Source organism: Muscardinus avellanarius, assembly GCF_963383645.1.
Source record: "Muscardinus avellanarius genome assembly, chromosome: 7".
Lineage (NCBI taxonomy): Eukaryota > Metazoa > Chordata > Mammalia > Rodentia > Gliridae > Muscardinus > Muscardinus avellanarius.
This window is the reverse complement of record NC_137793.1, coordinates 28,364,858-28,436,946: the sequence shown is the minus strand read 5'-3', so window position 1 is coordinate 28,436,946 and position 72,089 is coordinate 28,364,858. Positions and strand designations below refer to the sequence as shown.

The window sequence follows — 72,089 nt, the reverse complement described above, 5'->3', positions numbered from 1 at the left end:
GCTCCAGCCGAGAGAAAGGGTGACTTTTTGTAATTCCACTGCCCAGAGGGGACTGCTCTTTTTGTGATTGGCACAATGTGTATGGAGAAAGAGAAGTTTAGTTACATAATAAAACACTTGGCCACATAAAACAACAGTTTCATTATATCTCAGGATTCAGATGCTCAGCTCCGAATTGGTCTCACTTGTGGTCAGTCTCTCATGCCTGTGTCTCAGGTGGGGGCTTAATGGTGGATACCTAGCACCTTGATGCTGCCAGGCCTGAAAAATGTCACTTCTTATTTATTCTGTCCATCAAAGAAAGCACAAGGTGGGTGTGATGGCATATGCCTGTAATTCCACGACTTGGGTGGTTGAAACAAGAGGATTGTAGGTTCAAGACCATCCTCAGCAATTTAGTGAGACACTCAGCAACCTAGACCCTGTTTCAAAACGAAAAATAAAAAATGGCTGGGGGTATAGTTTGGAGGTAGAATGCCCCTGGGTTCAATCCTTAGAACAACAACAACAAAAAAAAGCCAGGCGTGGTGGTGCACGTTTATAATCCCTGTGCTTGGGAGGCTGAGACAGGAGAATCACACAGGTTCGAAGCCAGCTGGCTTAAGAGACCCTGTTTCCAAATTAAATATAAAATAGGTCTAAGAGTGTAGCCTGGAGGTAGAAGGCCCCTGGGTTCCATCCCCAGTACCACCAAAAAAAAAAAAAAAAAAAAAAATGTTGGGCTTGGTGTGCATTTGTAATCCCTGCATTTGGGAGGCTGAGACAGGTTTGCAATTCACGGATAGCCTCAGCTTTTTGCAACCCCATGAGACCCTGTTTCAAAATAAAGAATAAAAAATAGGGCTGGGGGTGTCTCTCAGAAGTAGAATGCCCCTGTGTTCTCTCCCCAGTATTGCAAGAAGAAGAAGAAGAAGAAGAAGAAGAAGAAGAAGAAGAAGAAGAAGAAGAAGAAGAAGAAGAAGAAAGCAATCACAAGCCTAATCTAGATTTAAGAGGACAAAGAGAGAAGCGAAGCTAGGAAGACACACATAAGAAGTGGTGGACTTATTTGGAGCTATCTAGCTAGATTATCCCCATAAAGTGCTAGAGTCCCCAAAGATGGGCAGTGTTGGTCAGACTGGCCACAGTGGAAATTCATAAGAAAATGCCAACTGAAGTAAGTCCCAACGTTTATTTGCCAGAAAAACTGGGTAGAGAATCCACAAATCTTTTTCCAGCAGGAAAGCTCATGGGAAGCCAAGCCATAATAGAGTTTGCTTGGTGAGCCTGAAATATGAACTCATAGAGTTGTTCAGTTCTGGTAGTGTGATACCTACTCTCTAGAGCTGGAGGTTTGGTGTCCAGGGCCTAACTTTGATAATCAAAGTCCTTCACCCCTATGTGGTGCTAAGGACATGGACATGCTGGCTGTTTGCTTCCTCTTCTCTGCGCTCAAGGCCTCCAGGCCACAGTTTCCCTTAGAGCTTAGTATAACTGACAAATTTTCAAGTCCCAATCATTTCCCACTTTTCTCAGTCAATATTCTTGCTGCTATAATCCAAAACAGTTGACCACACAAGTCACAGGAAGGAAAATGTATTTGCTCACAGGTTTTGGAGATTTTTGGTTCAGTCCATATGAGGTTAGGATCTGTAGAACTCAGGGTGTGGCAGGAGGAAGCAGAGAGAGGGGGAGCAAGGTCTCTGCTCTCACATCACAAAGGCAGAAACAGAGAGAGAGTCAACAAACAAACAGATTAAAAGACAAAAGCAGAGCCAGGTGTGGTGGTGAACACGTGTAATACCAGTAATTGGGAGGCTGAAACAGGAGGATTGCAGGTTCATGGTCAGCCTCATCAACTTAGTGAGGCCATCTGCAATTTAGTGAGACCCTGTTTCAAAACAAAGAAATAAAGTTGGGCCGGGAGTGTGGCCTGGAGGTGGACTGCCCCTCAGTTCCATCCTTGGTAACACACACACACACACACACACACACACACACACACACACACACACAAGAGTCCCTAAAGCCACATCTCCAGGGACCCACCTTCTCTAACCACACCCCACTAGCCTAGGTTACCACCCAGTAAATCAATTATGATGAATTTATCCACTGATGAGATCGCTACCCTCATGATTTCATTACATCAGCTCTGAACATTAAAACATGACCTCTTCAGGGTACATTCTATATCTAACCATTCATTCCACCCCTAGCCTCTGAAGAGCTTATGCCCATTTTAGAATGTTAAATGCATTTAGCCCTTCTCCAAGAATTCCCATAGTCTCAACAGTTCCAACATCACTCAAAAGTTCCAAAGTCCGACGACCCCTCTGAGACTCAAGGTGAACTCTCAGCTGTGAGCTCCAAGAAAATTTAAAAAGAAGCAAGTTACATGCATCCAATGTACAATGGCACAGAGTAAACATTTGCATTCTAATAGGGAAGAACAGGGCCATAGAAAAAAGGAAATGGACCAAAACAGGGTAGAAATCCAGCATGGCAGGCATTGATCCTGCAGCTCCATTTCTGGCATCTGGGGCACATGGTGGTGAGATGTGATCTCCGTGGGTCCTTAGCAATCCACCCCGTGTTCTCATTGATTGTAATTGGCAAGATACTCTGTCTTTGAGCCTAGCTTCATGGCGCTCAGCTTTCAGCCTTTCCTCATTGTCATTTCATGTTTCTGGTATTTCTAAATCTCAGGGGTCTTTCTTGCAACCTTGGCTTGTGAACCTCACAGCTTCACATATTGCCCCATTCGCTACTGGGAGGGATTCTAATCCTGCCACGTTGCCTAGATTCCCAGGTCTTCCTTTGAAGTTTGGGGGTACCCCTTTTTCCAGCAAATCCATCATTATTTGAGCTCCCAGTTTCACCATCAGCAGGAGAAGTAGTTATGCCCCTTTCAATCACTGCTGCTGTGTCCTTTTTAAACACAGCTGCCACTGGGCCTGTCTCAATTATGACCACCTCTGGGTCTGTCTCAGTTCTGGCCCTTAACACCATGCCCTTTCAATCACAGTCACCACCACCGGGCCCATTTTTTATGGTTCTACACTTTGGCTTGAACCGCCTCAACTACATTCCTTTCTTTTTTCCCATGCAAAATATTCAACACCCCTTCATTCATCTTACCTTCTTTCATAGCACTGTCTCTCTGGGCCCAGCTTTACACATGCCTTTCTACTCAAACTGCAAATCTATAAATAAAGTCTGTGTGCTTTATAGATTTGCAGTTTGACTTTGCTTTCTGCTTCCAAAATTCCAAAATGAACAATTAGCTAAATACAGTCATCAATATCCATAATGCGGTTTAGATACTTTACTGTTTTAAGATTTCCTTCACCCGTTTAATCAGTCCATCACCTTTAAATTCAGCCCTACATAAAATTTCAAGACACGGGCAAAATGCTAAGTTCTTTGCCAGAATTTAACAAATATGGCTTCTAACCCATTTCCCTATGGAGTCCTTGTTGCTCGCAAAATCTTCTGAGCACAGTCTGGCCCTTCCAACTCCCTCACATAAGCCAGTTTCAAAGATTCACAGTCCAAAATGTCAGACTTAGAAATAACAGTGACCCCACTTCTCTGATGATAATTTCTGTGTTGGTCAATATTCTCATTGCTGTAATCCAAAAAAAAAAAAAAAAAAAAAAAAAGGTCACACTGCCTCTGAGTTGCTATGGCTGAGTGGAGCGCAGAAGGCAGCTGACAGGTGCTCCTTCCCAGGCCCTGGCAGCTGGAGCTTGGCGAGGTTGGCAGCCTCCAGCTCACATCCCCACATCCTGGCCTGCTAAGCTCCAGGGCCACACAAGCCATGGAAGAGGGGGGAAGATAAACGAGAATAAATAGGGGCACCACTGCAAAAGCAACAAAAGCCTGGTGGTGTCCCACATGCAGCACTGTGTAGTGCGGTATTTTCCCAAGTTTCCTCCAAATAGGAAGAAGACCTGAGAGGAGGTGCTCCAGTACCTGCAGAACATAGTGGACTTTGGCAAAACTGTCACAAAAAGGTTTGGGGGGACATCTATGTTCATTGTGGGGACCTCCCCTATCATCAGCTTGCGGTGTGTTTAGGTGAATAGAGAAATCTCAGGTGAAGCTGGTGCAGCAGGTGGGAGCAGAGACTGGAGCAAGGCATTTGGGCCAGATGGAGAAGGCTGGTCTCCTGTGGGCGGAACCCCAGCACTCTTGCTACATCCTCTGAGACGTCTCAGAAGTCACCATCCCTCCACTCTGGAAACATGAAAAGTCAGGGAAGATGGAAGTTGTTCAGCTGCCTTTAGAATTTGTGAAACAGCTGTATTTAAATCTACAGTCTAAGCCAGGCTTGGTGATGCACGCTTGTAATCCCAGCACTTGGGGACAGCCTCAGCAACTAGTGAGACTTTCATCAACCTAGCAAGACCCTGTTTCAAAATAAAATAAAATAAAATAAAATAAAATAGGTCTGGGGATGTAGCTTGGAAATAGAATGCCCCTGGATCTAATCCCTAGTGCCACACACACAGACAGTCTGACAAACCAGCATCTCTTGTGACAAGGACCTGGACACTTTCAGTGGTTATGCTATGCGCCTTTTCAACTTAACTAGACTTCAGACTTATCACTTTGCAGAGCACTGGCCGATTCTGTGTGTAGACATTGAGTGAGCATGCTGGCCTGGGGTCCCCTGGAGACATTTGTATGATGTGATGAGGGAAGTTTGATGCTGCTGGGAGCTGGATGTGCACACAGCTTCTCTGGCTGTTTCTCCTTGACACTCACAGCTCTCGATCATCTTATAGTGATGTGTGTGTTTAAAGGTAGCAACTGGGAAGTGGCAGCAGATGAGTAAATACTGCCCCTTGATCTCTACTCAGAAAACAAGCAGAGAATGCACTTTGCCTTGAAGAGCTTGCTGGGGGAGGTGCAAAACAACGTGAAGATATTTAAGAATGGTGAGCTGATTTATGGCTGCAGTGATGCTCAGAGCCCCGTGGCAGAGTGGAGGGAGCTTGAGCACCACCTGAAGCCTTTATTCTTTCTTACTAACAGCCTGGCCGGTAGGCTCCCCACTGCACACAGGCCATGACCCATGAGCTGGTACATGTCATCATGTGGGTGCTGCTAAGCAGCCAGGAGAAGGGCCGGGCCATCCCCCTGAGACCTGTGCTTTGGGGCCCCTGCAACTGTGATGCCAGCTCTTTCAGAAGGAGCCTGCACTGACAAGGTACAGATGTTGGACCTACTAGATATCAGAGACCTCTACCCTATGTACAACCAGGTTGAGAAATACCTGGAAGAGTGTCCCGAGGAGAGAAAAAGGTTACAAATAGATGGGCCTTACAATAATGTGCTTTACCAGAAGCCACTTGATCTGTCTACCAAGGATAATGGGACAGTGGGCTTTGTGTTAATGAAGGTGTAGCAATACTAAGTCACCATGACTGCCAAGGACTGCTCCACCAGGACTGTGCTGTCTCTGTGTCTACAGGATGCAAGTTCTGATCAGAGGCCTGTTGTTCCCTCCTCGAGGTCCTAGTTCGCATTCTCCTTGTCCCTGCTGAACTTGGACCTCAAGCCCTATGAGAGCATTTCTCATCAGTATAAACTGGACCATAGCTATTTACTCCAAGACCATGTGTGCCAAAGACAATGCTGTGATGTCTCCTGCTTCAAGGAAAGCGAGGTCTACATGTTAGTTCCCCACCAGTCTAACCTCTTGCCCTGGAGTGTCTTTGAAGCTTGAATGTGAACGTCGAATGGCAGAGCTCTTGTCTATTGTGTGGATGACTTTTGGCTGTGAATTTTTTGGCTTTTAACCCATTGAGGTGAGATTGCTTTTTGGAGACATGGAATTAAAGAGTATTAGAAACATCTTCCAGGATAAGGCATGTAGAACATGAACGCTGTGTCCCAGGAAGCCACTCATATGCTAAGCCCTGGGAGGATATATCCTGGACAGTTCTTCTTCTAGCCAGGGCACACATCTAATTCTCTAATGCAAAAAGCCTATCATACATAAGACCTACCTGAGGTTTGGATCTGATCTTCTGTCACCAGACTCCTGACGTAGAAAATTTGAATTCTGCTGACCGTGGTGGCGCATGCTTGTAATCCCAGTACTTGGGAGGCTAAGACAGGAGAATCGCGGTTCAAGGAGAGCCTCTGCAACTCAGTGAGAAAAATAAAGAATAAAAAATGGGGCTGGGCCAGGCGTGGTGGCACACGCCCTGCGCCTGGGAGGCGGAGACAGGAGGATTACGCAGGTTCGAAGCCAGCCGTGCTGGCTTAAGAGACCCTGTTTCCAAAAAAAAAAAAAAAAAAAAAAGGTCTGGGAGTGTAGCCCGGAGGTAGAAGGGCTTCCAGGAACCCCAGTACCACCAGGAAAAAAAATGGGGCTGGAGGTGTAGCTTGGAGGTGGCATGCCCCTGGGTTACATCTCCAGTACCCGCCCCCCCCCACACACACAACAAAAACAACTTGAATCTCACAAGGATTCTAGGGTTTGGACTTGTGAGAGAACATGGATACTACTGAAACTTTCCCGGCTATTACTGGTCACTTTTTCAGCACAATCCACTCACCTACGTAGGCTTTGGGTGGTTCTCTGCGGCAGTGATGAGGGTTAATGTGTAGTTGGCTGTGTGGTCTAAACGCAGGGTCCCTGTGGAGGTCTCAAAGCCTGTGGCTCTGTGAAAGGTCTACAAAGAACATGAGGCTCAGGTGAGAATGGGATACCACTCATAGGTACTGACCTTTTGTTTTTGCTTTACATTTTTAACTCCAGGGGGGAGATAAAGGGTTTTATTACCCCTTTCTGCTTTTTTTTACCTGAAGAACCCTTTATCTCCTTGCTACTGTGAAGCTAGAATTGGAGCTATAACTCACTGAACTGCTGTGGCCAGCTAGGATGGGCACGCCCTACAGCCCAGAGTCTTCCTGATCCTCTGGTGTCTGGGGTCCTGAGGAGCAAGTTCTCCCTTCTTCCCTGGCTACATTCTTATCTTGGGTTTGCTTTAAAACATGTATGGTGTGTTGGTCCAGGGCCTTGCTATCCCTACGGGTCTTGCTGAATCCCTGCTTTTGGAAGATGCATGGCTCCTGACTAGGGCCAAGAGGATTCTTAGGGTCACCAAAAGTATGCCTAGCTGCTATGAAATTGTTGGGTATCTTGGCTTTTTGTAAAATTCTATTGCAGATTGTGCACACTATATAATTTTGATATATATTGTAACATTTACAGTAGTAGCAAAACATTAATAGCAAACCATAGAATTATATAAACATGTTACATGAAAAATGAGGGAAATATTTTAATGATTGTAAGTTTTTGTGGGAACTTTTGTGATAACTTGAATTGCACTTGTTTGAATTATAATAAGAAAACCTAAAACAACTGACCACACAACTTAGAGGAAAGAAGATTTATTTGCTCACAGTTTTGGGAGATTTAGAGGTTTGGTCCATGTCAGGCCAGGTCTGCAAAGCTCAAGGCATAGTGGCAGAGAGATGGAGAGAGTAAGGGCTCTGCTTTACATCACAGAGACTAGAGGCAGAGAGCAAGCGAGGGGCTGAGGGGCCGTAAAGACAAAAGCACAGTCCCTACGGCCACACCCCCAGGGACTCACCATCTCCATACATACCCCACCTGCTAGGTTACCGCCCAATAAATCCGTTATGCTGGACTTATTTACTGACGAGATTACAACCCTCATGACTTAATTATATAAACTCTGACTATAAGCTCATAATACATAAGCTTTTCAGAGGACATTCTATATTTAACATCCCTCATATTATCCTTTGTCTCTAGTCTTCAATTGATTGAAAACCCAACACAAACAGCTTTAGGGAAAAAAAAAATTAAAGCTGGGTGTGGTGGCGCACGCTTGTAATCCCCGCGCTTGGGAGGCCGAGACAGGAGGATCGCGCAGGTTCGAAGCCAGCCTCAGCTACTTAGTGAGGCTCTCAGCAACTTAGTGACACCCTGTTTCCAAATAAAATATAAGATAGGTCAGGGAGTGTAGCCTGGAGGTAGAAAGCCCCTGGGTTCCACCCCAGAACTGAAAAAATAAATAAATAAATAAAAATAGTTAGTTGGCTCAGATGGCTTTAAAGGGCTAGAAAGAGCCAGGCGTGGTGGTGCACGCTTGTAATCTCAGCATTTGGGAGGCTGAGACAGGAGGATCGTGGTTCGCAGCCAGCCTCAGCTATTTAGTGAGGCCCTTTGCAACTCTGTGAGACCCTGTTTTAAAATAAAAAGAATAAAAAATAGGGCTGGGGTGTAGCTTGAAGGTAGAATGCCCCTGAGTTCATCTCCAGCACTGAAAAAAAAAAAAAAAAAGGCTAGAAAGAGTGTGCAGGCTTCAGGTATGGCTTGACCTGGTGGCTGAAGTCACTCTTGACTCCATGGCGACATTATCATCAGATGCTGTGTTGAAGCAAAATGGATGCTGTCTCCTACTAGGTTCAAACCCAGGATTCCCTCAATGGAACAAATGTTCCAGGAAATGTTCTAGGCCTAACTTTTATTTCCTCAACCAAACACAGTATTCAGAAGAATGTCCTACCCCAGCCAGGAGGAAGTCACATGCCCACTCCTAGAGCTGGATTGTCTGTCTTCAACTTACCCAAAACATACATGCAAAGAGTTGGGGTGGGGTGGGATCAAAGAAAAATTGTGGATTTTGTTGAAAGAAAGAGAACTAGAAGCAGAAAGGCAGAAAGAGGGATAGCCTCTCTTTCAAGGCCCACTCTTTCAAGCCTCCACTTGCACACACAGACCCCTGCCAGAGCTTCTCCAGATGCGTGTCTTGTCCATGTTTCACTCCCAGCATGTGGAGTCTGGAGAAGTTGCCTCAGTGCCTTAGAGCATGGGAGATGGAGGAGGCCTCCAGTCAGAGTTCAGACCTATTCCCTGACTGGAAGGGGAAGAAATGGCAAGACTGTTTCTAAGTATATGTCACCTTTTAAAAGATTAAACTACTTTTTTATTGTTAGGAAAATAATTTATAGTCATTTTTTTGGGGGGGTGGTACTGGGGGTGGAACCCAGAGGCTTTCTACCTCCGGGCTATACTCCCAGACCCATTTATATTTTATTTTGGAAACAGGGTCTCACTAAGTAGCTGAGGCTGGCTTTGAACCTGCGCGATCCTCCTGTCTCAGCCTCCCAAGCGCAGGGATCACAAGCGTGCGCCACCACGCCCGGCTCTATAGTCATGGTTTTTAAGAAATAAAAGTTACAAAGCCAAAAGCTGTGAAGAAAAAGGTATATGTCTCATTTTTGTCCCTGCCACAACACTCCCAAAGACAGACATTTGAGTTGATTACAATGCTTTGGCCTTGAATAAAGAAACAAAATAAGATAAACTTTAAATATATCCATTAGGTAAGGATACTTATTCCCTCGTAGAAGTTCATTTGAGGGTGGCCTATTCCTGGCTACGGGTTTCTTGACCTAAAGCCTCTGAAACTGTAGAAAAAGGATTCCTTCCTTCCTTCCTCTCTTCCTTCCTTCCTTCTTTCCTTCCTTCGTATTGAAGATTAAACCCAGGGACGTTCTATCTCTGAGCTACTCCCCAGTTCTATTTGAGACAGGGTCTCATGGAGTTTTTGAAATTCTCACCAAATTGCTGAGGCTGTCCTCAAACCTGTGATCCTCTTGTTTCAGTCTCCAAAGTACTGTGATTACAGGCAGTCTGCCACCACACCCAGCTACAACATTATTTTTTAGACAATATGTTAATCACACTTCAAATAATATGCCCAATCCATTTTTCTTTAACTAACAGATAGCATTTTAGACGAATGAACCTCTAAATTTAAATCAGTGGGTCCAATTGTCCCCATTTGGAAGAGAAAGAAAGAGAGAAAGAAAGAAAGAAAGAGAGAAAGAGAGAGAGAAAGAAAGAAAGAGAGGAAAGAAAAAGAAGAGAAAGAAGGAGGGAGGGAGGGAGGGAGGGAGGGAGAGAGAGAGAGAGAGAGAGAGAGAGAGAGAGAGAGAGCGCCAGCGAGCAAGCACTGGACTTGATGGCACACATTTAAAGTCCCAGCACTTGGGAGGCTGAGACAGGAGAATCACAGGTTTGAGGAAGGCCTCAGCAATTTACCAAGACCATGTTTCAAATGAAAAAAAATAAAATAAAATAGGAGTGAGAGTCATAACTTGGAGGTAGAATGCCTCTGAATTGAATCTCCAGTGCAAAAAGAAAGAGAAAAAGAAGAAAGTGACAAAGCAAAACTCCAAATAATTTGAATGCTTTTCTTGTATTTATTGTACTCTTTCCAGGGATTTCTGATTATTTTGATATGTTGAGTGGGAGACAGAGGGGAGTCAAGGATGGCCCTCAGGGTTTGGCCTGAGTAACTGTGAAGCAAAATGGCGTCAGCTCTGCCTCACTGGGCGGTGGGTGGCGATCCCTGTTCCTCTGTTAGGTTCTAAGGCAAGCAGGGTGATTACTCCCACTCAGACCTAGCAAGATGCAAATGCTCACAGGCAGATTAATCACCAATACTCCCCTGGTAAAGAGCATTTTGAGCTACCTTGGCACTTTTTTATGGCATAATAGGTGCTGGAGTGATGGCAAAAGACTGAACTAGAAAAGGAGTCTGAAGAGCCAGGTGTGGTGGCACACTCTTGTAATCCTCGTGCTTGGGAGGCGGAGACAGGAGGATGGCGCTGGTTCAGAGCCAGCCTCTCTGGCTTAAGAGACCCTGTTTCCAAACAAAAATATAAAAAATAGGTCTGGGAGTGTAGCCCGGAGGTAAGAAGGGCTTCCAGGAACCCCAGTACCACAGAAAGAAAGAAAGAAAGAAAGAAAGAAAGAAAGAAAGAAAGAAAGAAAGAAAGAAAGAAGGAAAGAGAGTCTGAAAAGCTGGGTGTAGTGGCCCATGCTTATAATAGCAGCAACTTGTAGGCTGAGACAGGAGGATCACGGTTCCAGGACAGCCTCAGCTACTACTTAGTGAGGACCTTTGCAACTCAGTGAGGCACTGTTTCAAAATAAAGAAAAAAAAAATAGGGCTTGGGGTGTAGCGTGGAAGTAGAATGCCCTGGGTTTCATCCTCAGTACTGAAGAAAGAAAGAAAGAAAGAAAGAAAGAAAGAAAGAAAGAAAGAAAGAAAGAAAGAAAGAAAGAGAGAGAGAGAAAGAAAGAAAAGAAAGAGGAAATAAAAGTAGTCTGGAAGATGTTTATTATTTATTATGGTGATTGGTCCAAAAGGGTTTAGAGAAAGGTGACTTTGTTTGTGGCAGGTAACACAAGGCCTACTACGTTTCCAAAAACTGGCTTTGTCGACCTAACCATACAGGCCTCACAGGGAAGCCATAGTGGGCCAGCTGAGGAATGGCATACATCTTGAGGATGTGCACAGGGTCCTTGCACAGTGGACTGATGGCCTGGAGGGTGGCTTCTCTGCCTCCATGAGCAGTGTGTTGGTCCAGAACCCCCAGGAGTCTTCATGGGGACCTCAGTGGAGCTGAAAGAAATACAGAGATGTGGGACAGAGGGCTTTATCCAGGAATATGAGCAATAGGTGTTCCAAGTTTCTTCAGACATAACCTGAATGCTGGGCGACTGTCTATGTTTATTAGGACTCATTCAATAGAAATAAAATGGAACAGAATAAAAAACAGAATAAAAATAAACAGAATAAAAATAAAACAGAAAAAAATAAACAGAATAAAAATAAAATAAGCTGGGTGTGGTGGTGCAGGCCTGTAATCCCAGTGATTGGGAAGCTGAGATAGGAGGATCACAGGTTATGGAGTCTGAAGTCTAAGTCAGTTATGTCTCCAAACCAGCCTTAGCAACTTAACAAGACTCTTAGCAACCTAGCAAGACCCTGTTTCAAAATGAAAAATAAAATAGGGCTGGAAGTGTGCTTTGTAGTAGAATAGCCCTAGGTTCAATCCCCAGCACCACAAAACCCAAACAAAATACAAAAACAACAAAATAGGGCTAGAGGTATAGCTTAGAGGCAAAATGCCCCTGAGTTCAATTTCCAGTACTACACACACACACACACACACACACACACACACACACACACAGAGTTTATTATGATTCATCTCAGTACCGATGTCAGTCAATTGATTTCTTTTATTCAAATTACATTTTCTTGGTTTTGGATATGAAGAGTGATTTTCTACTGTATTTGTCATAATTTGGTTATTTACGTGAGAGGACCCTTAATTCTATTTAAATCTTCTATTTTATCAGGCAGTTGCCCAGGTTAGCATGTATGTTCTGTCTACTTTTGTGGGTTTCAGTTCTGATGGTAGTTCAGTTTCCCTGCAGTTGTATTCTGGTCTACTGGTTCTTCTGATGCTGTTGGGGCTCCACTCTGCTGGTGCCTTCTGTGGTAGCAGGAAGCACCTCCCTAGTTTGTCTGGTGTTGTTGGTGGCCTTTTGGGGGAAAAAAATGGAAGGAGCTGGGCTCTCCTTAGGCTGTGTGTGGAGCTCTTAGGATCTCCTCCATTAGTGGAGAGAGGGGCTTTGCTGATGCTGTTACTGCTACTGCTGCTGCCAAAGGCCAATAGTATCACAGCCAGGTCCTTGGCTGTGAAGTGGGAGCCTGGGTGGCCCCAGACTTCACTACGGAACAGATGCTGGTGAGACGTGTGGCCCAGGCTGTGGGGCAGAGGCTAGATTCTGAGGCTCTAATTGTGTTTCTTCCTTTCCTCTCTCCTGGATTAGTTTATACTGTCTGGCGTCTAAGTCAGTTATGTCTCAAGTATCTATTTTTCAGCTTCCAAAATTTTATTGTTGTTTCCCCCTTGCTGTTTCTCCATTTTTACATTGTGGGTTTATTTGCCTTTTTTCATTCTTTTACTGTAGTTTTCATAGGTTTGGGGGAATGATTGAAATCAGATGGGTGTGGTCAATTTCACATTGTAAACAGAATTCTTTCTTTCTTTCCTTTTTGTGCTGGGGATTGAATTCAGGGCCTTGAATCTACTGAACGTATGCTCTACTACTGAGCTACACCTCCAGACCTTTCTTATAATTTTAAATGCCGTGTGTGTGTGTGTGTGTGTGTGTGTGTGTGTGTGTGAATGCCTGTTCCTCATTCCTAATATTGCTTATTTCTATTTCTATTTTTAACTTCCCTTAAAGTCAGACTTTGAATCAGAGTTTTTTTTCTTTTTCTTTTTTTACTGTGGTACTGGGGGTGGAACCCAGGGTCTTTTCTACCTCCGGGCTATACTCCCAGACCTATTTTATACTTTATTTGGAAACAGGGTGTCACTAAGTTGCTGAGAGCCTCACTAAGTAGCTGAGGCTGGCTTCGAACCTGCGCGATCCTCCTGTCTCCTCCTCCCAAGTGCTGGGATTACAAGCGTGCGCCACCAAGCCCACCTCAAACCAGAAGTTTTTTCTATTCATTCCTTATTTTTATTGGCACTTTAAAAAGTAGTCATTCATTGGGGCTACATTTGGTTTGTATTTCATTCATTTCTTTTATGCATTTATTTACTTTTACTTTTAATATAATTTTATTGCTGCATTGTGACTATACAACATAATAAGGTTTAGAGTGATAGAAACATATATGTACACAGAATCTGGTGTGTTTCTCTCTGAATCCCACCACTCCCTCTTCCTATACATACTATTGAGATTGGCATCGAGAACTTCATATATGAACATAACATTATCTGAACTGTTTCCTTCATTGAGTCGCTCTTTTTCCCTCCCCACCTTCCTCCTGAATTCCCCTCATCATTCTACTGTTACCTGTCCTCATTTATCTGAAGTCTCTTCTGCTTCCCAATTTCTTCCTAGTTCCACATATGAGAGAAAACATACGGCCGTCCACGTCATGTGATAGGTTAATCTCACTTAGCATAATATTCTCTAGTTCCATCCATTTTCCTGCAATTGACATAATTTTGCTCTTCTTTTTGACTGAGTAGACCACTCTGTTGTCATCCGTCGAGGGACACCTAAGCTGATTCCATAATTTGGCTATGGTAAGTTGTGCTGCTGTAAACATGGAATATGCATCTATCGCCATAGTTGTCTGATTCGATTCCTTTAGAAAGACACCCAGGAGTAGTATAGCTGGGTCATATGGTGGTTCCACTCCTAATCTTTGGAGGAAGCTCCATACAAATCTCCATGGCAGCTGTGCTGATTTGCAATCCCTCCAGCAGTGTATGAGCGTTCCTGTTGCCCCACATCCTAGCCGGTGTTTATTATTATCTGTATTCCTGATGATTGGAGATGAAATTTCAATGTAGTGTGGATTTGCATTCCCTAATTGCCCGTCAACATTTTCCCCATATATTTATTGGTTGTTTATATTTCTTCTTTTGAGAAGTGTCTATTCGACCCATTTATTATTAAGTTTTTAAAGCTGTCTGTATATTACAGACAGCTTTAAAAAGTTAATAATAAGGCCGGATATGGTGGCACACGCTTGTAATCCCCGCATTTGGGAGGCAGAGACAGGAGGATTGCTCAGGTTTGAAGCCAGCCGCTCTGGCTTAAGAGACCCTGTTTCCAAATAAAAAGTATAAAATGTATAAAATAGGTCTGGGAGTGTAGCCCGGAGGTAGAAGGGCTTCCAGGAACCCCAGTAACACCAAAAAAAAATAATAATAATACTTAATAATAATAATACTCCTTCATTAGGGCGTTAACTGGCAAAGATTTTCTCCCATTCGGTAGGTTATCTTTTCAGATTTTTTTTTTTTTTTTGTGGTACTGGGGGTGGAACCCAGAAGCTTTCTACCTCTGGGCTACACTCCCAGACCTTTTTTTTTTTTAATATATTTTATTTGGAAACAGGGTCTCACTAAGTTGCTGAAAGCCTCACTAAGTAGCTGAGGCTGGCTTCGAACCCATGCAATCCTCCTGTCTCAGCCTCCCAAGCATGGGGATTACAAGCGTGCGCCACCACGCCCGGCTTCTCTTCAGAATCTTGATTGTATTCTTTGCTACACAGAAGCTTTTAAATTTAATACCATTCCACTTATTGATTCTCTTTTTTTCCTGAACTTTGGGGTCTTACTGAGGAAGTCTCCACCAGTATCTACATGTTGGAGTGTCGGTCCTATGCCCTTTTCTAGGAATTGCAAAGTCTCTGGTCTCATTTCTAGGTCTTTTATTCATCTTGAGTTGATTCTTGTGCAGGAAAAGAAACTGATTTATAATTCCATTCTTCTACATATAGATAACCAGTTTTTCCAACACCATTCACTGAAAAGGCAATCTTTCACCAGCATTTATTTTGGGCACCTTTGTCAAAAATCAACTAGAAGCTGGGCATGGTGGCGCACACTTGTAATCCCAGTACTTAGGAGACTGAGACAGGAGGACCCAGGTTCGCAGCCAGCCTCAGCTACTTAATGAGGCCCTCCACAACTTAGTGAGACCCTGTTTCAAAAATAAAGAATAAAAAAGCCAGGCATGGTGACGCACGCTTGTAATCCCAACATTCGTAGGTTGAAACAGGAGGATCTTGGTTCACAAACAGCCTCGGCTATCACTTAGTGAGGCCCTTTGTAACTCAGCGAGACCCTGTTTCAAAATAAAGAATAAAAAATAGGGCTGGGGGTGTAGCTTGGAAATAGAATGCCCCTTGGTTTCATCCCCAGTACCACACACACAAAAAAAAGAATAAAAAATCAGGCTGAGAGTCTAGTTCAGAGGTAGGATGCCCCTGGGTTCAATCCTTAGCAACACACACACACACACACACACACACACACACACACACACACTCACTCAACTGACTATAAGCATGAGGATTTTTTTCTGTATCTTCTATTCTTTTATACTCATCCTAGTGTGTTTTGTGTTAATAACATGTTGTTATTAACATGATATAACTCTGTAGTACTACTTGAAATCAGGCATTTTGGTTCCTCCAGCATGCTTCTTATTGTTCAGAATTGCTTTGGCTATTCTGGCTCTTTTGTTTTTTCCAAATGAATTTTAGGATGGCATTTTCTAGCTCTGTGAAGAATGACATTGCTGTTGTGATAGAGACTGCATTGAATCTATAGATCACTTTTGGCAGTAGAGCAATCTTGTCAGTGTTCTGCCTATCCACAAACATGGGCGGTCCTTCCATCTTTGAAGATCTTCAATTTCATTCTTTAACATTCTTTAATTTTTCATTGTAGAGGTCTTTTAACCTCCTTGGTAACGTTTATTCCTAAGTATTTTATTTTACTTTATTGAGGCTACTGTGAATGAAATTGTTTTCCAGGTTTCTTTTTCAGTGGGGTTATGACTGGTATATAGTAAAGCTAATAATTTCTGTAAGTTGATTTTGTATCTGGCTACTTTGCTGAATTTGTTTAAGATCTCTAGAAGTCTTCTGGTTGAGTTTTCCTTTTTTCTCTTTTGGATCTTCTAAGTACAGGATCATGTCATCTACAAACACAGATAATTTTAGGTCTTTTTCCCCCTGTTTGTATTCCTCCTCTCATATTTCAAATACTAACTTAAATAAGAGTGGTGATAGGGTTATAGTGGGTATCCTTGTCTTTTTGTGATTTTAAAAGAAATACTTTCAATCTCTCCTCCACCTGCCCCAGTTTGTTAGGATGAAAAGTTGGGTCATATACTGCCTTTATTATGCTGAGGTAAGTTCCTTTTATTCCTAATTTCTTCAGTGATTTTAACATGAATGGGTGTTGGATCTTTTCAAATACTTTTTCTACAACTATTGAGATGATCATATGATTTTTGTCCTTGGTTCTATATTTACTTAATGAATTATATTTATTGACTTGTGTGTGTTGAACTAGCCTTGTATTCCTTTAATGATAGCAACTTGGTCATTGGTCATTTTTATTTTGAAACAAGGTCTTGTCACATTGCTGAGGCTTTTCTTGAACCTGCAATCCTCCTGTCTCAGCCTCCCAAGTACTAGAATTACAGCCACACCTGGCTTATTAATTTATTTTTTATCTGTATTAATTTTCTTCTCCTAATCTCCTGATGTTTATTTTCTTGTTCATATTCTTTGTTTCTAGGAGTGAATGCTTAGCTCATTTGCTCTCAATTTTTTATCTTATAATAGTTCATAAGACTTAATCCTGAATTTTCTTTTGTCTGTATTCAGTACCTTTTAAGTTTATAATATTCTCATTGGTATTACTTTATGAATTAACATTTTGGTACTAGGGATTGAACATGCTGGGAATTGAACCCAGAGTCATTCTACCTCTGAACTACACCCCAAGCCCGATTATTTTTATTCTTTATTTCGAAACAGAGTCTCACTAAGTCACAGAAGGCCTCACTAAATAGCTGAGACTGGCCTCATCCAGATCCTCCTGTCTCAGCCTCCCAAGTACTGGGATATTCTTCATATTTGAAATAGGGTCTTGCTAAATTGCTGAAGTCTTGCTACACTGCTGAGGCTGATCTTAAACCTGCCATTCTCCTGTCTCAGCCTCCCAAGTGTGTGCCACCACACCTGACTATGAATTAATAGTTTATCCCATGCTGTTCCTCCCCCCCCTCCTCCCTCCTTATTTTTATTGAACCCAGAGGCATTCTTCTGGATTACATCCCAAGGTCTTTTTAATTTTTTTTTGTTTGAAACTGGGTTTTGTTAGGTTGCTGAGAATCTCAGTATGTTGCTGAGGATGGTCTTGAACCTGCAATCCTCCTGTCTCAGCCTCCCAAGTATTGGTATTTCAGGCATCTACCACCATGTCTGGCTTGTGTTTTTTCTTTAATAATTACTTATGAAAATTTTTAAATTTTTTGTGATACTAGGGATTGAACCCAGGGGTATTCTACCTTTGAGCTACACCCCCAGTCATATTTTATTTTTTTATGTGAAACAGGGTCTCACTAAGTTGCTGAGGCTGGTCTCAAACCTGCAACCCTCCTGCCTCAGCCTCCCAAGTACTGGGGTTACAAGCATGTGCAACCATACTAGGATAAAATTTTTGAGGTTCTGAATAATTTTGGAATTCTGAAGAGGTGGCAGAGACTTGGGTAGGCTAAAACAAAACTCTTTTTTTGTAATTAATTTCTCAGTTATTGCTACTCTGTACAATTCCTACATTTTAGAAATTACTTGGATTTTTTATCACTGAAAAAAAAACAATTTTGGTAAATGCTTTATGAGAGTTTGAAGGTGATAATTTCTGTGAGAGACTCTCTCTCACTTTTATGTATACAGTAAGAAAAAGAATTTTTGGTTTTGCTCTTTAAAAACAGGACTGACCTATAAGCCGGGTATGGTGGTGCCCGCTTGTAATCCCAGTACTTGTGAGGCTGAGATAGGAGGATCATATGTTTGAGAACAGCCTCAGCTACTTAGTGAGGCCTTCTGCGACTTGGTGATACCTTGTTTCAAAATAATTAAAAAATAGGAATGGGAGAGTGGCTTGGAGGTAAAATGTCCCTGGGTTTCTTTTCTAGTAACACACACACACACACACACACACACACACACACACACAAAAAAAAAAAAAAAAAACCCAGTACTGAGTTAATCGAGTACTTATTTTGTGCCGTACACTATTCTAGGGTTTCTCAGTGTTGGCACTGTTTCTGTTTTGGACTGGGTAAGTCTTTGTTGCAAGGGGCTGTCCTGTGCATTATGGGATGCTTAGAACTACCCCCTGGCCTCTGCCTTATCAAGAATCATTAATGTCCCCACCAGTTGTTGCAATCCAAAATGTCTCAGATATGGCCAATTGCTCTTTGGATACAAAATCGCCCCCAGTTGAGAATCAGCACACTAGCCTAAGGGTTTACATCTACGAACTTAATTCTCATAACAAACCTACCTAGTAGTTTCTTCCACTGTTACCTTCATTTTTTAAATAAGTGTCTATAAGCAGACTCGTCGTTAAAGAAGAATGAAATTATCATTTGCTGGTAAGTAGATGGAGCTAGAGAATATCATACTAATTAAAATAAGTCAAACTCAGAACTTGGGGCATACGTTTTCTCTCTGTGGGAGTTTGAGAGAGTAAGCAATAAAAGGGATCTCATTAAAATGGAAGGGAAACCAATAGAATAGAGGAAGAGGGTGTGGGGTGGAAAAGGAGAGATACTGGGGAATGAAATCAATGAAACGGTGTTATGTGCATGTACAGATGTATCATGATGAGTCCTGCTTTTATACTGGATTATAATGTGCCAATAAAAAAGAACAAATGTCTGTAACAGAAGTCTAGTGAAGATAAGAGTAGTTTTTCAAGGTCATAGTGCTACTAAGAACCATTTGTAATTGCAAATAAGATGGGAGGGAGAGAGAGGGAGAGGGAGAGGGAGGAAGAGGGAGAGGGAGGGAGGGAAGGAGAGAAAGAGAGAGAGAGAGAGAGAGAGAGAGAGAGAGAGAGAGAGAGAAATCAAGAATCAACTGTCATTCAGTATACTATGGAACAGGCATACAAAGATACAAAGTGGAATAAATAACTTGCTTGGTTTATTATGATGAACAAGTCTCAAAAACAAGATTGGAAGCAAAAATCAAGTTGCAGACATTGTTTATCTGAGGATAAAATATGCAACATTGCCTATAATCTCCTCGAGAAGTCTAATTAGAGTTTTTCTTTGCCATTCCCAGAACTGTCCACATAGCCATTGGAGCCATGGTTTAGGCATCTTTTTCTTGGACTTTCCATCTCAGGAAGCAAGTCTCCTCAAGTTTGAGCTTGCTCTTGTCCTTCTGCTGACATTCATGTGGAAGAAACGACCAGGATATTAGGGGCAGGAATGGTTGACTGGCAGCTGTCACCACAGGGCTGACTTGGACCCTGGAGACCATGACTGCAGATGCAGACACCTTTCTGCTAGCTTAGCATCGTTAGGCTTTTCCAGGTAGCTAGGAAGGGTGTGTGAGTTCCCCCTTGGTTGGGGGGTCTCGAGGACCCCCAGGAGGGCTGCCACAGCTTGGCTCCCCTTCCTCTGTGGAAACTTTTAGCTGCTGACTTTCCCTTTGCCTTGCATTAGAGGCCTCCATGCCTTTTCTCTCATTCTTACAGTCTTGGGAAAACAGCAGGTATTCAGTCAGTGCACAGGGCTAAGTCGGTTGTCACTCAAGTGTTTGCTTTTCAGTTTCCAGGGTTGAATTGCTGGTGTTTTATCTTCTGCCTTTCTCATAAGTTTGTGTGAATGTGTGAGTGTACATTTATCCCTCAAGGAATTGGTTCCAGGGACCTACTTGAATACTGAAATCCAAGGATACGCAGGTCCTCTTATAAAACAACGTCTCATTTGCATAAAACCTATGCACATCCTCCTGTATACCTTATATCATCTCTAGATTACTTATAATATATAATGCAAGCCAGGCACAGTGGTGAATACCTCTAATCCCAGTACTTGGGAGACTGAGAAAGGAAGATTTCAGGTTCGATGCCGGCCTCAACAACTTAGCAAGACCCTCAGAAACTCAGCAAGAGCTTGTTTCAAAAGAAAAAACAAAAAGTGCTGGGGTAAAATGGGCACGATGCCCATGCCTTGTAATCGCGGTACTTGGGAGGCTGAGACAAGAGGACTGCATCAACGTCAGCCTCAGCAACTTAGTGAGATCCTGTTTCAAAATAAAAAGGTAAAAACGTCTGGGGGTATAGCTTGGAAGTAGAATGCTGCCCCTGGGTACAGAAAGAAAGAAAGGAAGGAAAAAAAAATGAGTTCTGGGGTTGTAACTAGGAGGTGGAATGTCTCTGGTTTCAATTCCAGCACAAAATAAATAAACATAACACCAAACAAGAAAAATGAATACAATGTAAATATGGAATAAACAGTTGTTATACTATATGGTTTAGGGAAGAATGATAAAGAAAACGTCCGTACATGTTCAGCACAAACACAATTTTTTACTTGATATTTTTGATCTGCAGTTGGTCGAATCCATTGATGAGTTCTGTGTGAAGACAGAGGGCCAATTGTATATATAATACATGTACCCCATTCAAACATGCATTCCAACTGTTAAATGCTGAAGTATCTGACTGGTAAGTATTAGATGCTCCAAGCCCCAAATGTCCACCATAATCCCAGTCCCTTCCCTTGAACCCCCAGGCCTCTATCCCTCCCACCCCCCACTTTCCATGATCCAGTAGGGAGGGGACTCCAGAGCCCACCCCAGGTCCAGGGCCAGTCCCTGCTATGGGTGGCAAGTATCTTCGTGCCTTTGGCTGCTGTGTATGACCCTGTGATTAGGACGGCCAGGGACCACATGAGTGTGGATGATCCTGAAGGCCTTATCTCCAGTTCAAAAAGGCTCCCTTGATGATTGTGACCACTGGCCAGATTTATGAGCCACTGACACTGACAACAGGGCTAGAGTTGAGATTCTCCTCCCCTTCTCAGATGTGCCATTTTAGAGTCACACCCACTCTTTGATCTCACTTTTCTCAACAGTGAAATGATAATGAGCCTCTCTTCTGCAGAGTTGTTGAAAAATTTGGAAGAAATACCATATGCCGCAACCCTATTCTTGATACAGGGGACAGACTTTAACTTCCCTTTGGGATGGTGCTGTAATTCTCCAATGGCCACTAGGTGGAGCCATTGACATCAATGACTAAGACCTGTTACACTCAAACTTGTGTGGGAATTTGTAGCTCCTGCATAATTTTTGTTATTTTGCAATTTTTGTAATTTTGGTGCACTGGGCATGGTGACTCATGCCTGTGATTCCAGTACTTGGGAGGCTGAGACAGGAGGATCTCAGGTTCCAGGCCAGCCTCAAACACTTAATGAAGTCCTCAGCAGTTTAATAAAAGCCTGTTTCAAAATAAAAAATAAAATAGGGCTGGTGATATAGCTCAGAGATAGAATGCTCCTTCATTCTATCTCCAGTACTACATGCACACAAAATAAGTAAGTAAGTAAGCATTTAAATAAATAGAATTGTGGCTTCCCAGGGAAACAAAATCAGAATGTGGGAATATAGCCTTTTAAAATATAGCCTTTTAACATTTTCAGATAAACCGGGCGTGGTGGTACACACTTGTAATCCCAGTACTTGGGAGGCTGAGACAGGAAGATCATAGGTTCAAGGCCAGCCTTAACAACTTAGTGAGGCCCTGTTTCAAAATAAAAAATAAAATAGGGCTGAAGACATAGCTCAAGGGTAGAATGCCTCTGGGTTCAGTCCTCAGTACCACAAAAATAAAATAAAATAGTCAAATAATAATATATTTTTATGGGGGGGACATGTGATATTTACATATGTTCACAATGCTGAATGATTAACTAATTACTAAATCCATTGACTCACTTATGATTTTTATACTGAAAACTATTAAAATCTATTCCTTTAGCAATTTCAAAATATACAGTGCATTGTTGTTTATTCATTGCCATTTGTACACTAGAGCATGTGCATTCTAACAAGTAATTTTAATCCACACTATAATAATATGAGATCCACTGATTTAGAACACCAAATACAGCTGGGCGTGGTGGCACACACTTGTAATCCCAGCATTCGGGAGGCTGAGACTGGAGGATCGCGGTTCACGGACAGCCTCAGCTACTTAGTGAGGCCCTCTGCAACTTAGTGAGACCCTGTTTCAAAATAAAGAATAAAAAATAGGGCAGGGGGTGTAGCTCGGAGGTCAAATGCCCCTGGGTTCCATCCCCAGTACTGCAAGAAAAGAAAAAAGTTGCTGGACCTTCATGACAAGTTGTTTACCTGACATCTCCACCTAGTACTTCATTGACTTCTCATGCTCGCAGTGCCCAGAGGGAATGCAGGGTATCTCAGTCAGCATTTTTAGCCCTGTGACCCAAGGACCTGACACACGCAACTTAGAAGAAGAAGGATTTATGTGCTCACAGTTCTGGAGATTTCAGTCCATGTTAACCCAGGTCATGGCTGCAGAGCTTGGGGCATGCAGAGGAGGGGCAACCACCCTCAGTTCACAGTGGTAGGGACCAGAGAGAGAGGGAAAATTATCCCCTGGCCATGCCCCCAGGGATTCACCCCTCCAGTCATGTCCCACCTCTGAACATAGCTGTGTTGTTTAACACATGAGGGTTTGGGGAACATTCTAAATCCAAACCATAATATGTGGCCTTCTGCCCACTGCCCCAGAGTCCACTGCTGATTTCTCCTTGATGGGCTGCACTCTATTCCTGGTTGCTTCCATCAGAATCCTAGACATTCCCATTTCATATCCCTCAAGTCTTGTTGACTCCACTCCCCTCATACATCTACTTCTCCTCATTCCCACGGCCACCATCTGGTCCAAGAATATCATCTTAAATCAGACAACTGTCATGGCCTCAAAGTGGTGTCTCCAGCTGCAGGCTTGACCTCTCCCCCCATAGCAGTCAGAGGGATCCTCCCCCAGTATAAATCTGCAACTACATACTGCCATGTAAGAGTCTAGTGGTGGCTTCCTGCTGCTCTCAGAAGGAAGCTCAGGCCTGTCACCAGATGCTCAACATTTGAGATTTGTGACCCAGTAACTTCTCCCACTGCCCCTGTTCCTGGCAGCAGCCTCCCAAGCCTTCCTTCTGCAGCCCAGGCAGGCCAGCTGTTCTCAATGTCAGGATTTCCTGTACTCTCTCCATAATAGGCTACTTCCCAACCCCTCTCTCTCCAGTGAGGTTTGCCATGCTCAGTGCACTGAGTACAGCAAGCCCTTCATATCCACAATTCCACACCATGGATTTGACCAGCACCACATTAGAAATATATTTTAAATTGTGTCTGCTAGGAAGTAGAATGTCCCTGATTCCATCCCCTGTATCACAAAAAAATTGTGTCTGTACTGAACATGTACAGATTTTTTTGGTCACGAGTCCCTAAACGATACTGTGTAATAACTGTTTACACAGCATTTACAATGCGTTATCTATTACAGGTCATCTAGAGATCATTTAAAGTATGTGGGAGGATGTGCAAAGGTTTTCTACAAAGCTTATACCATTCAATAGAAGGGACTTGCACATCCTTAGATTTTGATTCCCAAAGGAAATCCAAGAACTAATCTCCCAGGACAACAGCCCTTTGAATTCTTGAGTGCAGAAAAGCCTCACCCCAGGGTCCCAGGACACCTCTCCTCCTCCTGTTAGTTCTCTGAGCCCACCTCAGTTCTCAGTTAAAGGCAGAGTGTACCAGTTGTCCATGAGCACCCACCCAGGGCTTCCCAGATTGGCTGGTGCAGGAGGACAAAACAGGAGAAACAAGCCGCTCCACCCTGGCTCTCTGACTTCTGGGAAGCTCTGGGAAACTACAGACTCATCACTGGCCCCAGCGCATGCATCCTCACCCTGCCTCCCCAGCACCAGCACAGCCTCGCCCACAGCACGCCCTGTGCTGTTCAGTCTCTCAGTTCCAGGCCCAGCTTTCTCCTCTGGGTGGCCTCTCCTGTGATCCCAGCCACCAGGAATAGATAACACTGGGCCTATGCACAACTTCATTTACTGATTCAGTGCTTGGTGGGGAGTAAGGTCTTCCCTCATTGTCTGACCAAGTGCCCAGTGCTTGGGGTTGCTGTGACCTTCTCCTCTATGCACTGGTGAACTCTGCTGAGCCTCTGAAATTTAGAGACTTCCCACTCTCTGGACAGAGTGAGAAACATGTGGGAGCAATACGGCCTGTGTGTGGCTGAGGAAAGGATGTGGTAACCCTCTGCACTCCTGTCTCACTCCACTGGGAGTGGATTAGGCCTGAAGTTTAGAATTTAGAAGCCTGGGTGGGGTGTTGATCAGAACCAGAATATACTGCAAATACTGTTTCTTCCAGAGAGGATTCTGTAAATGGGGTCCTTGGCCAGGCCTGGCCTCAACCACAAAGTTCTTAAGTGTTGTCTAAAGAGAGTGTGTGAGAAGACCCTGGAGGGCATCAGCATGCCCAGCCGTAACCTATTTATTGCTCCCAGGCTGAGTCACTTCTGAATGTGTCTTTCCCCTTTCCCTAGGCTGCAGGCTCCAGAGTGCCCTCTGCTGGAAGCTTTTATGTAGCACGGTATATTTTGCTGACTACTAACAGGTAGGCATCTGGTCTGCATGGAGGAATCTAGCATGCAGATTCTCATCTGGGGACCTTGGTCCAAGGCACATCTTTCAAGTTCAGTGCTAATTAGAGAGAACTGCCCAGGTGATCCATGGGCCTTGAGTAGTGCTTGTTAGCTGGCAAAGCATCTTCCTATAGCTATCTTTACCCTGGCCCAGCAGGTAAGCAGGAATTACCCCCCCCCCCAATTTTGCAGATGAGAAATCTGAGGTCAGAAAGTTTACTGAAAGTCCTTGACTTACAATGGCTCACTTATGATTTTTTTGACTTATGATGGTGTGACAGTAATGCACATTTAGCAGAAATTTACTTCAAGTTTTAAATTTGGATCTTTCCCCAGGCTAACCATATGCAGTACTATCCTCTCTTGATCAGCCAGCCCCTGATCTGAGGGGAATAAATTGGATCTCTACAGTATACTATGTTGTTAAGCTATGACACTCTGTAGGTTTGGTGTATTAAATGCAGGTTCAATTTATGGTGGGTTTTTCAGTACATAGTCTTTCCTGATCAATATTCTCACTGTTATAATCCCAAACAACTGACTACACAAGTTAGTCTAGTTGAGCTGGACAGGATGCCTAGCAATAGCATGTGACTCCCCTCTGATCTCACTTCTAAAGTGTGCCTGTGGCTTCTCTCCTTTTCTTATAAAGGAAACCTCAGGTGAATTGGGCTGCAGGTGCCCTTGGGAACCAGCTGTACCAACAAGGAGACTTTGCTGTGGCAAATTTGGAAAGCTCCAGCTTGTCAGATAACTGACAAAAATACTGAGCAAATATGACTCCAAACCATGGGAGGGAAGGAAGGTTTGTGGGGCTGCTGACTTTAGGTTCAACTCCCAGAAGACTTTTGCCCAGTTCCCTACTGGGCACCTCCACCAGCTGACAGAGCCTCCAGGATACCAGGTCACAGCTTCTAGAAGATACCCTCATAGCTGATGAAACAAATGACCACAATTTAGTGACTTAAAACAAAAATGAATTTATTCCCTTACAGCTCTGGAGGCAGATTCCAAAATCGCTTTCACAGAGCTAACATCAAGGTGTGAGCAGGAATGATTCCTTCTGGAGATCTAGGGGAGATGCCATTCCTACCCTCTTCTGGTTTCTGGTGGATGCTGGCACTCCCTGACTTGTGGCCACATCACTATACTTTCTGCCTCTATGATCACATCACCTTTTCTTCTGTAGAATCTACTTTTTCCCACTTATAAGCACATTTTGCATTAAGGGCTTACCTAGAAAATCCAGAATGTTCTCTCACCTCAACATCCTTAACCATGTCTTCAAAGTTTCCTTATGCAACAAAAACAACATTTATATTTATTCAGGTTGAAGTGTGAATACATTTGGGAGCCATAGTTTCAACTACCACATTTCCTTTTTTAGAAATCAAGTTGGAATATCCCTCAGCACAACTGGTATTCAGATTGGGTTCTTGGAAAGAGAGAGCTTCCTGGGGCCTGTAGCCATTGAGTGACAGTGACCAGGCCCTCCATACCGCATGTTGCTTGAGGAGCCCGGAGCTTGGTGAACAATAGCTATGCTGAGTTCTGCCAAGACGCTCTGGTTATGGCTAAGCCTGGACTGTATGGCTTCCTTGGGGGGGGGTGGCCATGGCTCCATGTGAGGGAGAGAGTCAAAGAACATGACTCTCACTCTCCTGAAGTAAGAGGCGGTGGTTGAAGATACGGACTCCCTGGCTCAGGAATCTAGGTCTTTTACATGTTTCCTAGAGGACTAGGTGCTGTGGAGGCCTTCTTCCATGCTGTGATAAAATACCTCAGAAAATCATCTTAAGGGAAGAAAGATTTATTTTGGCTTATGGCTTCAAAGGTCCACACTCACTTGACACTGTTGTTTCTGAGCCTGTGGTTAAGCAGAATATCATGGTGGGAGGATAGCAACTGAGAAGGGGAGAGAGAGAGAGAGAGAGAGAGAGAGAGAGAGAGAGAGAGAGAGAGAGAAGCTCCAAGAGTATTTCCTTCGAGGGTATGCCCCCAGTGACTTACTTCCTCCACCTAGGTGCTACCTTCTAAAGGTTCCACCACTTCCCAGGAGCCCATAAGTTAGGGACCCATAAATAGATTAATCTAATCGCCTCCCTAGAACCCCATTTTTTAATTTGACCAAGCCATCAATATGCAACTTTTGGAGAACGCTTAAGATTCAGATTATGAGAGTCTCTCTGAAGATCACTGTCCTGGATACCATTTGCATTCAGAGAAGCTTCCTTCTCCTCTCTGAAGATCTTGTCTAGAGGCCTTGTGAATCCTGGGATACAGATGGGTAAGTCTAACCAGTGCAAGGTGAATAGCAGCATATGTCATGTTAATAAGCAATTCCTGAAAACAGAAACATCTCCAATCTCACGGCCCTGGGTCATCCCAGCCAGGCAGAAGGCCTCCAAATAATGCTCCATATCCTACCCAGAGACAGGGTTTTTCTACCATCAAAGTGGCCCTTCCCACTCCAGGGCAGCCTGGTTACTTAAAAACAGTCTGTAGCAGCCAGGCATGGTGTAATTCCAGCATTTGGGAGGCTGAGACAGGAGGGTTGTGGTTCCAGGACAGCCTCAGCTACTTAGGTCCTTTGCAACTCAGTGAGATCCTGTTTCAAAATAAAGAATAAAAAATAGGGCTAGAAGCCGGGTGTGGTGGCACACGCTTGTAATACCCGCGCTTGGGAGGCGGAGACAGGAGGTTCAAAGCCAGCCATGCTGGCTTAAGAGACCCGGTTTCCAAAAATAAAAATAGGCCTGGGAGTGTAGCCCAGAGGTAGAGGGGCTTCCAGGAACCCTTCTACCAAAAAAAAAAAAAAAAATAGGGCAAGGGGTGTAGCTTGGAGGTAGAATGCCCCTGGGTTCCATCCCCAGTACCACAAAGACAAAACAAAACAAAAACAGTCTGTAGCAATGGTACATTGGTCACTACAAAGGAGACTCAACCATCCCCTAGGGTTGGTTGCTTAGGAAGTGGCAGACACTCCCAATGGCTCCACAAATATTGACAGAGGGTACACCAGGTTCCAGGCACAGTTGGGGAAATTGAATCAAAAAGACAAAAACTATCACCATAAAGCTGACTTTCCAGAGGATGGGTTGCTAAGACCAAGCTTCTGCTTCCTCATTGTTAGAGCAAGGATAGGAACCCACTTCACTGCCAGGAACAAGTGGGGTAGAGGATGGAGAAAAATATCATGGATTTCTTTTGGTTCCAGTTGTTTTTTTTCTGGTCCCTAGTTGGTGTCAGCTCACCAGGCACTGTGGAGCTCCTCTGTCTTATCTAGGGAGTCTCTGTCTTGTCTATTCTGACATTGCCCTTCCCATCACGACCTTGTCCCCAGTTACATCCCAAGAACCATCCTCCTGCTCATGGGAGAGGAACGCCTCAGACAAGGCAAGTATCCGGAAGTTCATGTGGCTTCGCCACTGACTGCAGCTGGGGCAGCTTAGTGTCCATCCATTGCCTTCAGTGGGCATAGTAACTCACCTTCCCATCATCACTAATCTGTTTTCCAGTGTCTCCCATTATCTCTGTCCCAGGGAGAAAAGAGAAAGTGTAAAAAGCCTTTCCCCGAGGCAGGGCATAGTACTTGAAGCCCCAAGAGAGCTTTGCCAGCTCAGGGGTGTGGCTTTCCAGGACTGTAGCCCTAGAAGAGAATACTAGAGTGTATCCTGGCTTCCATGACACCTAGAACCATATGTGGCCACTTCCCTTTCTTCAGAGGACTCTCTATGCACGGCATCAGTCACATGATTTGAATGTTTACTGGCTCCATATGATGACACTGGCATCCTTATAGGCAACCTCGGGACACGGCAGTGACCAGCTCAAATACTGCTTATATTCTGTGGAGGACTTCTTATACATGAGCAAGTATATGAATGCTAAAAATTTATTAAGTGAGAGGCCATTTAAACTGATGGCTTGGCTTTCTATGTAAGCAAACAGTACTACCCAATCCAGAGTAAATGGTCATAACCTAGAAAAGTAAAACTCAATTTAAGCCAGTCGGAAACCACCAACTAACCCCTAATTAAGGATTTTCCACTTTAACCAATCTAATAATTTCTTTGTTTGGTTTCTGCCAACATCTTATAAAGCTTTCCCCTCAAACTACCTCAGCAGAATACTGAACCATTATGGTCCCATACTACCTAATTTATAAATTTCTGGGTGATTAAATAAACTCATTACAAAATGTGTGCCTATTTACTTATTTTCTTTGGTACTAAAGATTGAACCCTGGGTCATTCTACCTCCGAGGTACATCCTCAGACCTATTTTATTTATTTACTTTTATTTTGAAACAAGGTCTCACTAAGTTGCAGAAGCCCTCACTAAGTAGTTGAGGCTAGCCACAGATTTGTGATCCCCCTGTCTCAGCCTCCCAAGTACTGGAATTAAAAGTGTGGGCCACCATGCCCAGCATGTGTTTATTTCTTAACACAGGGAAAGACATGGTAACCAGAGGGTAGAAATAAAAGTGCAGGTCAGTGTACAGTGAAGTGGACAGTGAAGTCCCAACTTTTTTAAGGTGGCCATGGAAGACCTCATGAAAAGGATATTTGAATAGACAACTGAGGAAGACAGCGAGAAAGCCTTGTAGCTATCTACAGGAAAAGCCTTCCAGGCAGAAGAAAGACCTAGTGCAAATTCAGAGGTCGCAAAGTGGGACCATGCTCAGCTATAGCATCTCGGTCATCATCCACCAGCTGTGGGCCCTTGGCACCTACAGGTTCAATCACTGCATCCACTCCTGGCTATAGAGATTGGTCTGTAGAGGTGGGAGAACTTTCCATTCACCCCTGGTACTAGGTCCTCTTTTTAGATGGAGTGGAGAAGTTTTCTCTCTGGTCCTGGAGCTGAAGCTGCCATTTCTCCACCCACAACTGATGTTTAAGTGGATGGTGCTACCACATACTTGGAAGGCAATGGGGAGGAAGGGAGAAGGGAGACATCACTGGTTCCAGTTGTCCTTCAAGCTGTCTCTCCTAGGGGTCCAATACAATAGCTAATTCAAATTGGTTTCTGAGTTGTTTGCTTTTCAAAAAATCTTCTGTATATGATGCTGTTTTACTCTGTGTGTGTGTGTGTGTGTGTGTGTGTGTGTGTGTGTGTTGCTCTTGGTTCTAGCCAATTCTTAGAGGTAGCAAAGGCTTAGCTAGGAGCATGTGTTGGAGATACAAACTACTCAATTGGAGCCATGCTTTCTCTACCTGGCCTGGGCACCAGAGTGGCAGTATTTCTCTGTCTTAATCATTCCAGGACCAGGTACCAGGCAACTAGGGTAGTTTAAAGGCAAACTAGCCAATCCTAAACTATTAGTCCTGCCCTGCGAAAGCTCATTTTTGTCTTTGCAAATAGTAAGATTTTCTTCCTTTTTTGAGCCTGATTAACTGTCTACCCTTCTTATTCTTTCCCACCAACCCTCCGTTCATCACTGAGGAGAGTTTCATTGAGCACCTACTATGGCAGAGCTCTCTCTGGGGAAGACCCAGAGGAAGAAGACAAAGACCTCCAACAAGCAGCTTGCATTCCAGCTTGGTGTCCATATCCTCGCAGCGCCTCATCCAGCCCCTTACCTCATAACTTTCCAGAACACATATGTCAGTGTTGTGACTTGGGGCATCAAAGCTCTTTGATCTCATTTTTTTTTTTTTACCTGGGGCATGTAGAGGGGTCTCAATTTTCTAAGAAGATTGTCAGGCCTTGGGGATATCAATGCTTTCTTCTGTTCCCCACAACACATCTGACCTTGTGAGGGACACATAATCACTGCCTTAGAATATCTTATGGAGCTGAATTAAATTGGTCATAACAGATTCTCTTTTACAAACAATTTCATGTAACCATTTCCCTCCCTCCAACTCCAGCACACAGAAGCATCATTGCCACAGAAAACCCTGGATGTGTACTGTTTCCATTGAGGTCTAGAAGGGCCAGGGCTGACATGAGATTGATGCATTTACATATCTTTATTCTACCTTTGCAGAGGAGTCCTGCCTCCTTCCAATGCTCTCCCTCCACCCCCAAACATCTCAGAGATGTCTCAGACACTCTGATTTTCTGTTTACTCCTGGCTCTCCTCACAGTACAAACTGCTCCAAAAGCAACTCTGCCCCCAGCAAATCTTCTATCATCCACATGAAAGGTAGAAACCTTACAGCCGGGCTTGGTGGTGCACGCTTGTAATCCCAGCGCTTGGGAGGCTGAGACAGGAGGATCGAAGCCAGCCTCAGCTACTTAGTGAGGCTCTCAGCAACTTAGGGAGACCCTGTTTCCAAATAAAATATAAAATAGGCCTGGGAGTATAGCCTGGAGGTAGAAAAGCCCCTGGGTTCCACCCCCAGTACCAACAAAAAGAAAAAAAGAAAAAGAAAAAGAAAATCTTTGTTTCTTTGTTTCTTTCTTTATTTCTTTCACTTTCTCTATTCCTTTATTTCTTTTGTTTTATTAAGTTCCATGCTGAGAAAAGCTCACTAAAATTGCTAGTTCACCCAAGATGGAAAGATACCTCATAAAAGGCTACAGGGACTGTCAGAGCAGTAAGGCAATCAGGAACAGTCCTCTGAAAGCCAACCCAGCTTTGATATTTTGTGAATTCCTCTTCTGGATGAAACATAGGACCTCAGAATTCCCCTGACCTTTCTTTACAAAAGAGAAGGGAATTCTGTTTAAGCCACAATTGCCTTCTAAGGATAGTCGTTCTTAATAAATAAGAACCTGGCCGGGCGTGCGGCTCAGTGGTAGAGAGCTTGCTTAGCATGCTCAAAGCCCTGGGTTCCATCCCCAGAAATAAATAAATAAATAATAAATTGAAACCCTATCAGATCTGCTAAGAATGTTAAATGAGTTTGAACTGCAAAGTGAGCTTACAGCTAAGTACACAAAGTATGGGAAGAAGGGCCCAGGAAGGAAGAATTGAGAAAAAAGAGAGGAAGACAAAGAGATGAAACAGCAAATAGGGTGAGGCTGCTGCAGGGGGAGCCTCAGTGGCCAGTGAAAAATCCCAGGGATGGGAGGCCAGGACCTAAATGTCTATTTTCAATGTGGAGTTGTATACTACCAAAACAAAAGCCCTTCTGTGTTTCCCTCAAATTGACTGGAACATCTTTTCTACAAAGTCTCATATTTGCATGGTATTTTTTGTTTGTGTCATCAGAACCCAGGGAAGAGGTTTAGTTTCATATATGAATCAGTGTGGTTAGGCAGGTTCCCCCTGTACGTGGGCCCAGACCTGGACAGATGGTCTCCTTCAGTGTGTGTGTGTGTGTGTGTGTGTGTGTGTGTGTGTGTGTGTGTGTAATGTATGTGTATGTGACTTTGTATGCACTTTTTCATTAATATTTAGAAAAAGATAATCTTGAACTGCCAATTCAATATGCAGTGAGTATCTAGCAATTTTCCTAAATTCTCTGGGGGTTGTGTTCTTGTAAACATTCTAGCTGCAACTCCTGCAATATTCTTTTGTGGATCAACTCCCTTGTTCTGGTCCACACTGATACATACCTGAAATTAAATCTTTTCCCCGTGTTGCCTCCACCCCACCAGAGGTCTCAAAGCAATGAGTCTACAGATCATGGACTGAAACCTGCAAAACTGTAAGCCCAAATAAGGCTTTTCTTGGCTGGGCATGGTGGCACACACTTGTAATCTCAGCATTACAGGGAGGCTGAGACAGGAGGCTCACAGTTCGAAGACAGCTTCAACTACTACATAGTGAGGCCTTTTACAACTCAGCGAGACCCTGTTTCAAAATAAAGAATAAAAAAATAGGGTTGGGGGTGTAGCTCAGAGGTAGAATGTCCTGGTTTCTACCTCTAGTATCACAAAAATATATAAATAAATAAAAATAAATAAATAGTAAGTTTTTTTTTTATAAGTTGATCATCTCAGGTATCTATTACAGTGATGGAGAACTGAATAACACAGTTGGCTATTTGGAGTATGACTGTAAGATGTCTTAGAAGCAGCCAGAAATATAAGATTAGAGGTTAACTAGGCAAATCAGGATAGTTAAAAGTATGAAATCAGATGGGATAATTTTTACTTTAACGTGAACCAGCTGTGTGGCCTCGGGCATGTGACTCCAATAGGTGACCAACTCACCAGTCTGCATGGGGCTTTCCGAGCTTTAGCACTGAGAGTCTCGTGTTCTGGGAAATTTTCCAGTTCCAGAAAACTAGGACAGCTTGCCCAGGACTCTCTAGGTTTCAAAACTGCAGGGCCTGATGTCTTCGGAACTACTTCAGTAAACGGGGACAGCTGGAGAGCCTCAGTTCCTCCTCTGAAAAGGAAAGATAATAATAGTACCTTCCTCTGAGCATTGCACGGATTAAATGAGATAGTTTTCAAAAGTTCTCAGCACATCGACCAGCATAAGGAAGGCATAAAACAAACATTTGTTGAAAGGATGTCAGCCGAATCCGACAACACAGAGAGGAATGAGCGGAGGGACGTGGAGCTGCGACGTAACCTCAGCAGAGTCAGCCGCTCTGTGGACAGAGCTCACCAGCTGGGATTCTACCTGTGTTTATACAAAAGGCTTTGCCAAGAAAATTAGTAATGTCAACAGGGAAAATGTTAGTCCATAGATGAGGGCAAACCTCGGCAGCGGCATTTACATTTTAATAACACGCTAACTATAAACGAATGTGTAACTTTGCCAGAGAATTGCCAAGATCCTCTTAAGATCTATCTCTCTGCTCTTGGGCTCAGTTGACACTCTGATTGTATGTGCTCAAATGGAATAAAGTCACATTTTGTTTCCATATTTATTCATTTATCGGTTGAGGTACTTATTCAATAGATACTGAGTATTTTTTATGTGTTAGGCACAGTGCTGGGCTCTCTGGAGACTACAAAGAAATATAAGGAGTCTACATTCTTGGAAAATTCACAATAAAATGTTTTTCACCATTATACTTATTTCACTTATTTAGATATGAATCATCATTCCCCTGCTTTATTTATTTCCAGCTAGTGGGTCCTTTTGACGGCTACATTTTAATCTATCTTCTAAAGTTCCAGAAGCTAGGATCAAAAAATGTCCAGAAGGGCATCTTAAAAATATGGGCATGGTGGCACACTCCTGTAAGTTCAGTATTTGGGGGGCTGAGATAGGAGGATTGCAGGTTTGAGGCCAGCTTCAACAACTTAGTGAGACCCTGCTCCAAAAAAGGGGGAAGGCTGGGACCAAGAGAGAAGGGATGGCAGGTGAAGCTGAGAGGAGAGGATCAGGGAGCAGGTAGACTAGATGGGAGCGGAGCATGAAGGAACCTGTGTGCAGGGAGGGGAGGCAGGTGGGGAAGAGAAGAGGCCTGGAGAAGAGAGCACTGAGGCAGAGGAGGCTCGAGGCTTGTCTCTCTCCAGCTGTAGGCAACCCCTGTGGCAGATCCAGATATCCTGGATAAATGGTGTTCTTCCCCACAAACCCGTTGCTTGCCCCCGGCGTGATGCTAACGATAGTCACTAATTTTTTTTTTTTTTCAGTTTTTTTTTATTTCTTTTTATTTTTATTTATTTATTTATTTTTTTTAAATTTTATTTTATTGGTGCACTGTATTCATACATCATAGTGGGATACAAACTTTTGTAGACATACATGCACACATCGCCCAGTCAGCCCCCACCCGATCCCCATCCCATTCTCTCCCCATCCCTCCCTCCCATGCTTGGCTTAGTGGTTGACATCTAGTATTATAGCAATTTATCCAAAATTAAAAATGATAATCTCACATAACAGTTTCATTTGTCTGATACCAAGCTTTTGATGACTTAAAGATAACATTTCAATATTTCTTTTTGCTTTCTTTCTTACCAGAGAATATTTTTTTCTTTTTTTTAGGTGAAACTATCATATATTTATTTTTCAGAAAAAAATCTATCCTGATATGGAATATGGACTCTAGATACCCAAAACAATCTCGAAGCAAAAACAAAGCTAGAAGATGTATATTTTCTGATTTCAAACCATATAAAGCTACAATAATTGAAACAGTGTAGTACTGTTCTAAAGGCAGATATATAGACCATTGGAGTTAAATACAAGCCTAGAGCTAACTTCTTCCCTATATTGTCAAGTTATTTTTGACAAGGTTTCCACGAAGATTTGGTGGTGGAAATAATAATCTTTTAACTAAATATTGTTGAAAAATAATAATTACATGGAAAAGAATAAAATTGGACCCTTACCTAATCCCACATACAAGTATTAACTCAAACTAGATAAAAGACCTAAATATAAATCTTAAGACTATAAACTTTTAGGAGAAAATCTGGGTCATAAAACCTCACAACATTGAAATTGGCAGTGATTTCTTGGATATGATTTCAATGGCACAGGCAACAGAAGAATATACAAACTCCCTAAAAAATAAAAGAAAATATTGTATATCCAAAGACAATGTAAACAGAGTTAAAAGTTACTAATAGAATTGGATAAAATATTTCCAAATGCTATATCTGAAGGTATATTAATATTCCAACTAGAAATCCTAAAAAATAACAACAATAAAGGCAAACAATACAATTTAGAGATAGGTAAAAGACTAACATAAATAATGAATCTCCACAGATAACCAATCTTAGTTGTCTGTTGGATGGAAACTCTTGTTTCTCTGGTTCTGGTGAGTGTTACCTATTTCTTCTTTGTAGTTAATCTCTTTGAGTATTTTCTCTAGCACTGGTTTTGAAGACATAAATTCCTTCAGTTTCTGTTTGTCATGGAAGCTTCTTATTTCTCCATCTAATTTGATAGAAAGTTTTGCTGGATAGGAAATTTTTGGCTGGAAGTTGTTTTCTTTCAGAGTTTGGAATATGTTACTCCAAGCCCTTCTGGCTCTCATGACTTGGTTTGGGAAGTCTGGAGTGATTCTAATTGGTTTGCCTCTGAATGTCAGTTGGCCCTTTGTTTTTGTTGCCTTTAAGATTCTCTGCTTGGCTTCCACATTGGTCATTTTGACAATTATATGGCGTGGGGATCCTCTTCTCGGATCCTGTCTAAAGGGAGTTCTATAAGTTTCCTGGATCTGTGTATCAACCTCTTGCTCTATATTTGGAAAATTTTCTGCTATTACTTCCTTGAAGAGATTGTTGATCCCTTTGGTATCACTTTCTTTTCCCTCCTCTATTCCAATTATTCTTAGGTTAGCTCTCTTAAGATGGGCCCATATTTCTTCAATGTCAGATTCCTGCTGTTGGATATCTTTTTCTAGATTAGAAACTATGCATTCATTTTTGGATTGCTCATCTTCTAAGAGCGAGATTCTGTTCTCCATGTGGTCTAATCGGTTGTTTGTGCTTTGAATTGAGGCCTTTACTTCATTAATTGCATCCTTTATCTCTTTTTGGCTCTCTCTGAGTTCTTTTCGAAGCACCTCTATTATTTCTACAGTTATTTTCCTGATTTGATCTTCTAGAAATCTCTGATTTTCTGTTTTATCAGGTTCTGATGTTGTGGGGTTGTGCACATTCATTACTTTAGTGTTATTCCTCTTTCCCATGATTTCGGAGGTTTGTGCCTTCTCTGGGTTCTTCCCTTGGGTCACTATGGCTTCACTTAAGGTGCTCTGGATCTCGAGTCTGTATTATCTCAGACCCTACTACTCCTTTACTGGGTTGTATCACAGAGTCTCCGACCCAGGGAGTCGATAGAGGCTGCTTTAAACTATGGGGGGTGCCAGGTTGCACGCTCTCCTATGGTGTGATATCTCTGCCACCACCACTCCCTCACTGGGTCAAGTCCCAGGAGGCACAATACTGGGATTTCTCCTCTGTGGCCCGCAATTTGACTCACTGTTCTTGAGTACGTAGATGTAGCTGTACTGGACTCGGTGAATTCACTGCTGCTGCCGCCGCCGGTGGCAATATGGCGCCTCTGCCACGCCCTCGGCCATGAGGCTGGCGTATTTTTTCTTCTCTGGTTTTGATTTCCACGCTGAATCCCTGCAGCGTGTGCTGAGCTCAGCCACTGGGAGCTTTAAATGCTGTCTGCGCCAAAAGATCCCGCCTGGCTGTTCCGCATCGGCTCACCTCGGCTTGCTGTAGCCGTCCGCTGAGTTCGCCGCTGCCGCCGGCAGTATGGCGCTGCTGCCGCGTCCTCGGGCGCGTGTGTCTCCTCTGTGGCCCTGAGCTCTGTTCTCAGTTCGCTTTCTCTCTGGAGCCTGGTGGTTTTTTTGTTTTTCTGGTGATGGTGTTTTCTGGCTATGAAAGGCGCTCTTTTTGTGGTAATGGAGATTGGTTGTTAGCGGGACTCTTAAGCCCCGCTTTTCTCGGTCGCCATCTTCACGATAGTCACTAATATGGGTTGAATTTTAATTGTTCTCTAGGTATCATGCTAAATGCCTGGATGTTTACAAATGAGAAAACTGAGGCCTTGAGGATAAAGTAAATGATCCCTGTCACATAGAGTGACTTGTGGAGCAGGAATCTACATCCAGCTAGTCTGAGCTCAGAGTTCACGTTCTTAACCCCTAATGACTCTCCCAGCAGATGAGAGGTGGGGCATCCAAACCAACGTGTGTGTGTGTGTGTGTGTGTGTGTGTGTGTGTGTGTGTGTGATATTGGGGATTGAATCCAGGGGCATTTTACCTCTGACTTATATCCCCAGCCCTATTTTAATTTTTATTTTGAAACAGGGTCTTGTTAAGCTGCTGAGGGCCTCACTAAGTTGCCGAGGCTGACCACAAACCTGTGATCCTCCTGTCTCAGCCTCCCAAGTACTGGGATTACAAATGTGTGCCACCATCCCCAGCTGGGCCTCTGTTTTTTACTTATCCTTTTTTTTAAAGTCTCCTATTTAAAAGTTTCTGCTCCCTTTAATACCAAAACTCTGGTTAGCCACATGTTCTGCAGACAAGCAACAAATAAATCATTTGTCAGGTCTCCTGGGTTGGGGTAAAGAGGAGAATAGGAGGTTCTTGGGGAGAGAGGGGCTGAAAGGAGGAGAAGGGGGTTTGCCAGTAACAGGGGCTGAAGGGCAGGATAGTGTCATGCACATGCAGGGGATGAAGCCGCCACTTCTTCCCAGACATATGTGCTGCTGCAGTCTTTTTTAATATACATATAGCACCACATATGGAACTTTCTTTTTTTTTTTTTTCTTAAACAGTTTTACTAACCCATGTGTTTGATTATCCAGATTGGGGAATAAAAGTTTTCCCACGCCTTTGGCCTTTGATCTAACCTTGTGATCACTCTTCTTGTCATCAACATGTGGCTCTGCGGTCAGAAGTCTGGACATGTGTGCAACAAATCCTTCCCAGCCGGCAGTTTGAGTGCCTGCCAATCCTTGGGCTAGAATTCTGGAATATTACATTTTAAGACATTCTTTATGATTCAAATCTATCATCACTGTGATCTAAATGTCTACTATTGGTTCTTTTAATGGATCAATTCAATAAAGATGAACACAGCACAAGTTGCAGCCCCTTGATTATCAATCTGGCTGACTTGTAATTAAAGAAAGTAGCATTTACAAGTTCTTTTGATTGAAACTGTAAACACAGAAGCTATATTTTAGTGTCATTACCACTGTCAAAAAAAAAATCAAGGTCATAAGTTTTTCCTAGATTGTATTAAGAAATTAATGTAGTTTTATCACACCCTACTTACTTTCTAGGTTACCTAAGTAATATGAAAAGGTGATAATTTTTCTTTGAAACTTACAAGTACAATTTGCATATACATGATTTTGAGAATTTGTTAACCTCAAGATACAACTATATTCTAATACCATTATTTTAAATTTAAAGACATGGATCTTTACAAGACCAAAATAACCCAAATAACCCACAGGCATAGGGTTTTTTTTTTCTTTTTTCTTTTTTTGTTTAAACAAATGTGCACCACGATGTTTCAACAAGTAAGGCAAATGCCATGAATGTGAAAGCTGAAGTTTGCAATTTACCACATCTAGAACCCAGGGGAGGTGAATTAGACAGTAGTGGTAGCCATTCTACTTAAACAATCAGGTAAACCTCATGACAAATTGGTTTGCAGCATTAAAACTGTCCATTTAAGTTTCTTTTTTCTTGATGATTAGAGGTCCCACGTTGTCTCCAGTCTCTTCATTGTGTTTTGTGTGGGCCCCATCACAGAATGGGAACTTTTTGGACCTCCAGCAATGGCAGTAAACCGCTCTATCTCCCAAATCCTCCACGTCAAAAGCATGTACGACCTTAGGATTGTCTTTCTGGATATGAAGATTTACCATAGCTTTGCTGCGATGATCTTTAACATAGAATCTTTTGTAAGCTAGGTAACCAATTGCAGCTGTTCCAGCAGCAATGGTAACTGCTGCAATCCATTCAACTCGCACGCTGGAATTGGATGTCAGACCCATGGCGCAGTCGTTCTACGGTGTGTGCACAGGACACGAGTACGAACAGGCAGGCTCCCACGGCAGGAGTCCAGGTACCAGAAACGTCCAGAGGGCGCCGACTCCGGCTGCCACCGCGCAGGCGCCGCAGCCAGCTGGAAGCACGTGTGTGGAGGCCCGGGCGGATGTCTGGAACTTTCTTAATTGAATTTTTCATAATAATTGATTTGACAGGTTTTGATATTAGAACTAAAAATATGTTTCAACTTGCTGAGGAATTCAAAAGTAGGCTCAATCTAATGATGTTGGGCAACCTGCTTGCTACCATCAAGTTCTTATTATTAACATGGAACAAAACACCCAGAGATAACAGGAGCCTAAGTCTCCTTCCGGTTTTTACTTATCTCCTCTAATTTACCAGGGGAAGGCTGACCGAAGGTCACCGGGTCACCTCGGTGAGTCCCTTGTGATGCCTGGGTGTGTCACTTGGTGTCTTCAGGGTGCAGCTGCTCATGAGTTTCTGGGCTTGGCATTTCCAGTGGGAAAATGGCAAGGCCATTTCAGTCAAAAAGCTCATGGTTCAGCAGGGTGTGGTGGCCCTTGTTTGATATCTCAGTACTTGGGAGCTTGAAACAGGAGGATCGCAGGTTCACAGCCAGCCTTATCTACTTAGTGAGGCCCTCGGAGACTTAGTGAAACCCTGTTTCAAAATAAAAAAATAAAAAATAGGGCTGGGGGTGTAGCTCAGAGGTAGAATGTCCCTGGGTTCCATCCTCAGTAACACACACACACACACACACACACACACACACACACATACACACGCGTGCACCTGCACTGTTCAGGGAAGGGATTTGCAATCTCTCTTTTCACAGATGTTTCTTTTCAGGCACCTTCTCTGAAACAATCCTAGTGACATCAGATGGCTTGAGTAGGCAGCACTGCCCTTGAGCATGGGGTCCTCCTCCCACCGTACCTTTTCCTACAGGGCTGAGGTACTATGGCCACTCAGAGCCCATGCCCCACTATACCTCAGGTGCCCAAGACCCCTATTTCTTACTCAACCCCAAATCCACCTCCAGTCATAGGTCTTTCTTCAGAGTCTGAGTTCCTGAGAATCTACCACACTGTTAACATGCTCTCTCCCTAGTTCTGGGTGACCTTGGGAGGCCACAGTTAAAAGAATGAAGTTCAGATCTGTGACCAGAGGGGTCTGTGTGCATGTGAACAAGGTCTCTCCCCTCACAGTGTAGGACAGAGCCAGAGGTAGGAATTCCAGGGGTATGGCCCCTGGTTCCCCTCTCTCACATGTTCTGCTCACTGAGTAACTGAATTCTGAGCTTAAAGTTGACCTTTCAATCTGTTTTGAAGGTTTGCTTGTCAAGGCAGGAGGATAGAACATATATTCCTTAGCAAATTTTAGTTTGACTTGGACCTGTTACCTACAGGTCTACAGTAGACCTGTTATCTACTCATGTCTACTTATGACTATATGTAATGTGGGCCCATTTGTACTCTTGCTTTGGCCCATGACAATGTAAGGATGGGTTGAGAGGGTGGGGAGGAGCTTGACGGACCAAATCGGTTGAGAAAGAGTGGGAAGAACATAGGAACACTCTCCCTACTCCCAAGGTGATGTCAATGGAAAGATCTCACTGAAGAATGGGGTGCAGAGGAGCTTATACTCTATATAAATTTATTATCAAAAACTCCTGGGTTAGTTCCTTTTAGGTCCTAAGTTTCTTGGCCTGTGAAAAAGAGAAGGGGTAAATTTGTGTTTTCCAAAGCATGTTTCTGGACCACTTTCCCTGCCAGATGTCATAGTCAAATGGGGAAAATTAGTTATTTCTTCCTGAAGAGTTATACTGCATATTTGCATAATAAAGCCTCCAAGAAGTCTTATAGTTAAAAATGATTTATTTAATTTAATTTCGTTTTTGTTTGTGCTACTGGGAATGAAACCCAGGGGCTTCTACCTCTGGACTACACCCTGGACCTATTTTACAGGGTCTTGCTAAACTGCTGAGCGCCTAAGTTGCTGAGGCAGATTCGAAACTAAGATCCTCCTGTCTCAGTCTCCCAAGCACTGGGATTACAACTGTGTGCCACCACAACCAGCTAAAAATTATTATTGTTGTTGTTGTTGTTGTTGTTGTTGTTGTTTTCTTTACAGTACTGGAGATGGAACCGAGGGGCATTCTATCTCTAGTTCTTTCTCCAAGCTACACCCCCAGCCTTATTTTTTATTCTTTATTTTCACACAGGATCTCACTAAGTTATGGAGGGCCTCACTAAATAGCTGAGGCTGTCTGTAGATTGCAATCTTTCTGTTTCAGCCTCCCAAATGCTGGAATTACAAGTGTGTGCCACCATACCTTGCTAAAAATGATTAATTTTAATTAGCCTAGTTTCCTTTACCAAGGATTTATTGAGTACTTACTATGTGACAGGAACAATGATATGTGATTTATATGTACATTTTGTTTAATTATCATGCCAAGCCTGTAATATATGTATTATTAACATTCCATTTTACAGATGTAGAAATCAGGACTCAGAGAGGCTGAGTAACTTGCTCAGAGTTAGAAATATCATCTGATTCTGGGATTGAAGACCTTAGTCATCCCCAAGGGGTGGCTCACTATTTCTTTTTTTCCTTATGAGTCATTAAGGTGTATTAAAAATATTTTTTGCTCTCTGTGGTTATCACCATAGTCTCAGAGTGGTCTATGTCTTTCAAATTTATTAAAAATAAGCCATATCCCATTCTAAACACTTTTCTAAAACAAAAAGATTTTAAAGCAACATCAAGTACAAATTACCAATAAGCCCATAAAAAGATGCTGAATGTCATTAGTCATCAGGGAAATTCAAATCAAAACCTTAATTATACCTACTAGGTTGGCTATAATCAAAGGATTAGAAAAATAAGTGTCAGCAAGGATGTGGAGAAATCAGCATCCTTATATAGTGCTGGAGGGAATGGACCTGGTACAACCACCCATGACCCCTTTTTTCCAGCAAAGCCAGAATTATGTGAGTACCCAAATCGACCACCAGTGGGTAAGATACCAGGCCATGGGGAAGGAATCTGAGTGCTTTTCTTCAGAATAACTGCCCTTATTTCCATGGTTACCAACTTCCCTGGCCTCATTCCTTTTTTTTTTTTTTATGTAAATCTTCAATTGCCCTAACTGTATTCCTCATTCTTTTCTTTGGTACTGGGGATGGAATCCAGGGACATTCTACCTCTGAGCTATACCTCCAGGTCTTTTTTTTTTTTTTGGTGGTACTGGGGTTCCTGGAAGCCCTTCTACCTCCAGGCTACACTCCCAGACCTATTTTATACTTTTTTATATTTGGAAACAGGGTCTCTTAAGCCAGCATGGCTAGCTTCGAACCTGAGCGATCCTCTTGTCTCAGCCTCCCAAGCGCAGGGATTACAAGCGTGTGCCACCAAGCCTGGCTTCCAGCCCTATTTTTAATGTTTTATTATTTATTTATTTATTTTATTTTATTTTTGGTGGTACTGGGGGATGATTTTCTACCTCAGGGTTATACTCCCAGATCTATTTTATACTTTAATTGGAAACAGGGTCTCACTACTTAGTGAGGCTCTCAGTAGCTTCCAAGTTCCTCTCAGTAGCTGAGAACCTCACTAAGTAGCTGAGGCTGGCTTTGAATCTGTGTGATCCTCCTGCCTCAGCTTCCCAAGTGCTGGGATTACAAAAATGCGCCACCACATCCAGCTTTTATTTTTTTATTTTGAAACAGGTTCTCACTGAGTTGCAAAGGGCTTCACTAAGTAGCTGAGGCTGGCCGCGAACCGTGATCCTCCTGCCTCAGTCTCCCAAATGCGGGGATTACAAGCATGCACCACCACGCCCGGCTACTATCTTACTTTCTTTCACTGCTCTGGATCTCAGCTTTACACATGCCTTTCTGGCCAATCTGCAAATCTGTAAAGTCTCTCTGTTTGGGTTCTACTCCTGAAATTAGTGTACAATTCACTGAATGTGAACTTCAATACCCGCAATGCAGTTTGGATACTTTGCTGGGTTCTTTTGTGTGTTTGCTTTGTTTGCTTTGCGGGTCCGGGGATGGAACCCAGGGGCATTCGACCTCCAAGCTACAGCCCCTGCCCTATTTTTTAATTCTTTATTTTGAAACCGGGTCTCACTGAGTTGCAGAGGGCCTCACTGAGTACCTGAGGCTGTCCGTGAACCGTGATTCTTCTGTCTCAGCCTCCTGAATGCTGGGATTACAAGCATGCACCACCATGCCCGGCTTACTTTGCTTTTCAGTTCATCTTCTTTAAATTGGGCCTAACACAAAGTTTCAAGACATAGGCAAAGTGCCTTAAGTTCTTTACCAAGATGTAAAATGTGCGGCCTTTACTCCATTTTCCTGTGGAGTCCTCTTTGCCCTCTGAAATCTGAGCAGTCCTTACCATTCATCTTTCTAGCCACATTCTGGGTCTTCCAAGTTCCTCTCACAAACCAGTTCCAAAGATTCACAAAACATATGGTCAGACTTAGATGCAGCAGTGAACCCACTTCTCTGGTAACAATTTCTATTTAGGTCAATATTCTCACTGCCATGACCCAAAAAACCTGACCACACAACTTAAAGAAAGGGAGATTTATTTGCATATGATTTTTGGAGATTGAGGGGTTCACTCCATGTGAGGCCAGGGTCTGCAGAACTCAGGGCATTGAGCCAAGAAGCAGAGAGAGGAAAAGAACACGAGCTCTGCTCCTATCATGGAGACTAGAAGCAAGAATTGGAAAGGGAGAGGACCTTATATAATCCCCCTTCTTAGTAACCAAGCCCTGCTTCCAAAATTGCTACTTCATTTCTGTGAGGGACAGAGGACATTCTAAATACAAACAATTGGAGCTGGGCGTGGTGGCGCGCGCTTGTAATCCCCGCGCTTGGGAGGCTGAGACAGAAGGATCGTGCAGGTTCGAAGCCAGTCTCAGCTACTTAGTGAGGCTCTCAGCAACTTAGTGAGACCCTGTTTCCAAATAAAATATAAAATGGGTCTGGGAGTATAGTTCGGAGGTAGAAAGTCTCTGGGTTCCACCCTCAGTACCACAAAAAATAATAAATAAATAAATAAATGAATTAATGAATAAATACAATTGAATGAGGTCATCAGTTTCATCTCCAGAACCTCCAAAAAATGGGATATGACAAAAATACTATTATGGTACAAGGACAACACATGGAAGACCACCAATAAGACAAAACTCATGCTTCTGCAGAGGATACACTGCAGTCACACAGACTCCGGAGAGAATGATTGGATTTCTTCTATATGATGAGTCAGAAAGGATCTTATAGGACCCAGGCAGGAAAGACTCCCTGGAGACACAGAGACACAGGAAGGCAGGCAGGCAGAGCAGGGTGAGGGAAAGTTCTGTATATAAGATTATAAATTCAAGGTTTTTGTTATTTTTGCTAACAGGGACCTAATTCCAGGCCTTCTTTGCTCATGCTATATACTTAATAATGAGCTAAGTTTTTAGCCTCTACTCTTTCCTATTTTCTGATCACTCCCCTACGTTTTTTTTTAATCATCAGATATGCTCATTCAGGTTCCAGATACCCAGGTCCTCTGGGCAAAAGTCTAAGCCCAGTGATGATTTTGGTAGGGTATTGTATAATCCCCTGCATATGAGGATTAGTCCGAAACTTATAGAAACAGTCATCACCAAACAGCCTCCACACAATGATAAACTTTCTACTTACAATCTCAGATCGCAAAAGTCAGCTCATGTTGACAAAATTAGAAGAAAAGAATAAAAATGTATAATAAAAGAGGGATAGATTGTAAGAAAAGAAAACAATCTTTTCCATCAAAGTTATAAGATCACATAGAAACGCAGGCTTCCATTTTGTAACTATGGCTTTGGTAACCATTTTGTAATATTTGTACATGTGTCTGTATCTTCCACTCCTGAGTATATTGGCTTTGTGTTTCTCCTTTTGTAAAATCTGCCCAGTGAAAACTAACCAACTGTATTAGATTGTAAAAGCCACTAGAAAATGGTGTGGCAGCCTTCTTGCTAGGGAATAAAATTCTGATGTGACTGCCTGCCTAATGTGCTTGCTTGTATCCTTCTGCTCAGAAGTAAATTGCCTTGCCAAATTACTCTCGATTTCTTGAGTTTATATTTACGGCTTCCCTAAAATCCATTTCTAACACAGAGATCACCACAAGAAGAAAGTCAAGTCATCACAAAGACAAGCCAAAGAGAGAAGCCCAGAACAGCTGTCCCCTCACTTCCCTCAGAGGGACCAGCCCTGCTGACATCTTTATCTTGGACTTTTAACAGAAGCAGAAGACAATAAATTTCTGTAGTTGAAGCCACTCAGTTCATGGTGCTTGATGTGACAGCAGCCCTGGCAAAGTAATACATAAAGGCATATCATATTTTTGATACAATCACAATTTGATCGTTTGGTTTGTCTCTACCTTTTAGCAATATGAATAATGCTACTATAAACATTCATGCACAACCTTCTGCTTCTTTTTTGTTTATTTAGTGGGGCTGAAATTAAAGACAAGGCCTCTCTACAATTAGATGAGTACTCTACTACCCCATGCACAAGTTCTTGCATTTGTGTGTGTGTGGGGGGGGGGGGGTACTGGGGGTGGATCCAGGGGCTTTTCTACCTCTGGGCCATACTCCCAGACCTATTTTATACTTTATTTGGAAACAGGGTCTCATTAAGTTGCTGAGAGTCTCACTAAGTTGCTGAGGCTGACTTTGAACCTGTGTGATCTTCCTATCTCAGCCCCCCAAGCACTGGGATTACAAGCGTGCGCCACCACACCCGGCAAGAATAGGTTTTTTCTAACTCAAGTTCTTGGGTACTCTAGGTCCTGCCTATCTCTGCAGACATACCACAGCTTTCTCACCCTGATTTTAGTTATCTTATATTCTGTCTTTGATTTTAAAAAAAAGTGCTATATGTGCTTCTATGTTGGGGCCCCAATACTTGCAAATTTCTTGAATTATGACAGTTTTTCTCCTTCTTGCCTTTTCCCTGGTAATACCAACTCCTCCTTCAGACTTAAATCAAACGTTACGTCCTTGGGAAAGCCTCCTTTAATGACCAGTGAGGTTCTCACAGAGAACCCTGTATTCATTAATGTGGCCAAGCTAGAGCTAGAGATGGTCTTGTTATACCCCACGTGAATCCTCCATTTCACTAGGGACAGCTCTGTCCTCAACTGTGTAGTCACTGTTTGTCCCAGGTTAGGTCATTACCAAAATTTAGAAAGAAAAATCAACTTTTCCAAGTTGATAGATGAGTGTCCCCACCCTTCATTTAGACTTTCTGAAGTAAGACAGTAAAATCAGGTATAAAGTATTTTCTATAAATTATTTTCTAAAACCTTTACTTGGACATTCAACAATATTTATCAAACCTTTACCTGAGCTATAGTTCTTAAGCTTAGGGGCTAGAGTACTGCAAATTTTGATAAGCCAATAAGATTTGAGTGCCAAAACAAAAAAAAATCAAAAATAAATTTTTGTTTGCAGTTCTGGGGACCAAGTCTGGGACCTCACACATGCTAGGCAAGCACTTTACCACTGAGCTACATCCCCAGCCCTATGTTCATTTTTTCTAAGTCCACTAATCCAGTACTAAGTTGCAGAGGGTCTCATTAAGTAGCTGAGGCTGGCTGCAAATCTGCGATCCTCCTGTCTCAGGCTCCCAAGTACTGGTATTACAAGCATGCACCAACTTGCCCGACTTATCATATGCTTTATGAAGAACTAAAATATAGAATTTCAAGCACTACAAATGTAAAGAAATGCTGAGAGTCAGGGTTGTACTCAGCTATTGAGTACTTGGATAGCATGCACAAGGCCTTGGATTCAATCCCCAGCACCACAAAAGCAAACAAAGAATTAGTGAGATGGAAATCCTAATTACCTTGACATTGTCATTTCATGTGGCATGCGTATGTCTTGAATTAGACTATATGGCATACATATAATTATTAGGTGCAGTTTAAAAGAAAATGAAAATTTAGCCAAAGTAATTATTTGCTAATTTTTTTATTTTGATACCACTTTATAAAGTCCATTTTGTGCCAGCCATGACTTTATAACATTGACCCCACAGAATGTGAGTTAGGTGGGTGCCGATGGGGCAGAGAAAGGGCAGCCAGCATTCCAACCGATGGAAGGAGCAGGAGAGTGGATTAAACCTTTCCAGTGTTCTGTCTTGACTTTCCTTTACCACTGTGCTGCTTTTCCTAAATGGTTTAATTACTGACCATCTTGAACCTAGTCACCTGTCAAAGTACAATAAACATCAAGTAGGAAAAGTAGTACGAAATTCAAATTAAAGCAATTAGTTTGAAGCCAAACGTGGTAGTACATGCCTATAATCCCAGTACTTGGGAGGCTGTGTCAGGAGGATCTCAGATTCAAGGACAGCCTCAGTAAGTAGTGAGACTCTCATCAACCTAGTGAGACTATGTTCCAAAATAAAAATAAAAGATAGGGCTGGAGGTGTAGCTCAGCAGTAGAATACCCCTGGGTTCAATCGCCCCCCCCACACACAATCAGTTTAGTTAGCTCTAATATCTATTTCTCTAGAATTCCAGTCTGACTTTGAGGTTTAAATTTCCCTTTCACCATCATCATATCTTTTTTTTTTCCTTATTCAGTACTGGAGACTGAACTCAGGGGTGCACTGCTGCTGAGCTAAATCCCCAGCCCTTTTTATTGTACTACAGGGTCTCACTAAGTTGCCCAGGCTGTCCTCAAACGTGTGATCCTCCTGCCTCTCTCTCCTGAGTCACCGAGATTCCCGGCATGTGCCCCTGTGCTGGTTTACATCATATCTTCTAAGAAACTTATGACTCAAATATTTGCCTCCCAGTGTTGTGATTTTTGCCACTTCCACCAGCCAGTTGAAATGTGCTTTCCTTGATATTTCTTTAAATCTATAACTGCTGTAAATGAATGACTTGTATCGATTGTCAGGTACAGAAGTAAGATACTAAAATAAACATTTAGCCGGGTGTAGTGGCGCACACTTGTAATCCCAGTATTCTGGAGGCTGAGATGGGAGGTCGTGGTTTGTGGCCAGTCTCAGCTACTCAGTGAGGCCTTCTGAAACTTAGTGAGACCCTGTTTCAAAATTAAGAATAAAAAATAGAGCTGAGGTTATAGCTAGGACGTGGAATGCCCCAGGTTCCACCCTCAGTACCACATATTAATTAATTAATTAATTAATTAATAATAAAGAAATACTTTAAATAATGTATAAAAATCTTGCCTCTGTTCCTGGGAAGGTAGCTCAGTGGATGAATGCTTGCCTACTGGTAAGGTTTCATTTCTAGTGATAAAGATACACTGGGAACACAGATTCCAACGTAGGGAAACCTATACCTGGGACAGACAGACATCGGTATACGCCTGACTCGCAGCACACATTCCAGAGCATCAGAGCTAGTTATCAAAGTCCTCTGTCCACGTAACCTAATGCACACAAGAGAAACAAGTTGAAAAAGGATCCAAACGTTTTCAAATGATAGACTTCGTACCTACAAGATTTTTTATGTCATTACATGTACACAGCAACATAAGTATGCTGGGCGAGAGAAGAAATGCACTGGAATTCCTTTCATGTTCATCTACTTAACCCCTTGTGCTACTGCTGAGAATGATGCTGAAGATGGTCTTGGATCACGTGTAATGCAAGAGTTATCATAGCTTCATCCAAAGTAGATGATGCAGAAACAATCTCTGTTATCTCCATGACGTACTTGTGGGATGGCAGAGGAACCTCAGTGCTATTTGTAGATGAGAACATGGAGGCCCACTTGGGTTGAAACACTGGTCCAGGTTCCCACCTGGAGCACATTAATTCTAGGGCTGGACTTAATCCATGTGTTCGCTTCTGATACATAGCTTCTTCCCCCTTTATGGCCCAAAATGTTATCACTGCTCATTATTGCTCTTGTGAGTGTGTGTGTGTGTGTGCGCGCGCACACATGTGCATGCACGTGTGTGTTACTGGGTATCAATCCTAGGTATGTTCTGCCTCTTGGATACACCCCCAGCCCTATTTTATCTTTTATTTTGAAACAGTCTCACTAAGTTTCTGAGGATCCTGCTAAGTTGCTGAGGCTGGCCTTGAATCTGCAGTTTTCCTGTCTCGCCTCCCAGGTACTGGGATTATAGGCACGCCTCCCAAGTACTGGGATTATAGGCACGAGACACCACACCCAGCTTCAAATCTTCTATCAGTAGAATTCAAGATCCAGCTCAGATATAGTGGAAGAGGGTGTGGTACCTGTGTTCGCCATCTTCTTCTCAGAAGGGTCCCAGGGGCTGTATCCCTTCCAGTCTCCCCAGAGTGGAGAGCAGTGTTGCCGCGGTAATCACTACAGGGCTTCCCACAGCAACATGTGAAGCAGGTAAATGTCAACCCACACCAAAGCAGGGACGACACAGGGCAGGTTCTGCCAGGTGAACACCAATTAGGCAGCCCAGGGAGTTAGATCTCCTCACCAATTTAGCTAAGATCATTTTCCAATTCACTTTACTTCAACATTTGTAGAACTATGATAGTAGTTTAGCTGCCCTCCTGCATTGAATACCATCTTTTAAAAAAATTATTTTCTCATCTTATAGTCTAAGGTACTGATTCCCAGATTCTCCTGTGCATTGGAATCACCTAAGAATCATTTTAAAGTCATAATGTCTGGGACCCTATTCTACTGGTTAAGTGGCTGAGACTACCACCTCAGGGCCTCTAGATTTTGAAAACTCTTTGGGTGATTGAATATACAGCCCAATTTGGCAACCACTGGTGTTAGCTATCATTCTTATGGATTGGGAGCCAGGAAATCGGATAAAAGCTATAGCCTCTCATTCCAGGCACTTGCATTTAGATACAAAGCCGAGAATAGAATTTCAAAGAAATTACAGATTCCAAGAAGTGGATGAGGAAATTCCTGAGGATCTATAGTTTCTATGTGGAAAATCCCTAGATACCATAGTATATACTCCTTATTAAGGTGTCAAGAGCTCTCTGTCCCTCCATAATGGAGCTGACCTTCGCTTTAGTCTATTGTGAGATTAAAAAAAAAAAAAAACACCTGAGTCTGGGAAATTTATAAAGAACAGAAATATATCGCTCAGTTCCTGGTGGCCGAGAAATCTAAGATCAAAGCAACATACAGGAGGATTGCGATTCTGGCCACCCTCAGCTACTTAGTGAGGCCCTTTGCAATTCAGTGAGACCCTGTTTCAAAAAATAAAGAATAAAAAATAGGGCCTAGGCTGTAGCTCGGAGGTAGGATGCCCCTAGGTTCTATCCCCAGTACCGTAAAAACAAACCAACCAACCAACAAACAAACACCTATACAGATGTCTTTATGTGGCCACAGCATAGGAACCCAAAAGAAACCAAACTCCCCCTACCACACCCTTTCATACGGACCTAATCCACTCGGAGCTCAGCCCTCCAGCCTAACCACATTCTGAAGGCCCGTATCTAGTGTTGTTGTAATGGGGATTACAGTTTCACATGAGTTTTGGAAGGGACTCAAGCATTTAAACAGAGTACCCTTCTACTTCAGAGAAGTTCCAGTATTAGGTGGGGCCACTGAGCCAGGTTCTTGAAGGTAGTCACCTGGACAAACAACCATTTTGGCCAGTATGAGCAGGTGGCTCACAGATTTGCTAGCCAGTATAGCAGAGCCTGTGAGTCCGTTCTCTTGGGGCTACCATAGTTATAGCTCGGCAGGCACCAGGGAAATCCCACAGGTGAGAAACCCTATGGATGGAAAGAATGTAGGAAAACTTTCTACCAAAGGTCGTCCCTCACTACACATCAAGAATTTCTCACAAGTTGAAGCCCTATGAATGCAAAAACTGTAGGAAGCATTTCTACTGTAAATCAGACCTCACTGCACATCAAAGAACTCACACAGATGAGAAGCTCTGTGCATGTGGGGAATGCAGGGAAGCCTCTTACTGTAAGTCAGATCTCACTGTCCATCAGAGAACTTGCACAGGTGACAAGCCATATGCACGTGAAGAATGCAGGAAAACTTTCAATATATGTCCAACCTCACTATACAATCAGAGATCTCACACAGGTGAGCGGCCCCGAGAGTGTGGTGTCTGTGGGAAACACTTTCATGCATCTGGGAACCCACGCAGATGAGAAAACTTATAAATGTAAATTCTGTAGAAAAACGTTTCTCAGTGAGCCATCCCTCACTGTGAATCAGAAAACCCACACAGGTAACAAACCATACACAGGTGAGGAATGCAGAAACACTTTCCTTCCTAATTCTCCCCTCACTGTACATCAGAGATCTCACACAGGTGGGAATCCCTATGCATGTCAAAACTGTGACAAGGCTTTTCACCAGAAGCCATACCTCAGCAGACATCAGGAAGTTGAAATGAGAAATAATTCAAATGTAAGAAATGTAAGGCTGGGTGTGATGGCGTATGCTTATAATCCCAGCATTTGGGAGGCTAAGACAGGAGGATCGCAGTTCAAGAACAGCCTCAGCTACTTAGTGAGGCCCTTTGCAACTCAGTGAGACCCTGTTTCAAAATTAAAGAATAAAAAATTAGGGCTGAGGGTGTAGCTCGGAGGTAGAATGTCCCTGGGTTCCATCCCCAGTAACACCAAGAAAGGAAGGAAGGAAGGAAGGAAGGAAGGAAGGAAGGAAGGAAGGAAGGAAAAAAGAGAGAAAGAAATGTAAGAAAATGTTCAACTCTACATCACCTTTCACTGTACATCAGATTTTGCATGGGGAAAACTCCACCCTATGTAATACACGTGGAAAGTTATTTTTCCAGAAGCCACCCTCATCGTGCATCAGAGAATTCATAGAGGGGACACATGCTAAAACTAGAGAATGTGGGGGAAGGTTTTGTGAGAAGGCACATGTCTGCAGGCACCAAGGAACACACAGAGAAATCCTGTGTCACAAAGACTTGCTGTGTTCCCCCAAACCCACTCTTTCACTTGGGACACACAGCCTTTCCTTGGCAGCCTCCCACTGTATGTGGTACTGAGCTTCACAACAGAATGTGGACGGTCATGACTTCCGACCTAGCCCACATGTGATGGTCATTACTTTCGGCCCAGCTCACAGTTAAAGCTTCCGTTAAGCTCTTTCTTCCTTAATTCACATGCACTCCGGGTCAAAAATGTACATGGATGTCCAGGCGACCTGGGAGGCACAGGTGGAAGGACACTGCGATTTAAGACAAATATGATTGGAGAGAGCAGAGATCATTCTACTTCTGTCCTAAAATAGGCTGTTTGTTTGTGTTTTTTTGTTGTTGTGTTGACATGAGTGAGAAATGCTCTGTTAAACCATTGTACGTGGTCTGCTTGCTTTACAATGAAAACCCACTGTAGCTAAATCACTATATAAACTTTCTGAGAGAAGTTACCTCCCTTTATATTGTAAAATTCACACATTAAAGAAACCTGTGCTGTCATCTTTTGTTTTCATACAGTTTATGGTCAATAAAAGCAATCATGTGGGGAAAGTACAAGACATTGAGAATACCCTTCAGTCAGGGACATTCTGTTGAATCCTTTGAATAAAGTAAATCTTTCATTCAGCATTCAAGACACTACAGTACACAGAATCCCCCACCATATGTGATTTATGTATATGAGTATTATATATTAACAGAGATTTTCCTCAATAAAACCCAACATATCTATGCACTTTTTTGTGGTCCTGGGGATTGAACCCAGGGGGATTCTGCGCCCAAGCTACACCCTCAACCCTGTCAACCCTATTTTATTTTATTGGAAACAGAGTCATGCTAAGTTGCTGAGAGTCTCACTAAATTGCTAACAGAACCTGTAATTCTCTTGCCTCAGCCTCACAAGTAGTGGGATTACAAGCATGCACCACCATTCCTGGCTTGCACTTTTTTTGTTTGTGGTACTGGGGACTGAATCCAGGGGATTTTACATTTCAGCTACATCCCTCTTTTACGTTTGAAACAGGGTCTCACTAAGTTTCTGAGGCCCTTGTTAAGTTGCTGTGACTGTCCTCAAACTTGAAATCCTCCTGACTAAGTACTGGGATTACAGGCTTGTCACACCACACCTGGCTTCCTTGCACTTTTTATTATCATGACTGGGGCTTGGAGTGTATCCCTGTGGTAGGGTGCATGCTAGCATGCATGAGGCCCACATTTCAATCCCCAGGAAAAATAAATAAATAAACCAACAAAGTGAATTATATAGATATTTTCCACATCAAATGTATATTAGGTTATAATAAATTAGATATATCTTGTTGGATATATTGTCTCAAATAGCATACTGTGTGCCTTTTTTCTTTTCTCCTAGTGCACATAAACATATATGAACATAATTAAAAAGTTATCCCCTGCCGGGCGTGGTGGCGCACGCTTGTAATCCCCGCGCTTGGGAGGCGGAGACAGGAGGATCGCGCTGGTTCGAAGCCAGCCGCGCTGGCTTAAGAGACCCTGTTTCCAAATAAAAATATAAAAATAGGTCTGGGAGTATAGCCTGGAGGTAGAAGGGCTTTCAGGAACCCCAGTACCACAAAAAAAAAGTTATCCCCTAAGTAAGAAAAGATCATTTTTTTTCTAGTGTAGGAAACCAACCAATGGTTCTACTAAAAACATTCTTCATGTAGAAGTGTACAAATCAAGCACATGATGTGCACAGCTGACATATGAATTAAACAGCTGTGAGTAGCAGCTCTCATTTCATCCCACTCAATGATAAGCAGTATCTGCAATAATTATTTCCCCCTTGTTCCCGATCTTTGTGCCTTTAAATATGGTGGCAGCATAAGTATGAGTGTGTGGACCAAATGCTGTGTGGCAGATGAGTGTATACATCTCTTTTTCCAGCAATAGAGCGCTGAGTGCACCTTGCTACTAAATGGGTAAAAATGGTAATTTGCCAATGGGAAGTTGTCAACATAGTAAATTCTGGCCCTACTTGTTATTTATTTATGTGACTTTAGACTCTAACCTAACTTGTCTTCCATTCCTTCATATTTGTTCATACTAAAAAAGGCCCTAACAGAACCTGCCACAGAGGGTCATTATAAGTACTGAATTAGTGCTTCGCCTATTACTTAGCATGGGATAAACAACACACAATATATAGCTATGATGATGATGATGGTCATTATCATAATTTACAAAGTTAATTGGTAGGAGGCTACAACAGAATGTTGTTTGGCCACACAACAACCATCTCACTTTCTGTCAAAGTCCTGATTTGTTTTATTGCCCAGTTCTACAGAATTATGCAAGGATTTATCTTGATTGGGATTTTTATAGTTAGGTGGTAATAATCTTTCCTCTAATGGTTTTTTGGAGGCTGAGTAAGTGAGCCAGCTCTATCCGTTGATGCTCTAGGAGGATTCCATGACATATCTGGGATATTCCCACAAAGAAAATGGCATGGAAGAGACACTGGTCTTTGTGGGCATCTCTTCTGATTGCACTCTGTAGCCCTCATATGTGGTTCCTTCCTTGACAGGGCAGGAAGGTGTAGACTCCTATAAATGCTGATGTGAAGGGCTACTGAAATCTCCAACCCAAGAGATGTTCTGTTTGGGGGCACTAATGGAGAATATTAGATTTCCATTGGTGCTAAGAACTGGCCACCAACTAACTTACTAGCTCAAAACAGCATTTATTTACTATCCCACAGGATCTGTGGGTTAGAAATTACTTCTGCCATCTCCACTGTTGTGCGCTAGAGACAACCCCTCTCTCTGGTGATTTCACATGGCCATCTCAAATGTGCTAATCATAAGGTGAAAATCTGGAACCTAGACAGATTTATAAGAAAAAGTGGTTTTGCACATTTTATGGGATAAAACAAAGGCCAGAACATCTAATCTTATTTAAGACAGTTGTCTGTAGGGCAAGAACGTTTATAGGGATGCAACAGTAAAAGAGTCGATACGCCACTGTGATATAACATTTCTAAATATCTATGCCTCACAACTGAACTTGAGCTTATGTAAGGAGAAAATTAGGCAACTTGAAGGAGTAGACAGATCTACAATCAACTGGGAAAGTCACATCTGTTTCATTGGTTTTATAAAGGTAGTAAAGGTACAGAAAATAGAAATTTTTAAAAAGTGAAGCCAGATCAAAGTAATGAATGGGCATAGAATCATCGGTTACCAACTTAGTAGCATCAAGGCAGAATGGGTTCCTAACCAGAGCCTGGAAGGATGGGGAGGAGCAGGGAGCAAGGATGGCTTAACAGGCTCAGCACAGAGTCAGATGGGAGAATAACTTCCAATGTTCCATGGCACAGAGGATTACTATGGCTGACAACAGTTATAACTATATGCTTCAAAATAGCTACTTGAGAAGATTTTAAATTTCCCCAACACCAAGTATTGAAATAATGGATATTCCAATTACTCTGATCTTTACACATACACGTATTGAAGTAGTTGTATCCTGATGGGGGAAGCTCCTCATGCCAGGTCCCCTGGAGGATCTCCCTGGCTGCTTGGAAATCTCTAGATGTACATACAGTAAGCAAACCTCCCAGGCCTCCTGGTCTTCCACTTTGGTTGGGTAATCAGGGGCTGGGTCTTTTCCAGTAGGCAGGGGTTATCTCTGATTTGAGAAATTCTCAGGGTATGGCAGTCCTATTGGGCCTTTTCTTCTCCTGCAGTCTTAGCACACCCTTGAAATTAGAGCTGCCTCCAGGAGCAGTGCTCCTGTTCCATCCTTGGGTTTGGGGCTGCATAGAACCACAACCCCTAAGCTTAAGGAAAAGAAACCTCCAGCAATACAGGAAACCCTGGAACTGGGATCAACTCTGGTACTGCCCCCAGAAGGAGATCTGTAGCCACCAGAGGCCACTGTGCACTACAGAGAAGGGACCGGCTCCAAGTCCAGCAGCCCAGGAGCCCAGCCCAGCTGCATTCCACTTCTGGAAATTGTGGATCTTGATCTGTTTGTCTGCAGTAACTGAGAGGCCCCTCCCCCTGCAGCAATGGAGCTCCCAGCCACGATGGAGCCAGAATGCCTCCCTCCCCCCACATCACAGCCTCTGGCAACCCCCTCAGTGCCAGCTTTTAAAACCCACTCAATGCCAGCTCCTATCACTGCTATGTAGCCCCCAGCACTATCTGGACTGCAGCCCTGAGCAGAGCTCTGGTCCTGTAAGAATGGGACTGGCAGGCTGCTCTGGAGGAAGTGAGAGGGTTTGTATGCCTCAAACATTTTCCTGGCCTAATTCTTAATATGTGTAATGTACAATTTCCCAAGCCATTTTTCCTTAAAAAATTCATAGTGGAATTAATGTTGCACAATATTGAATATGCCAAAACACTTGAATGGGTGAGTTCTGTGGCATGTGATTAAACATTAATAAAGCTGTCAGAAGATTGATGGAGTGTTAGGAGAAGTAGATGGAGTGTTAGAAATGGATTTTAGGGGAGCCAGAAATAAAGATTCATGAAATTGAAAGTAACTCAGCAAGGTAATCTTCTGGGCAGAAGGGTGCTGAGCCCCAGTTCTATAAGATATAATCTAAGAAGATGCTTGCTAGTGACCCAAGCAGATGGGGAGTTTCCCATATAAAGGGCAGAGGGGGAAAAATAATCCTTTTAGTTTCTCTCACTGGCTTCCCTAAAGCATGCTGTTCAGATCCTGAACCTGATTCCCATCCATGCATGGCCGTGGTGGAACGGATCTACTGGATTCTTCCATGGTTAACAATGAGATGTAGAGCCAGCACCTCTTTTTGACCACTGGTCACATGTATGTCTGTGTTTGTGGTGGTTGCCAGCCAGTATTGCTGCCTGCCTATGACTTTCCTTTGATGCCAAAAGGAAGTGTCTTTAATCTATTTGTGTTTGTTTTTTCCAGAATGATAGCCAATAAGAGAATAAAACTCAGAATGTATGGCCCTGCTCTTGGCATCATTATACTTAAGGTATTTGTATCAATAAAATTTGACTTCTTTTTTTAGAGGGTTTGAAAATCTCCATGCAGTTCTATTAGTTAAAGATTGTTCAGGAGTGTTTTATTGGCCTGATCACTGTCTCCAAATTTTTAGGATGTTCAGGCAAAAGAATGGATAATTATTCCCATCAAAGCAATGTATACAAAGCTATACATTGACTTGAACTCTGATTTCCAGCAACCTTCGTTGTGTTTTAGTAAAGGCTCCAAAACAAAGCCATCCTGCAATATTGTTTTCCTAGATACCAACAATTTAGAAGGCCATTCAATAGACCCAAATGTTATTGTAGCTCCTAAGAAGCCAAGAGCATTTTAAAAGACTAACTACATTTTGTACTTACCCAATTTAATTTAATCATTAAATTAGAGATTACCCATAAAAAAATCAAGACATCAGATAAGCATCATTAGCACCTTAAACCATTTTTTCCTGCCACAGTAAAAAAAACTGTAAAAGCAAAGAACATTGTATTTGAAAACATCCTACAAAGGTAATCATATTCTTGATTGATTACCTAGGAAAAAGGCATGTGTTTTTTAATATTATGAGCACTCACTTATTAACATGCCAATTTTGGGTACCATGTAGTCAATATACACATTGGGTACCATGTAGTAATATACACATTACACAAACAACACAATTAGCAACACCAAGTAGGAAACAAGTTACAAATATTCACTACCAAACAGAGAATATTTTTTCCAGTAGTGGGGATTCAACTCAGGCACATTCTACCTCCAGGATAAACCTCTAGCCCCATTTTTTATTATGTATTTTGAAACAGGGTCTCACTAAGTTACAGAGAGCCTCACTAAGTAGCTGAGGCTGGCCACAAACCTGCAGTCCTCCTGTCTTAGCCTCCCAAGTACTGAAATTACAAACATGCACCACCATGGCCAGCTCAAACTTAGAATTAATCCTTGAATAGCTGCTGAATAAAGACAGCAGGAGAGAGAGGAGGGGGGAACCAAAATAAAGATCTAGAAAACTTCCAGTTAGACAAAACAAAAATAAACCAGAACAAAAAATATATGCATGCAAACCCAGGTGGATTTTGAAAAAACATAATCTCCAAAAAGATGAAATGGCCACAGTTACTCCAGTAAAAGGACATATATTTTGCTGTAAATTTGTACAGGTGATTGTTTAAGAAGACTTGGGTTTTTTTCCTTCTTGCCAGAGAGGGGTTAAAACACAGAGCTCTAGAATCCTAGAATGGCTCTTTAGAGTATAAGAGAACAAATCACATTAGAAAACAGAATGATCTTACAGTCCCTTACAACAAGAAACATTTAAACATAATTTATTTCCCTGTTGACTTGCCTCAATCTGGCCATGCCTAAACATACCTCTTTATCTGTCTTAAACATTTATCTACCCGGGGCATCAGTTCTTTGTGAGTTTGACCAGCAGCATCAGAGGCCTAGATGTGAGCTATTATCAGTCACATCATGAAGGGGGTATTTGTTTCTCCCTCCCAGAGTCAGCAGGTAGGAGGGTCCAGAGAAGAGGCTTTAAAGCATTTTCCTTCCTTTTCATGAATATTAAATTTGGGGTACTGGGGAGCTTTTCTTTCTTATCTTTCCCACCATACCACACCATGGATGGGGGATCTAAAATCTCCCTTATCATGGCCAGAAACTGGCTAGTGGTAGATGTCCCAAATTTTTTAGAGAGTCCTGATGAACCAAGCAGTTATTTTCCCCCCAGTTTCGATTAGCTCTCTGAGCAAGGTAATAGTGAAGAATCTGAGCTTAAAAAACATGCTGCTGCAGCTGTCCATTCACAGATTAATTAACAGAGCTACAAATGGCTGACTGCTTCTTCTGGTCCCCCCCCCCCCCCGCCTCCTCTTTGGTTGGAGGAAGTAGCTCATGATTCCTAAAGGCCTCTGATTGTGGCTTTCAGAGATCAGAGCTGGGGTCCCTGCCCAGGAATCAATAGTGACCCACACACCATTAGACTTCATTGCACAGCTGCTTTTGCAAACCAGCTACAGAGAAAACTCCTTGATTTTCTCCTGGGACTGTGGACCACCAAGTCAAATTCTTGAGTGCATATGTGCACCTCAGCTCTTGGGGCTGCACACAAGAAATTGGGGTGGGTCATGACCTTTTTGCCAACTGCTCACCTTGCCGCCAGTTTCTTAATCAGTCCATCATCTTTAAATTCGGCCTCATGCCGGGCGTGGTGGCGCACGCTTGTAATCCCCGCACTTGGGAGGCGGAGACAGGAGGATCGTGCAGATTCGAAGCCAGCCCCACACGCTGGCTTAGGAGACCCTGTTTCCAAATAAAAATATAAAAATAGGTCTGGGAGTGTAGCCCGGAGGTAGAAGGGCTTCCAGGAACCTCAGTACCACCAAAAAAATTAAAAAAATAAAAAATAAATAAGTTCGGCCTCACACCAAGTTTCAGGACTTGGACCAAATGCCAATTTGTTCTTTGCCAAGGTGAGCAAATATACATGGCCTCTACTCCATTTCCCCATGGAGTCCTCTTTGCCTTCCAAAACCTGAGATGACAGTCTCTATCATCTGCCTTTTTAGCCACATTCTGGTCCTTCCAATTTTTTCTCACAAAACAGTTTCAAAGACTCACAATCCACATGGTCAGACTTAGATATAGTTGTGACTACTCCTCCGTTACCATTTAATCAGATCATCCTTATAAGCCAAGGTACCATTTGGTACCTTGTATATAACTATGCTTGGTATTAACCAAGCATTGTTAACCCTTTACATCATTATTTTCACACAGATCCTAACAATGGACACTACACCTTCAACATTATACTGAAGCAAAAAAATATAATACTAATCAGCTAGCCTGAATTTATTAAAGATTTTTAAGTCATGTGAGCTAAGAGATATTTGGATCTATTTTATCATTTATAATTTATGAATGCTCACTTATTACAGATATGCCCAATCCTTATCTGGTCCAAACTAAAGTTGGTCAGTAGTAGGTCCAGATGAAACAACAGTATTTAATCATCCTTTTTTCTTTTTTTTTTACCTAAATCCATGGATTATTTCCCCAATATTGTAATATTCAGCCTAAAGGACTATCAGAAGGAATTTTTGTCCCTAATCTTATTATTTTAGGTGCCTTTTCTATTTCTGATAGAGGCTCAACCCTTCTTTTCTGCCTAGAGGTATAAATGCACTCCAACTATCCCAGTCCCTGGTTGCGTGTCTGCATCAGAGTCTCAACTTTCTAGGGATTTCTTGAACTTGGAACCTACTTCCCCCTCCAACCAGACCGTTTGCAGGGAAACCATAGCTTTTGGAGTCCAATTTCATTAGGTGTCTTCAGACATCACCATCATTGACACACAACCCTCACCCTGAGATATTCCAACCACCAATAAAATACCTGGTCATCTCCTGTGATATTTTTTCCTTGGTCTGTGCACAGAGTTACCTGGTCTTGCCGCAGTACTTGCCAAGGCACCTTTCCTTGTGTTGCTGATACACTTTCCCCTTGGGGTTTATTGTCAGATAGTGAATGGTAGTACTTCTTCTGTCCTGGGGCAGCCAACAACTCAATAGCAGGACTTGTCTCCCAGGAGAGAAGGCCCCACATTTTATTTATAAAGTTAACAATTTATTTTACCAAATTGTTAGAGATAAATTTTGATGGCTTTATAAGAAAAGACATATGTTCAAAAGTGGCTTCTTAAGGTGATTTTGCATTTTGCAAAAAGGGGTTCTGCCACCAGTAAAGTCAGGTGTGCAGGAACAATATGGTGGAAAACTGCTGGGTATTTTATTTTCAGCACGAGGCTCCTGTGCTGTGCTTCAATCCTTACCCCCTTGACTGGGGTGGGGTGGGGGACTGGAGGAGGCATTGGCACTTGCAATTCTCAGGAGATCAAAACTGACAGAAAAGAACATAAACACATACAAGATCAAAAAATGGTGGTCTTACAAAAGGAAGTTTAAGTTAAACTATTCCTTTGCTAGAAAAGATTGATTATATTCTCATAGTTGCATTTTCCTCTCCTCCCTCTTCCCTGTCTCTCAGAGCCTTCCTGTCACCCACTCCAGTTGCCCCTCCTCCTCCTAGCCATTTCTCCTGTAGATGAGATTTTTGGCTTCAGAAGGCAACCTGAAAGCCAGGCGTGGTGGCGCACGCTTGTAATACCAGTACTTGGGAGGCTGAGAAAGGAGGATCTCAGGTTCGCAGCCAGCCTCAACTACTTAATGAGGCTCTCAGCAACTTAGTGAGACCCTGTTTCAAAATAAAATATAAAATTAAAATTAGTCTGGGAGTGTAGCCTGGAGGTAGAAAGCCCCTGGGTTCCATCTCCAGTACCACCAAAAAAGGAGGAGGAGGAGGAGGAGGAGGAGGAGGAGGAGGAGGAGGAGGAGGGAGAGGAGGAGGAGGAGGTGGAGGAGGAGGAGGAAGAGGAGGAGGAGGAGGAGGACGAAGACAGCAGCCTGAGGCGATTCCTTCATGGTCCAATCCACTGCCGTCTAACAATTCCATGTGCAAAGCACAGGACTATCAGCTGAAACCTGGAAGCAGGAGGGATGGGTGGGAAGCTCTGTGCCTTGAGGGCCTCCTGCCATGGGTACACAGAGTCTGTAGGTTCCTGACAAAGCAGTTTTTACACCAGGAGAGCCTGGTGAACACAGGAGGAGAGGAGTTTGTATTGTGAACAACCGTCCAGGACCAAGAGTCTGTGGCCTGAGAGATGAAGCTGAGATCTGTCTTTTGGGTGGATGGCACTCCAGCTACCTGGAGGAACCAAGAACAGTGCACACAGACCTAAGGAAGCAGCTTCTCCCAGCTGGTCATGGACCTGGTCCCACTGGAAGGACAAAGGGACGAGCTACAGGAGGAACTGTCTGGTGGAGAGCACACACTGGCCTGCTCAGGGCCTGGGAGCAAAACTGGTGTTGACAAGGGGTAGAGAAGCAGCACTTGGTACAGACAAAATCATGGCAGGTTTAGGGGCCCAGCAGAGGCAGTGTGCTGACCCAAGCCTTCTGGCAGAGGGCGCTAAGAGCTAGAAGTCCCTGATACTAGGTCTATTTTTTCTTTTTTCTTTCTTTTTCTTTTCTTTTTCCTTTCTTTTTTCTTTTTTTTAGCTAATCTCATCACATATAGTGGGCCTATTTTTCTCCCCTCTTCATTATTTTTTTCTTTTTGATTTCTTTTTTATTTTGTTTCCCCCTCTTTTCTTTTTTAAGTTTGAAGTGAAATTCACATGGCATAAAATTAACTATTTTAAAGTATACCATTCAATGGCGCTTAAGACACTCATGATGTTTTGCAATTACCACCTCTACCTAATTCCAAAATATATCCAGCACCCTAAATAAAAACCCTAAATCATGAAGCAGTTCCACATCCATTTCTGCTTCTGCTTCCCTCATCTTCCTAGTCCTTGACAACCACAAGTAAGTGTGTGTGTGTGTGTGTGTGTGTGTGTGTGTGTGTGTGTGTGTATTCTGTCGAGGGCTGAGGAAGGAATGAGGCCTGAACTTCTGGATGGGGCAATACCAGATTTAGACCAATTTCAACACCATCATGACAATTTTCCCAAATGAGCTGGCCCCAGCTTGGCTGGTCTGAAGCTCTGTAGATAACCACAGAACTTTATCTGAACCCCCTAGCCTCTGTGTTTGGCTGGAGTCCCAGAACTAGCAATCCGTCCCCTCCCTGGTGGGCCCACGCTGGCCCTGCTGGGCATCCTCCCATGGGCCACTTCACTCCATCTCCCTCTCTTCACTATCTCCTGCATCCAGCATCTTTATCCTCAACCTTAGTACTGTTGACCACACCCCTTGCCAAAAGGCACAGTCATTTATTTTTGCAAAATAGTAGTGAGGATTCTGTAGAGGCTGGCGAGCTTGGCTGCTTATGTCAGATTTCTGGGCTCCCCTCTCATATCACTACCTGGAGCCAGTGAAGTTCGCTTGGATTATACACTACCTGGAATTTGCAGGTCCCCTCAACGTTACAAAGTTTCCCTGGGAAGCTGGTGGTGGCTTCAGAGGGAGGTGAGTACTTTCTATTTTAATGGCACTCCTGGTGTCTTTGCTTTCTTTACTCTTCCCCAAACTTAGGGGGGAAGGAAACCCATGGACTTTCTTACAAGGCAAGAGCCAGAGAGGACAAGAGCCTTTCCCAACACAGTTCCTTACTCATGCTCATAAATGCCAATGCTATGAGGCTGTGCTAGGTAAAACCTACCAGGGTAGCAGACCTGTTACTAAAAGCTTGCTCTCCAAGCTAAGTTTATAACTATCAAAACATAGAGTTCTTGGTGGCACATGCCTGTAATTCTAGTACTTGGAAGGCTGAAACAGGAGGACTGTAGGTTCATAGCCAGCCTCAGCAACGTAGCAAGACTCTCTGCAACTTAGTGAGACTGCGTTTCAAAGTAAAAAATAAAATGGGATGGGGGTGTAGCTCAGAGGTAACACGTCCCTGAGTTCAATCCCCAGTACCATAAAACAAATACATAAACCTAGTGTCTTGGAACAGCCGTACTTGCCAAGGGATTCGTGTCCTCCATCCTCAGTCGTAGATGCCCTTTCAAAATGGCAGGAAAAGGTGGACAAATCTATTGATGTAGATCAGATTCTATATTTGTTTACTCAAGTTTGGGCTTTCTCCACCAACATCTTGGTGTTTCATGGCAATAAAGGGCTAGAGGTTAGGTTTAAATGGTGCACGCTTGTAATTCCAGCACTTGGGAGGCTGAGACAGGAGTAGTGCGCAGGTTCGAAGCCAGCCTCACCTACTTAGTGAGGCTCTTAGCAACTTAGCAAGACCCTATTTCCAAATAAAATATAAAATAGGTCTGGGAGTATAGCCCGGAGGTAGAAAGCCCCTGGGGTTCCATCCTAGTAACACACACACACACACACACACACACACACACACAACCTTAAATAAAAAACCTTAAATGAACAAGTGAGAAAATAAAACCCATCCAACCCCAAGGATCTCTCCGTGGAACTCTGCAGCGGGGAAGAGGAGCGAATGTGAGCTGGTGGACACTTCAGTGGAAAAGGGCTGTTGTCTGTTGTCTCTGTTTCCAGGATTCATTGACAGAGGTTGTGAGTGAGCGACCTTTCTCTCCCCAAGTAATGTTTACTTTGCTCCTGTTAGACTCCAGGTGCTGACTTCTCTCTCCCGTGTCTGCTGCGGGTCCCGTCCGTGTGTCTCTCTGTCCCACAAGAGACGACAAAAATGCTCAGTGGAGATGTCTCTCTGCAGAGCCTCCTCTTCACCCTTGGCTTCCTGCGGCTCCTGCCCGCAGGGAACGGTAGGAAAGCCTCCATTTCCACCCTGGGAGGAGAAGGGGACGGACAGAAAGGCAACTACCCACGGCGGGTCCTGGTCAGGGAGGGCAAGCCAGGCCTGGGATGGGGTACACGTCTACCCACCGGCGCCCTAACTGGTCCTTTCGGATCTGCCTCTCCTAGGAAAAGCCGATTTCCACGTCCTGGGGCCTCGGGGCCCTCTTCTGGTCAGAGTGGGGGAAGAGGCCAGGCTGCAGTGCTCGCTGTCCCTCAACATCAGCGCCCAGCGCATGGAGCTCCGGTGGTACCGGGACCAGCCCTCCGCGGCCGTGCACGTGCGCGAGGCGGGCGTGGACCGGCCCGAGGAGCAGATGGCCCAGTACCGCGGGAGGACGGCCTTCGTGAGCGACCGCGTGGCCTGGGGCGAGGCGGCTGTAAGGCTCCTCAATGTCACCAGCTCCGACGCTGGGACCTACCGCTGCCGCTTCAAGGAACACACGTCCCACAGTGAGGCCACCCTGAGGCTGGAGGTGGCAGGTAAGGTCTGCCCGGGAGCCTCAGCCCAGCGCCAGAGTCGCCAAGGCCTGAGAAACCCCTGCCACACTGGCTTCCAGGCAAACCCATTTCCCCAAGCCTCTGGGTATGCCTCGGAAATGGCATTCTGGATGCAAGGTTTTCTAATGTCCCTTCCCTTCCTCAGGTCGCTATCTTGGGAAGAGGGGTGGCAGGGAGAGAGAGAAAGAAAGAGAATCAGGGGAAAGGACAGAGAAACAAGGCCCAGAGATGGAAAGACAGAGACAGGAGAGACAGAATGAGAAAGAAAGGAGGGAGGGAAGGAGGGAGGAAGAGAGAGAGAGAGAGAGAGAGAGAGAGAGAGAGAGAGAGAGAGAGAGAGAGGAGAGATCTAGAGAAAGGGAGGGGGGAGAGAAAGAGAGGAAGGAGATCTAGAGAAAGGGAGGGAGGGGGAGAGAGGAAAGGAAAGAGAAACAGAGGCAATGAGACAGAACAAGAAAGAGGCAGAGAAACAGGGCCCAGAGATGGAAAGGTACCGAGAAGGAGGCAGAGAATAAAAAGGCGAGAAAGAAACAGAGACAGAACCAGGGATAGGAAAAGAGAAACAGAGGCAGAGATGCACAGGAAGGAAGTGAGGAGGACTGAGGGAATGAGAAACAGACAGAATAAGAGAGGGAAAGAGAGGTGGAGAGAGAGAGAGAGAGAGAGAGAGAGAGAGAGAGAGAGAGAGAGAAGAGGAGAGGAGAGGAGAGGAGAGGAGAGGAGAGGAGAGGAGAGGAGAGGAGAGGAGAGGAGAGGAGAGGAGAGGAGAGGAGAGGAGAGGAGAGGAGAGGAGAGGAGAGGGGGGAGACAGAGACAAAGAATGAGACCGAGAAGAAAGTAGGGGAAGGAGACGAGATGGGAGACGGAGAGTTCTGGGATCTCAGAGTTTTCCTAGGAGTCAGACAAGCTCCTGACCCACCCTCACTGTGAGGTGTAGGTATCAGGGACCTACCTATTTCACAAGGCAGATAGCTTGTGAACTTCCGCTAGTACCTACCAAAAATCTTAAAAACATTTACTTTTAACAAAAGCAGCTGTGGCTGCAAACATTCACGCTGGTGTCTCTTCCTGCAGGGCTGGGCTCTGAGCCCAGAATCCAAGTGATTAACAAGGAGGACAGAACTGTCCGCATACAGTGCACCTCTGTGGGCTGGTACCCAGAGCCCTTGGTGGAGTGGAGAGACCTCAGAGGACGGCCATTACCTGCAGCGACCAACTTTGCAGTCTCACCCACCACCAGCCTCTTGGCTGTGGCGTCCAGTGTGACCCTCCAGAGAGGGACTGTGGAGGGTCTGTCTTGCTCTATCTCTAACTCCCTCCTCCCTGAAAGAAGAGTGGCCAAGATCCTCCTACCTGGTGAGTGATCTGTTCAGTTCTGGTCTCATAGTTACTGAATCCAGGTGTCTGTGGCCCAGGGTGCTAGGGACATTAGGATACAGCCGTGGGGGAAGGAACTGGGCAAGAGGAACCCAGTGGTCTAGTCAGGGCATGGGAGGCACAGTTTGTGTGTGGGTCACTGAGGCAGGACAGAGATGGACATGCAGGGACCTTGCTCAGGCAAGCTTCGTACTTCTGTGGCATTCTAGTATTGATTGATTGTTGTTGTTTTTATAATATAGATTTTTTTAAAGAACTTTATTTATTTATTTATTTATTTATTTATTTATTTATTTATTTTGCGGTACTGGGCAGTGGAACCCAGGAACATTTCACCTCTGAGTAACATCCCCTGACCTATTTTTTTTTTTATTATTCTTTATTTTGGAACAGGGTCTCACTGAGTTGCAAAGGACCTAAGTAGCTGAGGCTGTTCACAAACTAAGATCCTCCTGTCTCAGCCTCCCAAATGCTGGGATTACAAGCATGAGCCACCACGCCCAGCTCTAAAGAACAGTTTTAGTTCACAGAAAATTTGAGCAGAACGTACATAAATTTCCTATATACTCCCAACCCCACAGGATAGAAATCCTGCCCCCCAGTGGTGTGTCACCCAGCATCCACAACTTATATTACATTTCTCTTAGTTTTGCACTCTGTGGGTAAGAACAGATGTATAGCAATACATGCCCACCATTCTAGTATCAAACAGTAGTTTCAGCGCCCCAAAGCCCTCTGTGCTTCATCTATTCATCCCTCCCCCTCCCCTTACTTCTGGAAACCACCCATCTTCTTACTCTCCCTTGGTTTTCCTTTTCCACAGTGTCAAAGAGTTGGAACCACATAGGGTGTGGCCTTTCCTGACAGGCTTCTTTCACTTAGTAATGTGTGTTTAAGGGTCCTCTGTGCTTTTACGTGGCTCAAAGAATCATTTATTTTGAGGATTGAATAATATTTCCCCTTCTGGATGGACCACAGTTTATTTACCTATTACCTACTGTGGGGCGTGTTTAACTTTTCATTAATAGTTTATTTCAAAACGATGTCAAACAGATCATTAGTATGAATAAAGCTTCCAAGTGTCCTTTACTGAAATTCAACACACTTTTGACTCCTTGCCACATTTGTTTTTATCATGTCTCTCTCTTTATGTACACATAGGTATATATCTAATATATATGATATCTATATTAGATATCTCTATATCTATATATAGAGATAGATATATCTGCATATATACTCAACTATCTTAGTCTAGATGGGCTGTTTGCTGTAGCAGAGTGCCATACCTGAGCATCTAATAGGCAACAGAAATTTATTACTCATAGTTCTGGTGGCTGAAGTCCAAGGTCGAGGAATGACAGACTGGATCTAGTGAGGGCCCTTTTCTGGATGACAGATGGCCTTTCTCATGGGTCATCACATGATGGAGAGGCTGGAACTCTCTTATTTTTTATTTTTTTAATTAATTAATTAATTAATTAATTGTGGTACTTGAATTTCTGGAAACCCTTCTACTTCCAGGCAGAACCACTTTTTTAAAAAAGTATTTTTATTTGAAAATGGGGTCCCTTAAGCCAGCGCGGCTGGCTTCGAACCTGAGTGATCCTCCTGTGTCCGCATCTCAAGCACGGGGATTATGAGCGTGCACCACCACGCCCGGCCTGGAACTCTCTTATAAGGGTACCAAACCCATCATGAGGCAATGCTTCATGACACAGTCACCTCCCAAAGGCCCTACCTCCTAACAGCATGCCCAGGGGGTAAGGATTTGAGCATAGGAATTTGGGTGTACATACATTCAGACCATGGCATCACGTATACAAATACATTTTTTTCATGCCTTCTCAGGATAGCCTGTAAACATGCCACTCAGACCATGAGTCCTGTGGCATATATATCCTAAGAACAAAGGCGGGTTCTCACCTCTGTTCTTGATACCCTGGAATCTCTGCAGCCCCCCTCTCCAGAAAGTCTCCGCTCTCAAAGTGGAGACTAGCTCTGCCTCTGGCTTCCATCACACTGGGACTTATAGTGGCCGGAGTCATCTGCCTCTTTGGAAAATGTTGGAAGGGAAAGCCCAGGATGCATCTGGAAAAAGAAGCAGAGCAAGAAGAAGAAGAGCAGAGAGGGAAAGCTGAGGCCAAACCTGTCCACGGTGAGTAGAGGTCTCAGCAGGCCCGGCCCTGCCCCTTGATCCAGGGCCTCCATGCCAAGCTATGCGCTGAGGCTATGTCTTTGTGTCCTCAAATGGACAGGAATGGGGATCCCAGCTCTGGAACACCCAGAGATTATCTACACGGTAGAAACCCTTTATCTCATAGAGATGCTCCAACTGGTTATTCTTCAGTGGATAATTTCAGGCAGCCCGGTTGGCCTCCCTCTTGGAAATGAACAGATGTAAGTTTGAATCCTGTATTAGTCCATTATTATAACAAAATACCCAAGGGAAGGTGATATATACAGGAAAGAGGTTTATTTAACTTACAATTATGCAGGCTAGTGGGGGTAGAAGAAAGTTCAGGAAATGACAAGTCACCTAGGAAGCTTTCCAGAAGCCAAACTAAGAGCAGCATGCAGGACTTTAGAACCAGAAGGGTGACAGCTGGCTATAGTGCTGATTTCCATTGTTAGAACAGCCAGGCTAGTCCTAACTGCTCTCACTTAGGAGCTGAGTATAGAGAGACCCCCTACATCATCAGGCCCTGAGGGCTGGGAGCTCTGAGATAGGAGGCTTCCAGTGGGATGGAGTGACCCATCAGAGAGCCCATGTGGAAGAAGGACCAGCAGAGGGATGTGGGAAGTGAAGAGAGGCTTTCTTTCAGATGAGGTCTGTTTGGAAAGCTGTTCATCTCAGCATCCAGGGCGGCTGAAATTCCTCTTGGGATTTTCCAAATGAGGATGGCAGGTTAATGACCACAGTTGTCAAACAGCAGCTGAGTAGATGAATCCACTGAACCTTCAGCTTCTCTGTCTCCTGTCTCTTTGTCCATCTGTCTTTCAGTGTCTGTCTGTCTGTCTGTCTGTCTGTCTCTCTCTCTCTCTCTCACACACACACACACACACACACACACACACACTACACACTACACACTTTGGTGTCAGTGTCTGTCTGTCTGTCTTTCTCTCTCTCTCTCTCTCTCTCTCTCTCTCTCTCTCTCTCACACACACACACACACACACACACACACTACACACTTTGGAAGCTGACCCAGCTCATGCCCACATCACCCAGTCCCCAGGAGTCCTGCAGCCCTGTCTCCCAGCCTGGTGCATCCCTGTGCTTGGAAATGGGCTATTTGGACTGGCTTCTGGCCCAGAACATGGGACAATAAAGGAATTCCCAAAGATGGAAGAGATCCCTGATGTGGGAGACAGCCCTGGGTACATGATCCCCGCAGAGATACCAGGTGTAAACTCTAGCTCCTAACTCTCTTCTCTTTCAACAGTGAGCCTGTCCCTAGACCCTGACACTGCAAGTCCCAAACTCATGGTGTCTGAGGATCAGAAGAGTGTGAAGCGTCTTCTCTTCGACCAGGACCTGCCCCCCAACTCCAAGAGATTCGACCAGGACCCCTGTGTTCTGGCCCAAGAGCAGTTCTGGGCTGGGAGATATTACTGGGAAGTCGAGGTGGGGGACAGGAAGGCTTGGATCCTAGGCGTGTGTTTGGAGAGTTTAGTTCGGAAGGGAAGGGTCCCCAAGTCCCCCCGACATGGCCTCTGGGCAGTGGAGTTTTACAAGAAGAGATTCAAGGCTCTCTCCTATCCACGGATTCTCCTCTCTCCTTCCCAGCCCCTCCGATGGGTGGGTATTGTCCTAGACTGTGATGTAGGAGAGGTTTCCTTCTACAACGTGACAGATGGGTCCCTGGTCTACAAGTTCTCTGAATTGTCTTTTTCTGGTGCTCTGCAGCCATTCTTCTGCCTCTGGACCCATGACCCCAGCCCCCTGACCATCTGCTCAGTGGTCAGAGAGACCCAGGATGACACCAGCCTCACCAGAGCTCTCTGACCTTCCCCTGGGAACTCTGGGGCTTCTGTTAAGGAAGGAGCAGCACACACGAATTCTCCGTCCTATCTCCTGGTGCTGTTTACTATATCCTCATGTAAAATAGTGTCGGGCTGAACTGTGCTCCTTCCCCAAAAGTCATATACTGAAGTCCTAACCCTCAGGACCTCAGACTGCAACTGAATTTGGAAATGGGTTCTTTAAAGAGGAAATTAAGGCAAATCAAGGCCATTTGGATGGTCCTAACATCACAGGCCTAGTGTACTTATAAGAGGAGTAAGGACATGCAGCAGCTGTCTTCTCTGTGGCTGTTCTTAAAATCTCCTGGGCTTTTCTTTCAAAAGGACACACAGTCATTGAATTAAGGGCCCACCGTAATGTAGGATGATCTCTTCTTGAGATTTGCATCTGCTAAGACATTTTTCTCAAATAAGGACTCCTCAAATGCCAGGAGCAGGGACTTGGATGAACTTGGGGGCCCCATTTGACCCATGATACCGGCTGTGAATCTGAGGACACTGGCCAAGAGACTGGCGCTCCTCCCACACTCCGGGGCCTCCTCAGAGCCGGAAGAACATGGTCAGCAAGAATACTGTGGATCTGTAAGTGCGCTCAAGAAACAAGTTCCCATACAGAAACAAGGAACTCCTAGTGTTCTGGGTTCCTAGTCAAACAGCACAAATGTGGCTAGTAAAGTGGCCAGAAAATGTCATGGAAGCAAGGGGCCCCTGAGCTGCCTTTGAAGAGAGGCTGGGATTTGTATGGTCAGAAATTGGGGAGCATTAACTAAAGAGCCCTTGCCCTAGCACCTCCAAACTACAGCACTTCAACCTCAGGGTGATGCATTTAAAACATCTTTTTCTTCCTCTTGTTGTTTGTGAGTGTGATATTTTTATGTAATAAGCTCGTGAGTTTTAAGAGGCCTCTGGCTGTATCACATCATGGTGGATGCTCATCCCTGGAGCACATGGGATTGGGAGAACACAGGGAAGGCAGAAAGCCAGGGGGCGGGGAAGGCCAGGCTCACTCCCCATAGCAATGCTCTCTGGCAGGAACTCAGTCCTGAGCCAGTGTTACCCCTACTCAGTACTAATCACTGGGCCCTACCTCTCAAAGGTCCAGTCCCCGGCACCACCACATCAGAGCCAAGCTTCCAACACATGAACCCTCAGGCCATATCCAAACCATAGCATCTCACCTCAGGCAGCACTGTGAGACTCATCCTGTTGCTGCCCAGAATAAGAATGCAGTCTTTTTTATTGCTGAGTAGTGTTCTGTGTGCAATTTGTGTACTTAGTAACTCATGGGTATTAGGGTGTTTTCAGCCATTGGGTACTAGAAGTAATGCTATCACGGACATTCACATACATGTTTTTGTGCAGACTTAGGCTTTCATTTCTCATGAATAAATACCTAGAAGAAATAAGTTTACATTGAACTTCACAGGAAATTGCCACATGGTTTTCTGGAGTGGCTGCGCCATCATGCTTTCTCGCCAGCAGAGTGAATTTTGTGTGGTTCTGCCCACACAGTCATGACAGCACTAGCATTTCCCTTCATTTCAGCCATTATAGTGCAGTGTGTGTTGGTATGACATTTG

At 43.7% G+C, this 72,089-nt stretch overlaps 2 protein-coding genes and 1 pseudogene across 3 annotated transcripts in view; 2 read left to right on the top strand and 1 right to left on the bottom strand.

The window, feature by feature from the left end:
* Window positions 1–5,716, top strand: part of LOC308265042 (inositol-pentakisphosphate 2-kinase-like) — a 7,118-nt pseudogene extending 1,402 nt beyond the window's left edge. The window contains exons 2-3 of the transcript in view: window positions 4,514–4,633; window positions 4,755–5,716. The product of the transcript in view is annotated as an inositol-pentakisphosphate 2-kinase-like (transcript). The remainder of the gene's footprint in view (window positions 1–4,513; window positions 4,634–4,754) is intronic.
* A 33,247-nt stretch (window positions 5,717–38,963) lies between these two features.
* Window positions 38,964–39,290, bottom strand: LOC308265269 (CDGSH iron-sulfur domain-containing protein 1-like; the record flags this gene model as incomplete). The annotated part of the gene is made up of 1 exon (XM_080698866.1): window positions 38,964–39,290. The coding sequence occupies one exon, from the start codon at window positions 39,288–39,290 to the stop codon at window positions 38,964–38,966; it is 327 nt and encodes a 108-aa protein (XP_080554992.1).
* On the top strand, window positions 39,289–70,492 carry LOC308265041 (butyrophilin subfamily 1 member A1-like; the record flags this gene model as incomplete). The annotated part of the gene is made up of 10 exons (XM_080698668.1): window positions 39,289–39,431; window positions 39,688–39,721; window positions 42,288–42,329; window positions 49,553–49,679; window positions 51,188–51,574; window positions 64,422–64,571; window positions 64,732–65,085; window positions 66,178–66,459; window positions 68,438–68,638; window positions 69,930–70,492. 10 exons carry the CDS (start codon window positions 39,289–39,291, stop codon window positions 70,490–70,492), a joined length of 2,283 nt encoding a protein of 760 aa, XP_080554794.1.
* Window positions 70,493–72,089: the final 1,597 nt, after the last annotated feature.